At 49.8% G+C, this 70,110-nt stretch overlaps 2 protein-coding genes across 4 annotated transcripts; both read left to right on the top strand.

Moving 5' to 3' along the window:
- Positions 1–17,522: 17,522 nt before the first annotated feature.
- APOBEC3G (apolipoprotein B mRNA editing enzyme catalytic subunit 3G) lies at positions 17,523–28,378 on the top strand. Of its 2 annotated transcripts, XM_031005603.3 has the most exons (8): positions 17,523–17,894; positions 19,479–19,632; positions 21,523–21,817; positions 22,061–22,175; positions 24,315–24,468; positions 26,912–27,200; positions 27,644–27,759; positions 28,040–28,378. In XM_031005603.3, the coding sequence occupies exons 1-8, from the start codon at positions 17,878–17,880 to the stop codon at positions 28,052–28,054; spliced, it is 1,155 nt and encodes a 384-aa protein (XP_030861463.1). In that variant the 5' UTR covers positions 17,523–17,877; the 3' UTR covers positions 28,055–28,378. The 2 variants fall into 2 exon arrangements, with proteins under 2 accessions (XP_030861463.1, XP_063560882.1); XM_063704812.1 differs by lacking the exons at positions 17,523–17,894; positions 19,479–19,632 and adding an exon at positions 19,639–19,731.
- Positions 28,379–38,284: 9,906 nt separating this feature from the next.
- On the top strand, positions 38,285–45,010 carry APOBEC3H (apolipoprotein B mRNA editing enzyme catalytic subunit 3H). 2 transcript variants are annotated; one of them, XM_031005485.3, is made up of 5 exons: positions 38,285–38,394; positions 41,322–41,478; positions 42,287–42,554; positions 42,878–43,002; positions 44,628–45,010. In XM_031005485.3, exons 2-5 carry the CDS (start codon positions 41,329–41,331, stop codon positions 44,718–44,720), a joined length of 636 nt encoding a protein of 211 aa, XP_030861345.1. In that variant the 5' UTR covers positions 38,285–38,394; positions 41,322–41,328; the 3' UTR covers positions 44,721–45,010. The 2 variants fall into 2 exon arrangements, with proteins under 2 accessions (XP_030861345.1, XP_030861346.1); XM_031005486.2 differs by having other exon boundaries at positions 38,295–38,394; positions 44,631–45,010.
- The last annotated feature ends 25,100 nt before the right edge of the window (positions 45,011–70,110 follow it).

Below are 70,110 nucleotides of genomic sequence, written 5' to 3' on the forward strand. Positions count from 1 at the left end.
GGTATCCAAAGATGAAAGTATCCAACCATGCCCAGGAAGGAAAGAAGTTGTTTTTTTGTAGAAGGGGTTGGGGTTTGAGAGATTAGCCAGACATGATTGGCAGGGAGAACATGCATGTTTTCATGAAGAATTATGCTGAGGTAGGTAACGGATGGGGAAGAAATTTGAGCTTTGGAGGGGGGATACCTGATATCCTCTGGAGAATAAATGTTGAAGGAGCAGGAGGGTATCTTACTGAGAAGACTCAAAGGAGGGACTACAAAGTAAAAGGTCATTAATGTATTGAATAAGGTGGGAAGCAGAGGGGTGGAAAGAAAGTAAATCACGAGAAAGGGCTGGCTGAAGTAATGAGGGCTGTCCCTGAAGCCTTGTGGCACTATAGCCCAGGTAAGCTGCTGGGACTGACGTGTGTCAGGGTCAGTCCAGGTAAAAGCAAAGAGAGGCTGGGATGAAGGGTGCAAAGGAATAGTAAAGAAACCATGTTTGAGATCCAGGACAGAATAATGGGTTGTGGAGGGAGGTATTGAGGATAGGAGAGTATATGGGTTTGGCACCATAGGGTGGATAGGCAAGACAATTTGGTTGATAAGGCACAGATCCTGAACTAACCTATAAGGCTTGTCCAGTTTTTGGACAGGTAAAAGGGGGGAGTTGTAAGGAGAGTTTATAGGCTTTAAAAGGCCATGCTGTAACGGGGGAGTGATAACAGGCTTTAATCCTTTTAAAGTGTGCTGTGGGATGGGATATTGGCATTGAGCAGGATAAGGGTGATTAGGTTTTAATGGGATGGTAAGGGGTGCATGATCAGTCACTAAGGAGGGAGTAGAGGTGTCCCATACTTGTGGATTAAGGTAGGAAGACACAAGGGGAGGACGTGAAGGAGGCTCTGAACTGGGAAAAAGGGCGGCAATGAGGTGTGGCTGTAGCCCAGGAGTAGTCAGGGAACAAGAAAATTTGGTTAAAGTGTCCTGACCTAATAAGGGAGCTGGGCAGGTGGGGATAAATAAAAAAGAGTGAATAAAGAATGTTGTCCAAGTTGGTGCCACAGTTGGGGAGTTAAGAATGTTGTCCAAGTTGGTGCCAGAGTTGGGGAGTTTTAAGAGGTTTAGAAGCCTGGCCGTCAATACCCACAACAGTTATGGAGGCAAGGGAAACACGCTTTTGAAAAGAAGGTAATGTGGAGTGGGTAGCCTCCGTATTGATCAAGAAGGGGACAGACTTACCCTCCACTGTAAGAGTTACTCAAAGGGTCCGTGATGGTCCGGGAGGTTTCTGAGGCAATCGGACAGCGTCAGTCTTCAGCCACTAAGCCGAGAAGATCTGGGAAGGAGTCAGTCAGAGAACCTTGAGCCAGAGTTTGAGGGGCTCTGGGACTGTCTGCTGGGCTAGTTGGACAGTCCGATTTCCAGTGGGGTCCTGCACAGGTGGGGCATGGCTTAGGAGGAATCCTGGGCTGTGGGCATTCCTTGCCCCAGTGGCCAGATTTCTGGCACTTGAAGCAAGATCCTGGGGAAGGCAGTCCTGGAGGAATGCCTGACCCTTGCAGTTTAGGCGTTCTGAAGTTCTTGTGTGCTGGAGATGTGGCTGGGGTTTCTCTCACAGCAGAGGCAAATAATAGCAACTCTTCTCTATTATTGTACACCTTGAAGGTGAGGTTAATTAAGTCCTGTTGTGGGGTTGAGGGCCAGAATCCAATTTTTGGAGCTTTTTCTAATGTCAGGAGTGGATTGGGTAATAAAATGCATATTGAGAACACGACAGCCTTCTGGCCCCTCTGGGTCTAGGGCGGTAAAGCATCTAAGGGTTGTTGCCAAACGGGCCATGGACTGAGCGGGGTTTTCATATTTGATGAAAAAGAGCCTAAACGCTAACTGATTTGGGAGAGGTTGGGTAAAGAAAAAGGAGCATTAACCTTGGCTATGCCTTCAGCTCCAGCCACCTCTCTAAGAGGAAACAGTTGGGCAGGTGGGGGAGGGCTAAACGCAGAACAAAACTGTAAGCCAGACCCGGTGTGAGGAGGGGAAGTGATAGAAGGATTATAGGGTGGGGGAGCAGAGGCTGGCGAAGAGTTGGGACCTGGCTCAGCCTGGCGAGGAGCAGCCTGAGGAGAAGGGGAGAGGTCAGATGAGTCTGTGGAAAAGGAGGATTCAAAGGACTCAGAGCTTGGGGTGGAGACTGAAGGAACAGACAGGAGAGAAAGAAGAAAGTTTTGGGATGAGTCTCATCAGGAGCAGAGATTAGGAAGGGACTGAAGTGTAAAAGAATGCCTGGACATCAGATACCTCAGACCATTTGTCCATTTTATGACAAGAATTATCTAGATCTTGTGGGATGGAGAAATTGAAAGTGCCACTTTCTGGCTGTTTGGAATCATTGTCGAGTTTGTACTGGGGCCAAGCGGTGTTGCAGAAGAAAATAAGACGCTTAGGTTTTAGTTCAGGTCTGAGCTGAAGAGGTTTTAAGTCTTTGAGAACACAGGCTAAGGGAGAAGAAGGAGGAATGGAGGGTGGAAGGTTGCCCATAGTGAAGGAGGCAATCCCAGAGAACAGAGAGGGTAGAGACACGGAGAAGAGGGGGTAGTGAGCAGCCCTGGGCTGCAATGTGGGTGAGCAGTCAAAGCAGACATCCCCACAATTGACTGACCACCAAGGGAATGTGGGTGAATAATCAGGCAGGCATCCCCGCAGAGATCACACACCAATGGAGTGTGGGTGAATAATCAGGCAGGTGTCTCCGCGGTGATTAAACACCAAGGGAAGGCTGTCTTCCCGAGTCCATGACCGGCGCCGGAGTTTTGGGTCCATGGATAAAATGTGTCTCCTTGTCTCTACTAGAGAGGAAAAAGAACTGGAATTGGAAGGACAGGAAGATTGAAGGGTAGTGAGAGAGGAAGGCTGGAGGGTAGTGAGAGAGGCTGGAGAAGAGCGAAAAGACCGCTTACCTGATTTGAAATTGGTGAGATGTTCCTTCGGCTGGTTGGTCTGAGGACCTGAGTTGTAGGTGGATCTCCTCACAGAGTGAGGGTGAGGACAGGGGACTGGTCTCCCGAAGGAGTCCTCCCGTCCCGAGTTTTGGCACCAAATGTCACGCGCATCTGTGTGAAGAGACCACCAACAGGCTTTGTGTGAGCAACAAGGCTGTTTATTTCATCTGGGTGTGGGCGGGCTGAGTCCGAAAAAGGATTCAGCAAATGGTGGTGGGATCATCATTAGTTCTTATAGGTTTGGGATAGGCGTACAAAGTACAGTCTCAAGAGTGGGGACAATATTACAAAGTACATTCTCAAGACTGGGGAGAATATTACAAAGTACCTTCTTAAGGGCGGGGGAGAATATATCATATCAGTTAGGGTGGGGCAGGAAAAAACCACAATGGTGGAATGTCATCAGTTAAGGTTATTTTCACTTATTTTGTGGATCTTCAGTTGCTTCAGGCCAGGTGGATGTATATGTGCAGGTCACAGGGGATATGATGGCTTAGCTTCGGCTCAGAGGCCTGACAGTCAGGAGTTCAAAACAAGCCTGGTCAACATGGTGAAACCCCGTCTCTACTAAAAATACAAAAAAATTAGCCAGGCGTGGTAGTGGATGCCTGTAATCTCAGCTACTTGGGAGGCTGAGGCAGGAGAATCGCTGGACCTTGGGAAGCAGAGGTTACAGTGAGCCGAGATCATGCCATTGCACTCCAACCTGGAAGACAGAGTGAGACTGCATCTCAAAATAAAAATAAAAATAAATTAATCATCTGTTGGCTGGGTGTGGTGGCTCACACCTGTAATCTCAGCACTTTGGGAGGCCAAGGTAGGCGGATAACCTGAGGTCAGGAATTCAAGACCAGCCTGGCCAACATGGCAAAACCCCGTCTCTACTAAAAATACAAAAAGTAGCTGGGCATGGTGGTGGGCACATGTAATCCCAGCTACTCGGGAGGCTGAGGCTTGAATCGCTTGAACCAGGGAGGCAGAGGTTGCAGTGAGCCGAGATGGTGCCACTGCACTCCAGCTTGGGCAACGGAGTGAGACTCCTTCTCTAAAAAAATTAATTAATGAATTAATTAATCATCTGTTGAAAAGGACCTGTCTCCAAATACAACCACACATTGAGGTAGAGGGGTTAGGGCTTCAATATATTGATTTTTGGGAGAAACAGGGCAACATGGCAACAAGCCACAGTCATTGTGGGCGGGCCTGAGTGGGGAGTGCAGGGGTTCCTGTCCTGTGTGTCTGTCTCCCAGGGGAGTCCTGACCTGACCTTCACAGCCCCTCCACCCAGACCTTCCTGCGTGTTCCACCCAGCCCACCCTCCTGCACCCAAGAGCACCAGCCCTCCCTTCTGCTCATGCCCCTCCCTTCTCAAATCCCTCCCAGCAGTGCAGCTCTGGGCTAGGACACAGCTTAGGGAACGTGACTGAGAAAGAGCCAAGAAAACTTGATCAGTGATCAAGTTGGTGTTTAAGTAAGATTTTCAATAAAAAGTAGAATTGGGTACTACATGGAGGCTTGAGATGCTCAGAGCTTTTTGAGAAAGCAGAACAGGAAGTAGAAGGGCAACCAGGAACCAGAGGGGCCAGAGAACCGGAAGCGCGGGCCCTCCGAGGAGGCAGGGAGTGGGCACCTGGGTCTTGGGCCTGTCGACAAAAAGAGTCAAACTCTGTGAAATATTTGAAGAGATGTATTCTCAGCCAAATACGAGTGACCATGGCCCGTAACACAGGGCTCAGGAGGTCCTGATAACATGTGCCCAAGGTGGTGGGGGTGCAACTTGGTTTTATATATTTTAGAGAGGCAAGAGCTATCAATCAAATACATTTGAGAAATACAGGAGCTGGGTACAGTGGCTCATGCCTGTAATCCCAGTGCTTTGGGAGGCTGAGGTGGGTGGATCATGAGGTCAGGAGTTCGAGACCAGCCTGGCCAACACAGTGAAACCCTGTCTCTACTAAAAATACCAAAAATTAGCCGGTGTGATGATGTGCACCTGTAATCCCAGCTACTCAGGAGGCTGAGGCAGGAGAATCACGTGATCCTGGGAGACGGAGGTTGCAGTGAGCCGAGATCGCGCAAGTGCACTCCAGCCAGGGCGATGGTGTAAGATTCCATCTCAAAAAAAAAAAGAAAGAAATACACTGGTGGCTGGACACAGCAGCTCACGCCTGTAATCATAGCACTTTGGGAGGCCAAGCCAGGTGGATCACGTGGGGTCAAGAGTTTGAGACCAGCCTGGCCAACATGGCAAAACCCTGTCTCCACTGAAAATACAAAAATTAGCTGAGTGTGGTGGTGGGCGCCTATAACCCCAGCTACTTGGGAGACTGAGGCAGGACAATTGCGTGAACCCAGGAGGCAGAGGTTGCAGTGAGCCAAGAGCATGCCACTGCACTCCAGCCTTGGAGACAGAGCAAGACTCTGTATCAAAAGAAAAGAAAAGAAATACATTGGTTTGGTTCAGAAAGGTCGGATGACTCAAAGTGAGGGGAGGGGGTTTGGGGGGCTTCCAGGGTACAGGTAAATTTAAATATTTTGTGGGCCGTGCACAGTGGCTCACACCTGTAGTTGCAGCACTTTCGGAGGCTGAGGCAGGCGGATCACGAGGTCAGGAGATAGAGACCATCCTGACTAACACGGTGAAACCCCATCTCTACTAAAAATACAAAAAATTAGCTGGGCGTGGTGGCGGTCGCCTGTAAGCCCAGCTGCTCGGGAGGCTGAGGCAGGAGAATGGCGCGAACCCGGAAGGCAGAGCTTGCAGTGAGCTGAGATCGCACCACTGCAGTCCAGACTGGGTGACAGAGCAAGACTCCATCTCAAAAACAAACAAACAAAAAACATTTTCTGGTTGACGATTGGTTGAGTTTGTCTAGAGACCTGGCATCCATAGAAAGGAAACGTTCAGGTTAAGATAAAAGATTGTGGAGACCAAGGTTCTTTTGAAGTCTCATAGTGGCTGCCCTTAGAGACAATAGATGACAAATGTTTCCCATTCAGGTCTTTAAAAGGTGCAATTAGTTAATATGTTTAGGACTGGGAAGGTCTGGAAGAAAAAGATCCAGCTATATTAATAGAGATTCTTTGCAGATGCAAATTTTGCCCCACAAAGGACAACTTTGCAGGGCCATTTCAAGATATGTCAAAGAAACATGCTTTGGGGTAAAATATTTTGTCTTTCTTCTTTGTCATGTAATTTTGTGCCTGAGCCAGACTGGAAAATATCTCACAATATATAGGGTTAAATAAAACCCATCTGGGCCGGGTTCAGTGGCTCATGTCTGTAATCCCAGCACTTTGGGAGGCCTAGGTGCGTGGATCACCTGAGGTCAGGAGTTCGAGACTGGCCTGGCCAACATGGTGAAACCCCATCTCTACTAAAAATACAAAAATTAGCTGGGCGTGGTGGCGGGTGCCTGTAATCTCAGCTACTTGGGAGGCTGAGGAAGGAGAATCGCTTGAACCAGTGAGGCAGAGGTTTCAGTGAGCCAAGACTACACCATTGTACTCTAGCCTGGGCAAGAAGAGTGAAACTCAGTCTTAATTAAAATAAAATGAAATAAAATAAAATAAAAATAGAAGGCATCTGATGAGGATATATGCTTGGTAGGGCATGACTCCCCAGACCTCTTAGATAGTGTCACAAACGTCCATGTGTAGAGAGTCCACAGTAGGCTTCGTATGAGCAACAAGGTTATTTATTTCACTTGGGTGCAAGTGGGCTGAGTCCGGAAAGAGAGTCAGCAAAGGGAGATAGGGGTGGGGCAGTTTTATAGGATGTTGGTAGGCAGTGGAAAATTACAGTCAAAGGGGGTTTTTCTCTTGCGGGCAGGGGCAGGGGTTACAAGGTGCTTGGTGGGGGAGCTTCTGAGACTCATTGTCCAGGAGAAATAACTTCACAAGGTAATGTCATCAGTTAAGGCAGGAACCGGCAATTTTCACTTCTTTTGTGGTTTTTCAGTTGCCTCAGGCCATCTGGAGGTATTTGTGCAGGCTTGGGCTCAGAGGCCTGACATTCCTGTCTTCTTATATTCATAAGAAAAATAAAACAAAATAGGGGTGAAGTGTTGGGGCAGTGAAAGTTTTTGGGGGTGGTATGGAGAGATAATGGGTGATGTTTCTCAGGGCTGGTTTCAGTGGGATTAGGGGCATCGTGGGAGAGATTAAACTGAAGAAAGATTTTGGGGTAAAGGGTGATAAACCAAGTGTGATCAGGGTGAGGAACAAGAAAGAAGGAAATGGAGTGAATGCCAGGTGGATCAGAGAGATACAGTCATGGGGGTCAGATGTGGTATCAGGAATAATGTGGGAGACTGGATTTAAGTCTGGGCCAGGAACAATGATAATTGTGGGAGACTCAACAAAGAGTGAGAACAACTGAAGGAGCCGGTGGGGGCAGAAAGTGTATGTGTCAAGTGTGAAGAGAAAAATAGATTTTGAAATTTATGGGAACTGTAGAGAGTAAGTGGAGCATGAGCATAGCTTTTGATTTTGAAGGCCTCTAAAAGTATAAAGCAGCAGCAGCCACCGCACAGAGACATGTGGGCTAGCCCAGAACAGTAAGGTCAAGTTGTTTGGACAGAAAGGCTACAGGGTGCTGTCCCAGCTCTTGTGTAAATTCCGACCGCACAGTCCTGTACTTCGGCTGTGTGTAATGGAAAGGGTTGGGTTGAGTTAAGAAGAGCTAGTGTGGGAGCAGCTTCTAGGGCTGTTTTTAAGGCATGGAAAGAGGAGTGGGGAAGAATTTAGGATCTATGGGGTCACCTAGGTTTCCTTTTGTGAGTTTATGTAATGGTTTAGCCAGGATGGCAAAACCAGGTATCCAAAGGCAAAAGTACTTAACCATGCGTAGGAAGGAAAGGAGTTGTTGCTTTGTAGAAGGGGTTAGGGTTTGGGACATTTGCCAGACACAATCAGCAGGGAGATCACGCGTGTTTGCATGAAGAATTACGGTGAGGTAGGTAACGGATGGAGACAAAATTTGAGCTTTGGAGGGGGATACCCGATATCCTTTGGAGAATAAATGTTAAAGGAGCAGGAGGGTGTCTTGTTGAGAAGATTCAAAGGAGGGGCTATAAAGTAGAAGATCATCAAAATATTGAATAAGGTGAGAAGTAGATGGACGGAAAGAAAGTAAATCATGAGAAAGAACTTGGCTGAAGTAATGAGGGCTGTCCCTGAAGTCTTGTGGCAGGACAGCCCAGGTAAGCTGCTGGGACTGATGGTGTCAAGGTCAGTCCAGGTAAAAGCAAAGAGAGGCTGGTATGAGGGGTGCAGGGGAATAGTGAAAAAAGCATCTTTAAGATCAAGAACGGAATAGTGAGTTGTGGAGGAAGGTATTGAGGACAAAAGAGTGTACGGGTTGGGCACCACCAGGTGGATAGGCAAAACAATTTGGTTGATAAGGCACAGATCCTGAACAAACCTGTAATACTTGTCCAGTTTTTGGACAGGTAGGACAGGAGAGTTGTAAGGAGAGTTTGTAGGCTTTAAAAAGCCATATTGTAACAGGCTGGTGATAAGAGGCTTTAACCTTTTTAAAGCCTGCTGTGGGGTGGGATATTGGCATTGAGCAGGATAAGGGTGATAGGGGTGGGACAGTTTTATAGGATTTGGGTGAGTAGCGGAAAATTACAGTCAAAGGGGATTTTTCTCTTGCGGGCAGGGGTGGGGGTTACAAGGTGCTTGGTGGGGGAGCTTCTGAGACTCATTGTCCAGGAGAACGGATTTCACAAAGTAATGTCATCATTTTCACTTCTTTTGTGGTTCTTCAGTGCCTCAGGCCATCTGGATGTATACGCGCAGGCTGGGCTCAGAGGACTGACAGGTAGGAATTTGGGAAAGATAAAAAAAAAAAAAATCAGAGCTTAGTCCTCACGCCTATGAACTAAAAATAAAATCCTTAGCCCCCACTTACCAACTTTGGCCCCTAGTGGCCAAGGGTATCTCAGAAAAACCTTAAAACTGAGTTCCTGGCCGTGATGGGAGCGGAGGTCAGGCACGCCTCATTATCACCCCGCCCTTTTGCAGTTTAGACACAACTGACCAGCAGTAATGTTAAAACAGAATCATAAGACGGGCAGAACCAGAACAGACTCTTCATGGCAATCAGATACCAAATCACAACCAGGACCTCAGGCCGTGCCAGGCAAGGGTGAGGTCACACACCCCACACTTCAACAGTCAACTCTGTTCTGCCTGCCCCAAGATTTTTCTTTTGCTAGTTTAGCAGCTAAACAAGAACTGCCTCGAGATAAAGATGAAAACAATCACAGCTCACCCAGCGCCCTGACACGGAGCAACAGAGCCCCTGCTCCACGGCCCTAACTCCAGCTTTCCCTGGGCAAGAGACTGATTTCAGTAACTTTCTCCAGATCAGAAGACCACGGACAACAGACTGGTTCTGCATGGTTTACAGACCTGGCAAATTTCAGTGTCTTCATGTCCTGAAAAGACCCTTTGACATACAGGCTTAATTGTAGTACATTTAAATGTTGTCCTTTGGGAGGCTGAGGTGGGCGGATCACGAGGTCAGGAGATCGAGACCATCCTGTCCAACATGGTGAAACCCCGTCTCTACTAAAAAGGCAAACATTAGCAGGGCGTGGTGGCGCACACCTGTAATCGCAGCTACTCAGGAGGCTGAGGCAGGAGAATCACTTGAATCCGGAATACAGAGGTTGCAGTGAGTCGAGATCTCTCCACTGCACTCCAGCCTGGTGACAGAGTGAGACCCCATCTCAAAAAAAAAAAAAAAAAAAAAAATTCCTCATGAGAGAGTTAAAGTTCGTCGTATTCTCACACTGAGATTTTGGAATGAGCTGTGTATTTTACACGTGCCAAAGTCTCTAATCAGAGCCCTATTTCATGTGCTCAGTAGCTTCTGTGGTCAACCTTCAACTCCACGGGACAATGCTGGTCCAATGGCCTCCCCAGCAGAAGACAGGCAGGGAACAAGGCTGACCCCAGAGGGCCAGGCCACAGCAGGGGCTGAGGATGCCTGGTGAATGGATGCCTGGGAGAAAGGATGCCAGAATTCGTGCTCGAGGGCATGATGAAACAGGGAAAGATTCAATAAAATAAAGAAGGAAGGGGACGGCTGCGGTGGCTCACGCCTGTAATTCCAGCACTTTGGGAGGCTGAGGGGGGCGGATCACAAGGTCAGGAGTTCGAGACCAGCCTGGCCAATATGGTGAAACCCTGTCGCTACTAAAAATACAACATTTAGATGGGCATGGTGTCACGAGCCTGTAGTCCCACCTACTCGGGAAGCTGAGGCAGGAAAATCCCTTGAACCTGGGAGACAGAGGTTGCAGTGAGACGAGATTGTGCCATTGCACTCGAGCCTGGCTACAGAGTGAGACTCTGTCTCAGAAAAAAATAAAAATTAAAAATAAAGAAGGAAGGAGAAGGACGGAAGGGAATCTCAATGAACAAAATGCACTGGGGCCTACTATGTACCCAGAAAAATGAAAAGTAAATAAATAAAATAAGGACTTGCATGGTGGTTTATGCTCATAGTCCTAGAACTCTGGAACTCTGGAAGGCTGAGGCAGGAGGATCGCTTGAGCCCAAGAGTTTGAGATCAGCCTAGGCAACATGCGAAACCCATCTATACAAAAAGATACAAAAACATACAAAAAAAATTAGCCAGGTGTGGTGGCACGTGCCTGCAGTCCCAGCTAATCAGGAGGCTGAGGTAGGAAGATTCCTTGAGCCTGGGAGGTCAAGGCTGCAGTGAGCCCAGATCGCACCACTGCACCCCAGCCTGGGCAACAGGGAGAGACCCTGTCTCAAAAATAAATAAATAAGGAAACGCCCTGGGGCTCCAGGCCCACTCTCTGCTCCCATCACCCCACCCCCGCACTCCTCCTGCTCCTGGTCTGAGCTCCCCCTGCCCTCCTCCTCCTCCTTCCCCAGGTCAATCCTGAGACCCATAGTCATGCAGAAAGGTGCTTCCTCTCTTGGTTCTGCGACAACACACTGTCTCCTAACAAAAACTACCAGGTCACCTGGTACACATCTTGGAGCCCTTGCCCAGAGTGTGCAGGGGAGGTGGCGAGTTCCTGGCCAGGCACAGCAACGTGAAGCTCACCATCTTTGCCGCCCGCCTCTACTACTTCCAGTATCCATATTACCAGCAGGGGCTCCGCAGGCTGAGTCAGGAAGGGGCCTCCGTGGAGATCGTGGGCTACAAAGGTGAGACGTAGGGGGCTGAGGTGAGCGGGTGCGGGAGGGACAGCATGAGGGGCAGATGGGTCTCCTGATATGGTGAACACCACCCGGACTGCGTGTATGTCCCAAATTACAATTCTTTCTTTGCTAATGACACGTGAAATTTAGAGGCTCTTCTCCACACTTTAAATTTGACTCGATATTTTCAAGGCAGATGTAAGTTATTAGAGAATGAGACTCTCTATAAAAATGACCCCTTCATGCTGTGGCCTCCACAGAAGATGCCCCGGGTCACGTGCCCACATGGCAGGCATTTATTTTCTCACAGCTCTGGAGGCTGCAAGTCCACGTTCGAGGGGTGGGTTGGGTTGTTTGCTCTGAGGCCGCTCCTCCTGGCTGGCAGAGAGTCTCTTCTGGCTGTGTCCTCTGTGGCCTTTCCTCTTTGCACCTGCACCTCTGGGATCTCTCTGCCTCCAAATATCAACTGCTTTTTTTTTTTTTTTTTTTTTTTGAGACAGAGTTTTGCTCTTGCTGTCCAGGCTGGAGTGCAATGGCAGAATCTCAGCTCACTGCTACCTCTGCCTTCTGAGTTCAAGCGATTCTGCCTCAGCCTCCCGAGTAGTTGGGACTACAGGCATGCGCCACCACGTCCGGCTAATTTTGTAGTTTTAGTAGAGACGGGGTTTCTCCATGTTGCTCAGGCTGGTCTTGAACTTGTGAGCTCAAGTGATCCACCCTCCTCGGCCTCCCAAAGTGCTGGGATTACAGGTATGAGCCATTGTACCCAGGCTTTTTTTTTTTTTTTTTTTTGAGAGGAGGTTTCACTCTGTTGCCCAGGCTAAAGTGCAGCGGTAGAATCACTGCTCACTGCAACCTCTGCCTCCTGGGTTCAAGCAATTCTCCTGCCTCATCTTCCTGAGCAGCTGGGATTACAGGTGCCCAGAACCACTCTACTAATTTTCGTGTTTTTTAGTAGAGATGGGGTTTCACCGTGTTGGCCAGGCTGGTCTCGAATTCCTGACTGCCCACCTCAGCCTCCCAAAGTGCTGGGATTAAGGCATGAGCCAGGGCACTTGGCCACCCTTCTCCTTTATGGACCCCAGCCAAGTGAATTTGTGCCCATACTAGAGGTCTCGTTTAAAGTAATCATCTCGGCCGGGCGTGGTGGTTCATGCCTGTAATCCTAGCACTTTGAGAGGCTGAGGCCAGCAGATTACTTGAGGTCAGGAGTTGGAAACATGCCTGGTCAACATGGTGAAACCCCGTCTCTACTAAAAATATAAAAAAATTATCCAGGCGTGGTAGTGGACGCCTGTAATCTCAGCTACTCCGGAGGCTGAGGCAGGCGAATCGCTGGAACCTGGGAGGCAGAGGTTGCAGTGAGCTGAGATCGTGCCATTGCACTCCAGCCTGGAAGACAGAGTGATGCTGCATCTCAAAAAATAAATAAAAAAAAAATAAACAGAAATTAATTATCCATTGGCTAGGTGTGGGCTCACGCCTGCAATCCCAGCACTTTGGGAGGCCAAGGCGGGTGGATCACCTGATGTCAGGAATTCAAGACCAGCCTGGCCAACATGGCAAAACCCCGTCTCTACTAAAAATACAAAAATTAGCTGGGCGTGGTGGCAGGTGCCTCTAATCCCAGCTACTTGGGAGGCTGAGGCTTGAATCGCTTGAACCAGGGAGGCAGAGGTTGCAGTGAGCCGAGATGGTGCCACTGCACTCTAGCTTGGGCGACAGAGTGAGACTCTGTCTCTAAAAAAATTAATTAATGAATTAATTAATCATCTGTTGAAAAGGACCTGTCTCCAAATACAACCACACATTGAGGTAGAGGGGTTAGGGCTTCAATATATTGATTTTTGGGAGAAACAGGGCAACACAGCAAGAAGCCAGTCACTGCAGGCGGGCCTGAGTGGGGAGTGCAGGGGTTCCTGTCTTATGTATCTGTCTCCCAGGGGAGTCCCGACCTGACCCTCACAGCCCCTCCACTCAGACCTTCCTGCGTGCTCCACCCACTTCATTCCTCCTGCACCCAACAGCACCCAGCCCTCCTGCCTCCTCATGCCCCTCCCTTCTGAAATCCCTCCCAGCAGTGCAGCTCTGGGCTAGGACACAGCCTAGGGAACGTGACTGAGAAAGAGCCAAGAAAACACTCAGTGATGAAGTTGGTGTTTAAGTAAGATTTTCAGTGAAAAGTAGAATTGGGTACTACATGGAGGCTTGAGATGTTCAGACCTTTTGGAAAAAGCAGAACAGAAAGTAGAAGGGCAACCAGGAACCAGAGGGGCCAGAGAACCGGAAGAGCGGGCCCTCCGAGGAGACAGGGAGTAGGCACCTGGATCTTGGGCCTGTCAACGAAGAGTCAAGCTCAGTAAAATATTTGAAGAGATGTATTCTCAGCCAAATATGAGTGACCACGGCCTGTGACACAGCCCTCAGGAGGTCCTGAGAACATGTGCCCAAGGTGGTGGGGGTGCAGCTTAGTTTTATACATTTTAGAGGGGCATGGGCCATCAATCAAATACATTTAAGAAATACAGGAGCTGGGCGCGGTGGCTCACACCTGTAATCCCAGTGCTTTGGGAGGCTGAGGCAGGTGGATCACGCGTTCAGGAATTCAAGACCACCCTTGCCAACATAGTGAAACCCTGTCTCTACTAAAAATACAAAAAATTAGCTGGGTGTGGTGGTGTGCACCTGTAATCCCAGCTACTCGGGAGATTGAGGCAGAAGAATTGCATGAACCCAGGAGGCAGAGGTTGGAGTGAGCCAAGACCACGCCACTGCACTCCAGCCTGTGGGACAGAGCAAGACTCTGTTCCAAAAAAAAAAAAAAAAGAAAAAAGAAAAGAAAAGAAGAGAAAAGGCCAGGTGTGGTGTCTCATGCCTGTAATCCCAGCACTTTGGGAGGCCGAGGCGGGTGGATCACGAGGTCAGGAGATCGAGCCCAGTCTGGCCAGCATAGTGAAACCGCGTCTCTACTAAAAATACACAAAAAGTTAGCCAGGTGTGGTGGTGCGCACCTGTAAACTCAGCTAGTCAGGGGGCTGAGGCAGGAGAATCGCGTGAACCCGGGAGGCAGAGGTTGCAGTGAGCCAAGATTGCGCCACTGCCCTCCAGCCTGGGCGACAGAGCAAGACGCCATCTCAAAAAAAAAAAAAAAGAAAAGAAAAAAGAAAAAAAAGAAACAAAAAAAGTAAAGAAAAGAAATACATTGGTTTAGTCCGGAAAGGTCAGACGACTCAAAGTGAGGGAAAGGGGGTTGGGGGGCTTCCAGGCTACAGGTAAATTTAAACATTTTCTGGTTGAGGATGGGTTGAGTTTGTCTAGAGACCTGGCATCCATAGAAAGGAAATGTTCAAGTTAAGATAAAAGATTGTGGAGACCAAGATTATTTTGAAGTCTCATAATGGCTGCCCTTAGAGATAATAGATGACAAATGTTTGCCATTCAGGTCTTTAAAAGGTCCAATTAGTTAATCTGTTTAGGACTGGGAAGGCCTAGAAGAAAAAGATCCAGCTATGTTAATAGAGGTTCTTTACAGATGCAAATTTTCCCCCACCAAGGACAACTTTGCAGGGCCATTTCAAGATAGGGCAAAGAAACACGTTTTGGGGTAAAATATTTTATCTTTCTTCTTTGTCACATAATGTTGTGCCTGAGTCAGATTGGAAAGTAACTCAAAATATATAGGGTTAAATAAAACCCATTTGTGCCAGGCGCGGTGGCTCATGTCTGTAATCCCAGCACTTTGGGAGGTCGAGGCGGGTGGATCATCTGAAGTCGGGAGTTCGAGACCAGCCTGGCCAACATGATGAAACCCCATCTCTACTAAAAATACAAAAATTAGCCAGGCATGGTGGCAGGGACCTATAATCCCAGCTATTTGGGAGGCTGAGACAGGATAATCGCTTGAACCCGGGAGGCGGAGGTTGCAGTGAGCCGAGACCGCACCATTGCACTCCAGCCCGGGCAAGAAGAGGGAAACTCGGCCTCCATTAAAATACAGTAAGGTAAAAAAAAAAAAAAAAAAATAGAACCCCTCTGATGAGGATGTATGGGTTGTAAGGCATGACTCCCCAGACCCCTTAGATAGGATTTTGGGCAAGATTCAATAAAAACAAATCAGAGCTTAGTCCAAAGGCCTATGAACTGAAAATAAAATCTTTAGCCCCCGCCATCCCCCCACCAACTTTGGCCCCTAGTGGCCAAGGGTATCTCAGAAAAACCTTAAAACTGAGTTCCCAGCCATGATGGGAGGGGAGGTCAGGCACGCCTCATTATCACCCCGCCCTTTTGCAGTTTAGACACAACTGACCAGCAGTAATGTTAAAACAGAATCATAAGACGGGCAGAACCAGAACACACTCTTCATGGCAATCAGATACCAAATCACAACCAGGACCTCAGGCCGTGCCAGGCAAGGGTGAGGTCACACACCCCACACTTCAACAGTCAACTCTGTTCTGCCTGCCCCAAGATTTTTCTTTTGCTCTAGCAGCTAAACAAGCACTGCCTCCAGATAAAGATGAAAACAATCACAGCTCACCCAGCGCCCGGACGCAGAGTAACAGAGCCCCTGCTCCAGAGCCCTAATTCCTACTTTCCCTGGGCAAGAGACTGATTTCTGTAACTTTCTCCAGATCAGAAGACCACGGACCACGGACTAGTTCTGAATGGTTTACAGACCTGGCAAATTTGGGGCCTTCATGTCCTGAAAGGACCTTTTGACGTACAGGCTTAATTGTGGTACATTTAAATGTTGTCTCCACCACAATGTGAGGACGGATTATACGGCTGTTTTTTTTTTGTTTTTTTTTTTTAATAGATTTTTGTTTGTTTGTTTTTTGTTTTGAGATGGAGTCTCACTATGTCTCCCAGGCTGGAGGGCAGTGGCGCGATCTCGGCCCAGTGCAACCGCTGCCTCCCGGGTTCAACTGATTCTCCTGCCTCAGCCTCCCGAGTAGCTGGGATTTCAGGCACATGGCACCACGTCTGGCTAATTTTTGTAGTTTTAGTAGAGACCAGGTCTCACCATGTTGGCCAGGTTGGTCTCGAACTCCTGACTGTCATGCACGTCCATATAGAAGATCACCTAAACAGGCTTTGTGTAAGCAATAACGCCATTTATTCACTTGGGTGCAAGTGGGCTGAGTCTGAAAAGAGAGTCAGCGAAGGGAGATAGGAGAGGGGCAGCTTTATAGGACTTGGGTAGGCAGTGGAAAGTTACAGTCAAAGGCGGTCATCTGTTGTCAGCAGGGGAGGGGGTCACAAGGTGCATGGTGGGAGACCATGAGACACATTGTCCAGGAGAAGAATGTCATAAGGTCGATTGATCAGTTAGGGTAGGGCAGGAACAAGTCCTAATGGTGGAATGTCTTAAGGTTGGTTAATCAGTTAAGGGAGAAACTGGCTGTTTCACTTCTTTTGTGTTTTTTTGGCTGTTCCAGACTTCTTGGCTGCTGCAGGCCATCTGGATGTATATGTGCAGTTCACAGGGGTCACAATGGCTTAGCTCCGGCTCAGAGGCCTGACACTGACTTCAGATGATCCACCTGCCTCGGCCTCCCAAAATGCTGGGATTACAGGCGTGAGCCACTGTGCCCGCCTGGGATCATATGTTACACGCATGTTTGTTCAATAAGCATGGAGTGCAGCCACCCACATGAATATTCATAGCTCCTCCTGTAGCCTGTTGAATATGTATGTTTAGCCAACCCCTTCAGCATAAAGCTCCTGCCCCAACTCCTCCTGCTTCTAAATGTCTGTCTCTGGTGTTAACCAGAGGCTGCTCTTCCCAGGCTGCTGGATGGCTACCTTGCAGGCTGTCGCCCTTAACAAGAAATAAAGTGTCCTTTGCAAATGCATCCCTTGTGTAATTTTTAGGTCACCACGCCATGGGAACACGCTACCAGGATAAGGGAGCTGTGAGACGCACAGGGAGGCTCCAGACAGGCTGACCTGGGACACCAGCCACTGCCCTTCCATAACATGGGGACAAGAGAGGGCAAAAGTTCAGCCCACCAGGGAGGATCTCCGGGCAGGAGATGGGGAAGAAGGAGAAGCAGGAAGGAAAGAGCTCAGGGTGGGGGCGCGCATGGCATCCCGGTGGGACATCTGAGGCCCACACCCACCTGCTGTCCCTCCCTCCCACGGTGGCCTCCGAGGGTGAAGGCCTGGGGAGAAGCAGACACCTGGCCCTTTACTCCCCTCCCTGTCCCCATGGCCGCTGGGTGGGGGTCGTCTCTGGGATGATCCTCGAGGGCAGGATCCAGGAGTCCCTGCAGAGGCATCAGCCTGTCTGTCTTGATGGTGGAGAGGCGGCTCCAGCTGGGCGGGACCACCAGGGGAGGGGCTCGTGCTCTGCTGGCTCAGCCTGGTGTGGACCCACCTCCCGGGCGCTGGCTGCAATGACTTTCTCTTTCCCTTTGCAATTGCCTTGGGTCCTGCCGCACAGAGCGGCCTGTCTTTATCAGAGGTCCCTCTGCCAGGGGGAGGGCCCCAGAGAAAACCAGAAAGAGGGTGAGAGACTGAGGAAGATAAAGCATCCCAGGGCCTCCTACATCAGCGCCTGAGCAGGAAGGGGGAGGGGCCATGACTCACCGGGCCCTGGGAGGTCACTTTAGGACGGCTCCTAAAACCAGAAGCCTGGAGCAGAAAGTGAAACCCTGGTGCTCCAGACAAAGATCTTAGTCGGGACTAGCCGGCCAAGGATGACGCCTCAGTTCAGGTACCGCTGCCCACTCTACCCGCTGGGCCCCTCTGCTGCCCCTTCCTGCCTGGTGGCTCTGCTGGGCGTCAGCCCTGGCCTTCCCCTGCCCCAGCCCCGGCCTTCCCCTGCCCCAGCCCCAGCCCTGGGCTCCCTCCCCTCTGGCTCCCCTGCCCCCCCTACTCCCAGCCAGGCTCCTTGCCCTGCTGTGTGGTCGCCCCACTGCTGCTTCTGAATGGGCCGCCTCCCCCACCTGTCCCAGCCCAGGTCCCCTGCTGAGACTCTCCCCTGAAAGTCATGGCTGGGGTGGTGCTCCCAGCCCTGGGAGGGTGCTCCCTCTGTGTGCTTCCCGCCATTCCTGAACTCTGGAACTGGGAGAATTGAACCAAAGGATGAGTAGAGCAAGGTGGAATTTTGTTCACAGTGCTTTGATGGATTTTCTGTAACATTTACTTTGCTTAAATACCAAGTCTTAGGAGAGGGTGTGGGGAGGGAATGGTCTCTGAAGCACAAGATAAATCATGTCTTCCAAGGATGTCTCCACTGTGGGCAGAGGAGGATGCACACGACCCCGAACACACGCTCCTCCTCCACTATCAGCATTCACTGTTTATAAATGACACCAGTAACATGGAATATAGTGGCCGGGTGCGGTGGCTCACGCCTGTCATCCCAGCACTTTGGGAGGCTGAGGTGGGCGGATCGCCTGCGGTCGGGAGTTCGAGACCAGCCTGACCAGCATGGATAAACCCTGTCTCTATTAAAAATGCAAAATTAGCCGGGTGTGGTGGCGGGCGCCTGTAATCGCAGCTACTTGGGAGTCTGAGACAGGAGAATCCATTGAACCCAGGAGGCGGAGTTTGCAGTGAGCTGAGTTCACCCCATTGCACGCCAGCCTGGGCAACAAGAGCAAAACTTCGTCTCGAAAGAAAAAAAACAAAAACAAAAGAAAAAACATGGAATATATGGGAAAAAACTCAACGATCAGGAGAAATGTTGTTATTTTAGAATTTAGTAAGAAGAGAGCCCGGTCCCCAATGGCTGCCTCCTGCAGGGCCAGTGATACAGAGACTGGACAGGGCTGGCCTGGAAAGGGGCCCCCACTCCATTTGTCCCCAGCTCTGTGGCCTGGGCAGGTTACCCCACCTCTCTGCGCGTCTGGCCCCTCCTCTGTAAGATGGGAATGGCCCCTGCCAGCCTAGGGCAGCCTCACATGAGCTCACCCCCGCGCAGCACTTAGAAGAGTGGCCTGGGCCTCAGAATTCGGTTCTACCATGATTTAACAATAATAATATACAGAGGTGAAATGTCAGGAAGGAACTGAGCTGAAAGGTTAAAAGCTGTTATTTTGGGGTGAAGAGTTTTATTGTCTCTCTCTCTCTTTTTTTTTTTTTTTTTTTTTTGAGACGGAATTTCGCTCTTGTCGCCCAGGCTGGAGTGCAGTGGCGCGATCTTGGCTCACTACAGTCTCCGCCGAAATTCTCAGGGGTGGGGAGGGATGGGGGAGGCCTAGAGCCATCCAGGGGGCTGTGTTTAGTGGACATCAGCCCTGAGGGCCCCCAGGAGTGCTCTCTACATTGGCTGGTTTCTCTCTTGTGTCTTCAGAAACACAGTGGAGCGAATGTATCGAGACACATTCTCCTACAACTTTAATAATAGACCCATCCTTTCTCGTCGGAATACCGTCTGGCTGTGCTATGAAGTGAAAACAAAGGATCCCTCAAGGCCCCCTTTGGACGCAAAGATCTTTCGAGGCCAGGTACCACCCGGACTCCAATCACTTTGCAGGCAGGAGCTAAGCCAGCTGGGAAAGCAAACCACGCTCTGATAAGTGAAGTGCCCGGCGGCGGGCTATCCAGTGTGTCCTTCTCTCCCACACTTTCCAAGTCTGTGGCCCTGACCTTCCTGCTGGACCGTCCTGGGGTCGGATCGTGGAGGGGGTTTGCCTCTGCACAAAAGGCCTTGTTTTTCCGTTTTTCTTTTCTTTTCTTTTCTTTTTTCTTTCTTTTTTTTTTTTTTTTTTGAGATGGAGTTTCACTCTTGTTGCTCAGGCTGGAGTGCAATGACGCGATCTCGGCTCACTGCAACCTCTGCCTCCTGGGTTCAAGCGATTCTGTCGCCTCAGACTCGCAAGTAGCTGCGATTACAGGTGCCCACCACCACTCCCAGCTAATTTTTTTTTGTATTTTTAGTACAGATGGGGTTTCACCATATTCACCAGGCTGGTCTCGAACTTCTGACCTCAGGTGATCCACCTGCCTCGGCCTCCCAAAGTGTTGGGATTACATGTGTGAGCCACAGTGCGGGCCTAATTTTAATATTTTATTTAATCCAATGTAGCTAACATATTACTTCAACATTAATTAACATAAAATTCTTGACAAGATAATGAAGTTTCTTTTTCTTGTCACACCAAGTCTTTGAAATGAGCTGCGTGGGTCACGTACGGTGGGTGGCTCGCACCTCTAATCCCAGCACTTTGGGAGGCCAAGGCGGGCAGATCACCTGAAGTTAGATATTCGAAACCGGCCTGGGCAACATGGTGAAATCCCATCTCTACTAAAAATACAAAAAAAAAAAAAAAAAATTAGCCAGGCGTGGTGGCAGTCACCTGTAATCCCAGCTACTCAGGAGGCTGAGGCAGGAGAACCGCTTGATCCCACGAGGCAGAGGTTGTAGTGAGCCGAGATTGCGTCGTTGCACTCCAGCCTGGGCAACAAGAGCGAAACTCCATCTCAAAAAAAAAAAAAAGAAAAAGAAATGAGTGGTGTATTTTTCAGGTGCCCAGGTCTCTAATCAGAGCCCCATTTCAAGTACTCAGTAGTCCCTTGGCCAGTAGTCCCTTGGCCATGTCGCCCCCCCGACATGGACAGTGCAGGTCCAGTGGGCTCCCCACTGACCGCAGGCAGGGAACAAGGCAGACCCTAGAGGGCCAGGCCACAGTAGGGGCTGAGGATGTCTGGTGAATGGATGCCTGGGAGAATGGATGCTAGAATTCACACACGAGGCCATGAACAGGGCTGGGAAAACTTCCAGACTCAGGGAAGCACGTGTCTTGGTGCACCTTGTGATGCTTCAACAGCAGGACTGAGATGGGGACATTTACAGTGAACAGAAATGTGTTGGCTCGAGTTCTGGACTCTGGGAAGTCCCCTGTCAATGCACCAGCAACTTTCCAGGGCCTGCGAGCTGCACAGTCACGTGGGGGTGAAGGTTGTTGCCAGAAGCTCAGGGGATGCTCCAGACAGAGTGGCCTGGGATGTGGAGTCACTGCTGCTCCGTGACATGGGGGCAAGAGGAAGCAGGAGTTTAGTATGACATACTGCCCCCCCAGCTAGAGGGCAAGAGACAGAAAGAGGGGCTGAAGTCGCCCTTGAATAACCACAGCAGTGGCACCCACAAAGGTGCAGTCCCCACAGCCTCATAGGTGCTTGTAGGTGCCACCTCTTAAGGCCATTACCATAGCAATTAATACTGAACATGAGCTTTGGAGCAGACAAACATTCAAACCGAACAGAGGGATGGAGGAAAGGAGCTTCAATGGCAAGATCTCCTGGACTCCTGTCCTGGCCCCTCCTCCCCCTGCCCCACCCCTGCTCTCCTCCTGCTCCCCGTCTCAGAGCTTGCCCTGACCCTGCTCCTCTCCCAGGTGTATTCCGAACTTAAGTACCACCCAGAGATGAGATTCTTCCACTGGTTCAGCAAGTGGAGGAAGCTGCATCGTGACCAGGAGTATGAGGTCACCTGGTACATATCCTGGAGCCCCTGCACAAAGTGTACAAGGAATGTGGCCACATTCCTGGCCGAGGACCCGAAGGTTACCCTGACCATCTTTGTTGCCCGCCTCTACTACTTCTGGGACCAAGATTACCAGGAGGCGCTTCGCAGCCTGTGTCAGAAAAGAGACGGTCCGCGTGCCACCATGAAGATCATGAATTATGACGGTGAGAAGTGGGAGGTTCAGGGGTGTGGGAGAGACTGCTTGAGTGTCTGTGATGGGTCCTTCCCACACATACCTGTGGGTCTGCTCTGATGCCTGCAAAGGCCAAGTGTCCCAGGGAAGCCTGTAGGGTTGGGTCTGGAGCTGACTGTAACTAGTATCCAGAATATGTCTGGGAGGGGAGGGTCCCGAGGTCACAGAAGAGAGGCCAGCTGGGCTTGACTGCGTTCTCTCTTCTTTTTCTCAGAATTTCAGCACTGTTGGAGCAAGTTCGTGTACAGCCAAAGAGAGCTATTTGAGCCTTGGAATAATCTGCCTAAATATTATATGTTACTGCACATCATGCTGGGGGAGATTCTCAGGTGAGGGTCTTCCTCCAGGCTCATCGCCTCGCTCCTCTCACCTCCTGCTCATCCTCTTGAGGCCTCCCCTCTGTCCCAGACCAGGTGTTCTCCTGGCCAGGCCCTCCTGCCCTCCCTCCTGCCCCCCGCCTGCCCTCGTGGTTACACCCCCTCACCCACACTCTTCGTGCTCCCTCCACCTCCCTGCCTCCCACCTGCTTTCCTGGGCCCTTCCTGTGAGTGAGAGGCCCCTTCTGCCTCCAGAGCGACCTCCATCTACCCCCACTGCCTGGGAGCCCCAACCTGGGCCCTTCCATCTCCCTGGCATAACCGAATTTGTCGTAAAACTGGACGTAGTAAGTGGGCATGAATAGTCACAAGCCCAACAGTCAGAAGCTTTGAGCAACATCCTTAAAGGCCAACCTGAGCCCCTGAGAAGGAGCTGCCTCCGTGGAAACAGAGCTTCAGGCTTCGGCTGCCATAGAAGATGGCCGGGCCGGGTGCCCACAGGGCAGGCATTTATTTTCTCACAGATCTGGAGGCTGCAAGTCCAAGGTGGAGGGGTGGGCGGGGTTGTGTCTTCTGCAGTCGCTCCTCCTGGCTGGCAGGGGGTCCCTTCCGGCCCTGTCCTCTCTGGCCTTTCCTCTGTGCACCTGCACTCGTGGGGTCTCTCTGCCTCCAAATGTCCTCCTCGTTTATGGACCCCAGCCATGTGAATTTGGGCCCACACTGAAGGTCTCATTTAAGTTAATCATCTGATGAAAGGACCTGTCTCCAGGCCAGGTGCAGAGGCTCATGCCTGTAATCCCAGCACTTTGGGAGTCCAAGGCGGGTGGATCACCTGAGGTCAGGAGTTCGACACCAGCCTGGCCAACATGTTAAAACCCCATCTCTACCAAAAATACAAAAATTAGCCGGGAGTGGTGGTGGGCGCCTATAATTCTAGCTACTCGGAAGGCTGAGGCAGGGGAATCGCTTGAACCCGGGAGGCGGAGGTTGCGGTGAGCCCAGACTGTGCCACTGCACTCCAGCCTGGGCAAAAAAGCGAAACTTCTTCTCAAACAAACAAGAAAGAAAGGACCTGTTTCCAAATACAGCCACCCTTTGAGGGAGCGGGGGTTAAGGCTTCAATACATTGATTTTGGGGAGAAACAGTGAAGCCCACGGCAACAAGCTGCAGTCATTGTGGGCGGGCCTGGGTGGGGAGTGCAGGGGTTCCTGTCCTGTGTGTCTGTTTCCCAGGGGAGTCCTGACCTGACTCTCACAACCCCTCCACCCAGATGTTCCTGCGTGCTTCACCCACCCCATTCCTTCTGCATCCAACACTCCTGAGCCCCTCCTTAGCCGCCCCGACAGGCTCCCCTGCTCCCCCACTCCCGGGCTGCTCCTCTTCTCAGCCTCTCTCTGGGCCTCTCTGGGGTCCGGACATGACCCCTCAGCTGATGCCTGTGGCTTCCCCAGCCAGAATCTTCCCAGTTCCAGGCTGGGCTCTGCAGAGTCCTATCAAAGGTGGCATCCTCCCCTCTGTCCAGTCCGGGGTGAACATCTGGTGTTTCTGGTTTGGAAATGCCTCTGCACTGGGTGCTAATAATTCCCTTTTACCTTTATAATTGTGGTTTTGTAAGGACAGGTATTTTTGGCAACAGAAGAAATCCTGTGAGTTATTAAAAAAAAAAAAAAAACTCCCCGGCAGGCTCTTCTCCCCGCTGGTCCCGCTCAGGAGTGTCTCTGCCCTGATGCTGGGTGTGGCAAGAGTTAACCCTGCAGGCAGGAGGGAAGCCCCAGCGGGTCCACCTCCAGCAAGGACTGAGAGCGAGCAGAGCCAGGACTGGGGTCTATGGTGAGGCCAGGGAAGAAGACCCAGCTGTACCCCAGGGAGAGGGCCTGAGCACACTGAGCTGACCCTGGGGGGACCCTGACAAGGCTTAGACAGGCCCCAGGGCTGCCGTGATCTCCCAGTGAGCCCCAGAAGGGGTCAGAGGGGGAGGTTTGGAGGCTCTAGCAAGTGAGTGGGAGCCCCTTCTGACGGGTGCTAAGGGATGTGGGGAGCCGGGGGAAGGAAGGAGGGTGGGGTGCAAGGGAGGAAGCGTGGAGAGGGAGGGGGAGGCGGGACAGACCAGGAGGGCTCTTACTCCTCTGGGCTTTTCCCCCACTTTCCAGACACTCGATGGATCCACCCACATTCACGTCCAACTTTAACAATGAACATTGGGTCAGAGGACGGCATGAGACTTACCTGTGTTATGAGGTGGAGCGCCTGCACAATGACACCTGGGTCCTGCTGAACCAGCGCAGGGGCTTTCTATGCAACCAGGTGACCAACCCAGCCACCCGCATCCAGGCAGGGCCCTCCCAACCCAGGGACACCCATGGGCAGAAGGTTCTGGGTGGTACCTGTGGTGTCCTGCAGAGTATCTGTCACCTGTGCTTCCTGTAGCTGCTGCTGCTTGGCCCTGGGGTTGGGGGAGACTTCGGCTTCAGTGACTCTCCAGGATTGGTGGCTTCCAGCCCCACACGCCTAACCAGCCACATGTCTCAGGGGCTAACACCACTAGTCCAGAGTCACCCCCAGGTCCAGGTCTCAGCCGTCCCCACTCCTGCTGTGCTCTGAGAGGGTCGGGGCAGAGGAAAAGGGTCTGCACCAGGGCCAAGTGGGGTCAAAGAAAAAGTGCTTCCGGCCGGATGCGGTGGCTCATGCCTGTAATCCCAGCACTTTGGGAGGCCGAGGCTGGCGATTACAAGGTCAGGAGATTCAGACCATCCTGGCTAACACGGTGAAACCCCATCTCTATTAAAAATACAAAAAATTAGCCCGGTGTGGTGGCAGGCGCCTGTAGTCCCAGCTGTTCAGGAGGCTGAGGCAGGAGAATGGCATGAACCTGGGAGGCAGAGCTTGCAGTGAGCCAAGATCGTGCCACTGCACTCCACCTGGGCAACAGAGCGAGACTCCGTCTCAAGAAAAAAAAAAAAAAGTGCTTCCTGAGGACCCGCCCAGGATCCCCTCACAGACACAGCTCCCACCAGGAATGATTCAGAACTGTGGGATTTGAGGATCAGGGCCTACCTGACCTCACAAGGCCAGGATTCCCCAGTGCCTGCTCCTGGGCTTCATCCTGCGGGAAGAGAGACTGAGGCAGGAGAGGCCGACCAGGGATTCTGTCCTGACCAGGATGGAGCCCACAGCAAGGCCAGAACAGGCCCCAAGTCAGGATGCAGGGATGGCCAGCATTTGAAGAGGAGCTGGGCCAGGCCAGGCCAAGGGGCCCTGAGCCCGAGGGACGTTCTTCCCTCGCCCTTGGCCAGCACAGCCCCTGGCTGGAGAGGCCGAATTCTGCTTGGCTCTGGTGCTGGAAACGGGGTTCCTCTGGGCTCTATGAGCTTAATATGGGCCCTGCTGGGCCCACACACACTGCTTGGAAGCTACTTTCAAGGGCACTGGTCCCCATCACTGCCTAACCAGTGGGATGGGACTCCCCCAGGAATGACCCACAGCCCCTTCTCAGCATAAATCGTGTCATCCATTCTACCCCGAGTCCTCTCTGCACTGGACTCCTGGGCTTGACTAGTTCCCAGTTGAAATTTGGACAAAACACCATCATTCCTTGGGCTCAACAAGGACAATCACCCCATGACTGGGGCCCTTCCCAGTGTGGGGTTAGTCCTGCTGGGGGCCCCTCATCCCCACTTCTCCCTGCAAAGGGAGCCCTCTGGCCTCAGTCTATGTCACTCGTGGGCTTAATACAGGGTAAAACACAATGTGGAAGCTTCTAGAATTATGGGTCACAGAAGGGGTGGGGCAAGGGGAATTGATGGGTAGAGAGGTCAGTCTCCCCATGAGGGAAGCACACGCAGCTCAGTGGCATCTGTCCTCCCTCCCCCAGCTCTACAGCCCCTCCCTGCAGGCCTGGGGCGGAGTAAGGGTCCTGAAGGCACTGAAGGGTCAGTGAAGGCACTGACCTCATGTGCAGAATGAGAGGATGCTCCAAATACTCAGTATCAGAGAAATCCCATCGTAATGGAAAATTAAATTATTTAATAGATTATTGTAAAAATCCGGTCAGGCGTGGTGGCTTATGCCTGTAGTCTCAGCACTTTGGGAGGCTGAGGCGGGCAGATCACTTGAGGTCAGGAGTTCAAGACAAGCCTGGCCAATATGGTGAAACCCCATCTCTACTGAAAATACAAAAATTAGCCAGGCGTGGTGGTGCATGCCTGCAGTCCCAGCTACTTGGGAGGCTGAGACAGGAGAATCGCTTGAACCCGGGAGGTGGAGGTTGCAGTGAGCCGAGATGGCGCCACTGCACTCCAGCCTGAGTGACAAAACCAGACTCTGTCTCAAAGAAAAGAAAAGAAAAAAAGAAAGGAAAAGAAAAGAAAAGTCATCTTGATAACTGGGGTTTGGTGCCCCCTTCTAATTTTGTGCTGGAGGCAGCCCCGCACCCACCCTGATCCAGGCTGTCCCTCCCGACTCACTAAAAATTACCTCGGCCGGGCGCTGTGGCTCCTGCCTATAATCCCAGCATTTTGGGAGGCTGAGGAGGGCAGATCACCTGAGGTTGGGAGTTTGAGACCAGCCTGAACAACATGGAGAAACCCCTTTTCTACTAGAAATACAAAATTAGCCTGGTGTGGTGGTGCATGCCTGTAATCCTAGCTACTTGTACACTCCAGCCTGGGCAACAAGAGTGAAACTCTGTCTCCAAAAAAAAAAAAAAAAAAAAAAAAAAGATTACCTCATGGCTTGCTTTCTTTTCTAGGCTCCACATAAACACGGTTTCCTTGAAGGCCGCCATGCAGAGCTGTGCTTCCTGGACGTGATTCCCTTTTGGAAGCTGGACCTGCACCAGGACTACAGGGTTACCTGCTTCACCTCCTGGAGCCCCTGCTTCAGCTGTGCCCAGGAAATGGCTAAATTCATTTCAAATAAGAAACACGTGAGCCTGTGCATCTTCGCTGCCCGCATCTATGATGATCAAGGAAGATGTCAGGAGGGGCTGCGCACCCTGGCCGAGGCTGGGGCCAAAATTTCAATAATGACATACAGTGGTGAGAATGGAAGCCTGGAGTAGGATGGGGTCAGCCAGGGCAGGAGAGGGCCCCGGGAAGTTACTAGAAAGTGGGGAGGGTCGGCATCCCTGTGGGAAAGGCCTTGATCCTCTGCCTGCAGAGGCGATGGCTGCACTCTGGACCTGACTTTGGGGTCGATGGGAAGAGAGAGGCCAGGCCAGGAGATGTGGACCTGGGGAGGGTGGGGAGGGTGGCTGGAAGTGGAAGCAGAACTTGGGGCTTCCAGAAAAAATGAGAACTGGGCTGGCCCAGATTCCAATAGGAAAGGAGTACCCGATGAAGGAGCTAAGTCCCTAGGGGAGGGAGAGGGAAAGGAGGGACTGAAACCAGGATGTGGGAAGTCTGTCCTGAGAGTCATGGGCCCTTGGTGCCACCCCGATCCCACAGCGGGAGTGTGACTTATCTCCCCTGTCCCTTTTCAGAATTTAAGCACTGCTGGGACACCTTCGTGGACCACCAGGGATGTCCCTTCCAGCCCTGGGATGGACTAGAGGAGCACAGCCAAGCCCTGAGTGGGAGGCTGCAGGCCATTCTCCAGGTGAGGGCTTCCTCCCTCTGCCCAGTGCCCCATCGGCCTCCCCCTCCTCCCCTCTCCCCTGCACCGTGCCTTCCCCTCTGTTCAGAGCCTCCTCTGGGTTCCCTGCTCCCCCAGGGCACCTGTCTCTGTCCCTCCCTTTCCTTCTCACAGCCTCCCTTTCTCTCCCACCTCCCACATCCCTCCCTCCTCTCCGATCATTGTCACTGTCCCCAGGCCTCCACCATATGCCTACTTTCCACTCGCTCACCCTTTGCTCCATTCAACCCCTCTGCTCTTCCAGAATCAGGGAAACTGAAGGATGGGCCTCAGTCTCTAAGGAAGGCAGAGACCTGGGTTGAGCAGCAGAATAAAAGATCTTCTTCCAAGAAATGCAAACAGGCTGTTCACCACCATCTCCAGCTGATCACAGACACCAGCAAAGCAATGCACTCCTGACCAAGTAGATTCTTTTAAAAATTAGAGTGCATTACTTTTAATCAAAAATTTATTTATGTTTCAAGAATAAAGTACTAAGATTGTGCTCAATATACTCAGAAAAGTTTCAAACCTACTAATCCAGTGACAATTTGAATCGGTTTTATAAGTAGAGGAATAAAATGAAATACTAAATCTTTCTGTATATGTTTCCCTGTGTGATTGTATCATGACTTGCAAGTGTTTCCATAAACACTAGCAAATGTGTAGATGTCTTTCCTTGTGTAGTGGACCTGTAGCCAGGAAAGGTCACATGACATCCCTCTGGAGCCACAAAACTCAGCTAAACCTCACGGGAGAGGAACCTAAATGCAGACCCCACCCTCACTCACAGAGCCCCGGGCGCTGATTGGAAGGCACGGGCCCAGCAGTAAGAGGACAGCCAGCAGCCAGTCTCCCTGTTGGAAAGGAACCACACACGTGCAGGCAGGGGCCCTCGGGAGCAGCCCTGTGTCCACCCCTTCCTGAGTCCACCTCCTAGAGAGGGAGCCCAGGGAAGGCCATGGCTGAGACCCAGGACAGGCCCAGTCGGGGGAAGGAGCCCAGGGAGGGGGCAGGTGTCCAGGCTGGGCCCAGAGAGAGGGCTGGGAAGAGGAGCAGCCCAGGAGGCAGAGCCCAGCCACAGAGGGGAGGGGAGCTGAGTCCCGGGGACAGGAGGCTCCAGAGGCAAAGACGGAGCCCAGGGCTAGGGCGGCAGGTGTCAGGGCTGTGGCTTCAGCTTGGTGTCTGTCCCGGGCGTTCTGCATTGGTTCCCGACTCTGGGATGTGTTATTTATGTGCCTGATTACAGCAGGTGGCTCCCACCTCACGATTTCTGGAAAGTCCTCAGAAGCCGCGTATAAGACCAAGAACGGGCCTCACACGCAGCTGCTCCTGGGCAGAAACGACTCACTGTTTCCCTGGCCTAGACACACACAACACACACACACAATACTCGCACTACACACAACACACACACAACACACACAATAATACACTACACACAACACACACACAATAATACACTACACACAACACACACACATACACACAAGACACACACAAAAACACACATGCACGTACACAACACACACAACACACGTGCACACACACACACACACAGTGACAGAGACTTGACAATAAGAAACCTCCTCCAGGTGCCCCAGAGCTCTCCGGGGCCCACCCCGGCCCCGCCCTGAGCTGAGGAATTTGGGGTTTGCCACGCAGGGGTGGGTGTGGGAAGGACCGGGTTGTCAAAGCTGCCCTTTGCTTGTGTCTCTGGGTTTGACAACAGCCCTAACTCCACTCTTTGAAGCACATGATGAAAAATGTGCCGTCATTCTGGGAAAGGGGCCAGTGTAGGGGAGGCCAGAACCCCACCTTCCAAGGACCCAGGCCCCTGTTCCCCGGGCCTCAACTCACAGCTTTGCCCATGACCTGGGAACCCTGTGGGTCCTGGGATGGGAACTGGACACAGCCCCATGACACTGCTGAGACCTGGGCTGGGAACTGAGAGCCTGTGGTCCGTCTGGGCTGTAGAGAGGCGGGCCCCCACAGTGGTGGCAGAGCCGGGACCCCGGACACAGCAGCATGGACTCCAAACCCAAGTGGAACCTCCATTCTGGTCCCAGGGTGACCCAGGCTGCACGGCCCAGCACCTGCCCAGGGTCCCTCTGCCCTGCCTTCTCCCTCAATAGTCTGGACCCCAGCTGCGTGCCTGCCTTGTCCCCCGCTTACAGGGGACCAGGGTGAATCTCAGGTGAAGCCTGCACCTGTGAAGAAGGCCATTCTCCCTGCTCCCATCCCTGCCGCCCACATGGGGAACCAGCTCCTTCCTGTCCCCGGGGACTTTTCCTGGGCTCTGGTGGAAACTCCAGCGGGATATGGGGTCTTACATTTTCCCTCAATGTTGCAGAAGCCGAAATGGGGGCGGGGCTGTCACTCCCCAGGAGCTGACCCCTGTCACCTGTGCTTAGAAGTGTCTCCGGGAGGCACAGTGTTTTATCAGTGTTATCTACAAGCATTTTACAGTGTAGTTTGTTTTTTTTTGTTGTTGTTTGTTTTTGTTTTTTTTGAGACAGAGTCTCGCTGTGTCACCCAGGCTGGAGTGCAGTGGCGCGATCTCAGCTCACTGAAACCTCCGCCTCCCAAGTTCCAGGATTCTCCTGCCTCCACCTCTCGAGTAGCTAGGATTATAGGTGTGCACCACCACACCCAGCTAATTTTTGTAGTTTTAGTGAAGATGGGGTTTCACCACTTTGGTCCAGGATGGTCTCAAACTCCTGACCTCAAGCGATCTGCCCGCCTGACGTCCCAAAGTGGTTGGATTACAGGCGTTAGCCACCATGCCCAGCCATGAGTGCTAGTTTTAGATCGGATCCCAGGCCCCAGGCTGTGTCTGTCATGGGCAATCATGATGAACTTTTGTTGCACTGTGCTCTGGGAAAAGCTGGACATTTTGCCAGCCACTCCACTCCACTCCACGTAGCAAACAAAACAAACCCATCAGGATCCCAGCATGGAGGGCCATGCAGTCTAATGATGGTTGGACAGACTGGCAGAGGCAGCCCTGAGCTGTTCCTGGGTAAGACCAAGGGAATAAGACCATGATTCCGGTCAGTTCTTGGTGAGTGTCATCCCCCTACCCCACCCTCAGAACAAATACGGATTTTCAAAATCTACCACTTTTTTCTTTCAAATTTTCTACCCATGGAAGAATGAATGACCATCCGGAGACAGCAGGGAAGGTTGTTGCTTAATCAAGACGCTGGTGTGTTTCAGGGAGCTGGCCAGGGTGGAGTGAGCTTGTGGCCACCTTCCCTGGGTGGGAAGACTGAGACGGAGGTGGGGGTGGTCCAGGGACTGTCAGGAGCAGGGCTGGGGGAGACGGCCTGGCACAGGGCCGTGCCTGCACACAGAGCAACAACGCCCACCATCAGGTCTGCCCTGTGCCAATCAGAAAATTCTGGACAGAGACTGTGACCCTCCATGTCAGTCTGGGGCAGGGGGTAATGGTTCCACACACTTCTATGGGGACCTGAAGAGTGGAGACCAGAGCACTGGTGGGCAGGCAGGAGAGCCTGGGTCTAAGAGCCCACTGTGCCTGCCACTGTCCCGTACCTCGGCATGTCACCTCCCCTGAAACCTCTCTTTACTCATCTGTAAAGTGGGGGCAATTATACCTCCCTCTCAACTGTGCACTTGGAGGGCAATGGGGGCTGGATTTGGGACAGACCTGGTACGCACCAGGCGTTGGGCCAGTCCGAGTCTCCTCCTCTCCCCGAGTCAAGCTGCCTGACGTGATGGCAGTCTCCCTGCCCACAAGGTCTGGTCCAGCCCCTCCACCCAGGAAGCCCTCGGGGAGGTGATGCCACCGGCAGTGCTGTGGTTTTGGCACCCACAGGCATAGGATGGGCTGCCGTGGAAGGTGCCTGCTGTCCCTCAGGGTCTGTACCTCAGCCACCCTCCAGGGTGGGGCCCTATCCTCCTCCCACTGCCTTCTCCGGCCCTCACCACCCCGGGCAGGCACTGCTTCCCAGAGAGCCACCCGGATCAGGAGTAAAGTGGCCTCTGTGGTCAAAGTCTGAAAAAGTTGCCCCCACACCTGCCTAACGGTGCACAGGGCTTTCTGCGGGGGTAGGGAGGAGGCAGGCAAGACTCTGGCACCTTTTCTGAGTCACATCCCTTCTACCGGGGCCCTGAGTCTGCAGGACGGAAGGATGTGGCCTTGCCTGTCAGAGGGTTCTGAGAACACAGAAGGCTCCTGAGTCCTCGAACGGCATCCTCAGTGGGAGAGCGGCCCTGAGCAGAGAGGAGCGTAAGGGGCAAGGCACACCCCTTGAGAGGTCGGTGTCAGCAGCAAGCCTGTTTGCCTGTAGACATCCGTCTCCACTCTTTATTTATACATATTTTTTGAGTAAGGGTCTCACCCTGTCACCCAGGCTGGAGTGCAGTGGCAAGATCACAGCTTGCTGCAGCCTCAATCTCCCGGGCTTAACCAATCCTCCCACTTCAGCCTCCCAAGTAGCTGAGACTTCAGGCGTGCATCACCACACCCAGCTAATTTCCGTGTGTGTGTGTGTGTGTGTGTGTGTGTGTGTGTTTGTGTTTAGTAGGGATGGGGTTTTTCCATGTTGCCCCAGCTGGTCTTGAACTTCTAGGCTCAGGCAATCCTCCTGCCTCAGCCTCCCGAGGTGCTGGGATCACAGGCGTGAGCCGCCACTGGCAGGCATCTCCTCTCCTTGAAATTACAGTGAAAAAGGGCAAAAGTAGCCGGTCTCACGGAGCAGACGTGTGCTTCCCGTCCTGACCTGCAACACGCTGCCTCCTTACAAGTGCTACCAGATCACCTGGTTCATATCCCGGAGCCCCAGCCCGGACCATGTGGTGAAAGTGGCCGAGTACAACAAAGTGAAGCTGAGCATCTTCACTGCCCGCCTCTACCACGGCTGTGACCCGGCATTCCAGCACGGGCTTCGCAGACTGCAGGACACAGAGGCACGTGTGTACATCATGTCTTCTAAGGGTGAGAGGTTGGAGCCTGAGGGGTGTGTATGGGGGAGGGACAGCATGAGGGGCAGGGGAGTCTGGGATGCCATTGGGACGATGTCCCAGGAGAGCCTGCAGGGACTGAGCCAGCACTGACAGCCAGGAGATCACACCTAGGAGGGGCAGGCCCAGGGTCAGGGGAGAGAGGTCTGCCAGGCCTGACTTCTTTCTCCCCTCTTTTATCTCAGAATTTGAACACTGTTGAGAAGACTGTGTACAAGAGAGATGCGCCATGTCAGCCTTGCAAGGGACAGCGTGAAAACTACCCATTTCCGGTCACCAAGTTGCAGGGTAGCCTCACAGCTGATCCCCTCGCTCCTCTCGGCTCTTGCTCAGCCTCCTGATGCCTTCCCTCTGTCCTGGATCAGATTCACCCCTGCCTGGGCCTTCTGAGCTGCTCCTGCCCTGAGTACCTGAGTACCACCCCTCAGTGCCCCCCCACCTCACTGCCTCCTCCCCACTTTCCTGCCCCTGCCTGTGAGAGGCTGCTTTCTGCCTCCATAGCAACCTCCATCCACCCCCCAGTCTCCTTCCTCCCATCCTGGGGGCCCCTAGCCTGGCTCCTTCCATCTCCTCAACATACCTAAATCTTGTCATTGAACTGATATAAATAGGTAGTAGAAATATACATAAGTGTGAAAGTTAAGTTTTGAGAAACACCTTTTGTAAAAAACCAATGGTAAGTATTGGGTCATTCTTGTCATGCCCAACTCAAACAGAGGCCAGGAGCCAGGAGGGGAAACCGCTCAGGCTGCAAAACATCGCTTCCACAAGCCTGATGGCTGAAACTGCTCACTGTACCCTGAAACCAGCTTTACCTACAGCTTCTGAGATAAACTGCTGCAACTCTGGGACCCAGGATGCCTATCACAGTGGCTCATCAATGGAACCTGCCGGCTCCCAACCCTTCCTAGGGCCCATGAACTCTCTGAAAAGAGGAACAGAAATATTTCTCCTTTTTGTAAAATCTTTAACCTTCCCTTTGTTCTTCATGTACACGCTGAATTGCAATTCTTCTTCCCAAATAAAACATTAAATTTAGAAATTTCTCTCCATAGTTTTATTTTGACTTCAACATACATGGGGTCAGAAGTGGGATCCAATTCTCACTTCCCTCCAGGGGAATCAGCAGCCCACAGAACGATGGTGGGAGGTACCCACGCTGGTAACCTCTTCTGCCCCCTGGCAGATCTTTCTTGGACAAAACTCCAGAATTGGGTTTGCATTCTGTTTCATTTGGGATAAGGCTGGGGAGGGGTCTTTCCCCTTCCTGTTTGGGAGATTTTCTTTTAGGAGGGTTGTTTTCCTCCCGTTGATCTGGGCTGTGAGGTTTGGACCTCGACAAGTTTGGAAGAGGTGATTCCCCCTCATTTGGAGAAAGCTATCACCCTTCCTGGTGAACACCTACTTTATTTCCCATCAGTGCTTGCATTTATTGTGCTTTTGTGTTATTTGACATCAAACTAAATTACCTAGATAAACTGAGCAACAGGAGAGGCGCGGTGGCTCACGCCTATAATCCCAGCACTGTGGGAGGCTAAAGCAGGTGGATCACCTGAGGTCAGGAGTTTGAGACCAGCCTGGCCAACATGGTGAAACTCTGTCTCTACTAAAAATACAAAAATTAGCTGGGCATGGTGGCGGGCGCTTGTAGTCCCAGCTACTCGGTAGGCTGAGGCAAGAAAATTGCTGGAGCCCGGGAGGCGGAGGCAGCAGTGAGCTAAGATCATGCCACTGCACTCCAGCCTGGGTGACAGAGTGAGACTCTGTCTCAAAAAAAAAAAAAAAAAAAAAAAAACTGGATTACAAATGAAATCAAAGTTCAAAGGCATGCCAAGATATTTTCTGGGACTCCAGCCTATAACATCCTCAAACATTATAGGGATTATTCAATCTATTGTTTTTTTGTTTTGTTTGTTTTTTGTTTTTTGTTTTTTTTTTGCTTTTTTGTTTGTTTGTTTTTTGGAGATGGAGTTTTGCTCTGTCTCCCAGGCTGGAGTGCAATGGCTTGATCTCAGCTCACTGCAACCTCTGCCTCCCGGGTTCAAGCGATTCTCCTGCCTCAGCCTCCCGAGTAGCTGGGATTATAGGCATGCGCCACCATGCCTGGATAATTTTTGTATTTTTAGTAGAGACGGGGTTTCTCCATGTTGGTCCAGGCTGGTCTCAAACTCCCGACCTCAGGTGATCCACTTGCCTCGGCCTCCCAAAGTGCTGGGATTACAGGCATGAGCCACCATGCCCGGCCCAATCTATTGTTCTCAAAACTAAACCAAAAGGCCATGGTTTAAAAATCATACCCTTTAAATAAGACATGCATATCTCATTGATATCTTTTTTTTTTTGAGATGGAGTCTCGCTCTGTCGCCCAGGCTGGAGTGCAGTGGCAGGATCTAGGCTCGCTGAAACGTCTGCCTCCCAGGTTCAAGAGATTCTCCTGCCTCAGCCTCCTGAGTAGCTGGGATTACAGGTATGCTACCACCACACCCAGCTAATTTTTGCAATTTTAGTAGAGATGGGATTTCACCATGTTGGCCAGGCTGACCTTGAACTCCCAAAGTGCTGCGATTACACATTTGCCACCACCACGCCCAGCTAATTTTCGCAATTTTAGTAGAGACAGGGTTTCAGCATGTTGGCCAGGCTGACCTCGAACTCCAAAGTGCTGGGATTACAGGTGTGAGCCACCATGCCAGGCCCTGGATAACTTTCTTTAAATCAACAAAGTAATAAATTTTGTCACACTGTCAGCTCGCTTGCATGTAGACATGGCTTAGGTTTTACATTGGTAAGACTCCAATATAAGGAGAGTTTAGGCCAGGCACAGTGGATGAGGTCATCGAGGTAGTTCCTAATCCAATAAATCTGGTGTCCTTATAAAGGGGAGATTTAGGCGGGGCGTGGTGGCTCACACCTGTAATCCCAGCACTTTGGGAGGCTGAGGTGGGCAGATCAGGAGTCAGAAGTTTGAAACCAGCCTGGCCAATATGATGAAATCCCCTCTCTACTAAAAATACAGAAATTAGCCGGGTGTGGCGCTGCACACCTGTGATCCCAGCTACTCGGGAGTCTGAGGCAGGAGAATTTCTTAAACCTGGGAGGCAGAGGTTGAAGTGAGCCGAGATCGCACCATTGCACCACATCCTGGGTGACAGAGCGAGACTCCATCTCAAAAAAAAAAAAAAAAAAAAAGAAGCTTAAAACAAAGACGGGACGTTCTTCCTTCTGCCTTCTGAGGCCTCCCTAGTCTGTAGTGCCGGAGCTTCTAATAAATGATCACAACTTCACCGCACCCTGTGGCTCAGCTTGAGTTCTTTCCTGTGAGAGATCCAAGAACCCATTCTTGGGGTCCGGATCGGGTCCCCCTTTGCAGCAACGAACACAGGCCAGAGTGGCCAGGCCAAACCTCCCGTCCTCCTGGAGACAACACCTAAGCACAGGCCCGTCCTAGACACCACAGGGTCTCTGCTGCAGGAATTCACTGGAGTAGTAGTGGGAATGCTGCCTGTGGGAAGGACCAGGAAAGAGTTCTGCCTTCCTTTCCATCCTCCCTGCTTCTCAGCCTGGGAGACCCAGCTCTGTGATTAACCAGCACTACAGTGTGCAGATCTGATGTCTCTCCTGGCAGGACCCCGCTCATTCTGGAATCTTCCATGGACTGTAGCCCCAACATTAGGACAGATAGGGTGGAGGGGATGCCATTCCCAGGAACCTTCTAAATTCTCGCCCAAGCTCCTGTGACCCCAGGGGCCATGCAGGGTCTAGGGGGCTGTCGGGGTGTGCAGGGCGGGAGGATATGGAGGGACAAGCTGGGCAAGGTTCAATGGGACTCCTTGGTGTGGAACCTAGACTCCGCAGTGACTGCCCCTAGTCCTCGCCCTTGGGATTCAACTTTCCTAGGGGTTCTTTGGTTTTTCTTTTTCTTTTAGACAGAGTCTCGTTCTTGTCGACCAGGCTAGAGTGCAGTGGCACAATCTCGGCTCGCTGCAACCTCTGCCTCCCAGGTTCGAATGATTCCCCTGCTTCAGACTCCTGAGTAGCTGGGATTACAGATGCCCACCACCACGCCTGGCTAATTTTTGCATTTTTAGTAGAGACGAGGTTTCACCATGTTGCCCAGGCTGGTCTCGAACTCCTGACCTCAGGTCATCAGCCTGCCTGAGCCTCCCGAAGTGCTGGGATTACAGGCATGAGCCACGGCACCTGGCCTGGCTCTTTGGTGTTTATGATCTGAAGGGTGTTGGTTGATATGCATGAAGATGAGGACATGGGTTCCAGAATGCAAATGTGAAGTCCAGGTCCTTCATCTCTGACCTGGGAGGCCCTTTAGGAGCAGTAAGTCCCCTCCCTCATGTCTCCTCTCCTGCTCCTTTCCATGGAGCAATGAAGAACCTCAAAGTAGCTAGCTGTGGGGGAGAAGGGACACAGGAAGTCCTTGCCAGCACTCCACCTCTGCTATTGATTTGCTGTGTGACGTGGGGACAGTATCTTAGCCTCTCTGTGCTTGGGACCTCCTCTGACTGTCAGGATCACTGCCCTCCCCTCCCAGTGCTATCTGGGGACTGGGCTAGGTAATGGGCACTGGATCCACCGGAGATGCAGTCCTGAGCCTGACCCCAGTGCTCATTTCACATCAGGCTCAGGGTCCTGCCAGGAGGCTGAATGCCAAAGGTCAGTGGGGTGGTGGGGAGGGGGCTGCCGCCTGCCCTGTCCACCAGGGGAGTGGCATCTGGTCTATGGTGTCAGACCTGGTCTGGATCCCTGTTCCTTTCTGTGGCTTCTATTCCTTTTATTTATTTTAGTTTAGTTTAGTTTTTGAGACGGAGTTTTGTTCTTATTGCCCAGGCTGGAGTGCAGTTGGCCAGGTTGATTTTGAACTCCTGACTTCAGGCAATCCACCTGCCTCAGCCTCCCAAAGTGCTGGGATAACAGGCACCGTGACCAGCCATCAATTCCTTTCTTTTTTCTTTCTTTTTTATTTTTATTTATTTATTTATTTTTTGAGACAGGGTCTTGTTCTGTTGCCAGAGTGGAGTGCAGTGGTGCGATCTCGGCTCACTGCAACCTCTGCCTCCAAGGTTCAAGCAATTTCCCTGCCTCAGCCTCCCAAGCAGCTGGAACTACAGGCACAGGCCACCACACCTGGCTAATTTTTTGTATTTTAGCAGAGACGGGGTTTCACCATGTTGGCCAGGATGGTCTTCATCTCCTTACCTTGTGATTTGCCCACCTCGGCCTCCCAAAGTGTTGGGATTACAGGTGTGAGCCACCGCATCTGGCCTTTGTTCTTTTGTAAACTATACCTGGGGAGGGAGTTGGGTCTGGCTGTACCTGGAGAGGGAATTGGGGATGGGAGGATGGGAGGTGAGCCACCTCCATCAGACTTCCCCTGCCAAGCCCGAGGAAATAGAGAAAGAAAGGAGCCTGAGGGATCTGAAGCACCCCAGGGCCCTCCCACTCCAGTCCCACAAAAGGAAGAGGGTGGAGCCACCCTCATCAAGCAGTGACTTTTTGTGACTTTTGGGAGAGCTGACTTTTTGTGACTTTTGGGAGAGCTGCCAAAAGTGAAACTTAGTGCCCCAGACAAGCAGGGGCAAGTCTGCTAAGGAAGCTGTGGCCAGAAGCACAGATCAGGTACTGCTGCCCACTCTGTCCACTGGGCCCTCTGCTGCCACTTCCTGCCTGGCAGCCCTTCTGGGCCTCAGCCCTGGCCTCCCGCTGCCCCAGCCCCAGCCCTGGGCTCCTTCTCCTCTGGCTCCCCTGCCATCCCCACTCCCACCCAGGCTCTTTGCCCTGCTGTGTGGTCACCCCACTGCTGCTTCTGAATGGGCCGCCTCCCCAGCCTGCACCAGCCCAAGCCCCCTGCTGAGACTCTCCCCTAAAAGTCACGGCTGGGCTAGTGCTCCCCACCTTGGGAGGGTGCTCTCTCTGTGTGCTTCCTGCCATTCCTGGGCGCTGGAACTGGGAGAACTGAACTAAAGGATGATGGGAGCAATCTGGAATTTTGTTCACAGTGCTTTGATGAACTTTGTGTAAGATTTACTTTGTTTCAATACAAAGTCTTAGGAGAGGGTGTGGGGAGGGAATGGTCTCTGAAGCACAAGGCAAATCATCTCTTCCAAGGATGTCTCCACTGTGGGCAAAGGAGGATGCAGATGACCCTGAACACATGCTCCTCCTCCATGATCAATATTCACATTCACCGTTTATAATGACACCAGTAACACGGAATATACAGAAAAACTCAATGATCAGGAGAAATGCTTTTATTTTAAAATTTAGTAAGAAGAGAGCCTGGTTCCCAAAGCCTCCCTCCTGCAGGGCCCATGATGCAGAGGCTGGCAGGGCTGGCCAGGAAAGGGGCCCAGCTCCGTGGCCTGGGCAGGTTACCCCACCTCTCTGCACCTCTGGCTCCTCCTCTGTAAGATGAGAATGGCCCCTGCAGGCCTAGGGCAGCCTCACGGGAGCTCAGATCCTCTCAGCACTTAGAAGAGTGGCCTGGGCCTGGGGATGGAAGTGCTACCCTGATTTTTTGTTTCGTTTTGTTTTTTTGAGAAGGGGAGTCTCAGTCTGTTGCCCAGGCTGGAGCGCAATCTCGGTTCACTACAAGCTCCACCTCCTGGGTTCACGCCATTTTCCTGCCTGGCCATGCAAAATGGCTCATGCCTGTAATTCCAACATTTTGGGAAGCTGAGAGGGGAGGATCACCACTAAAGGCCAGGAGTTCCAAACCAGCCTGGGCAACATAGGGAGACCCCTTATCTACTAAAACTAAAAAAATAAAATAAAATAACATGAATAGGTAAAATGCCAGGAATTAATTGAACTGAAATATTAAGAGCTCTTATTTTGAAGGGGAGAATTTTATTCACTTTTCTTATTTTTAATGGGTTAGAGGATGGGTGGCAGAAATACTGGGAGGATGGGAGATCCATCCCTGGAAAGACCAGAGCTGGGGCCCTGAGCTGGGAGAGGTCACCCCGGCCCTGCTGCCCCTGCCAGCATCTCCTTCTCTTCTCCTCTCCCTGGTCTTCCTGCTTGGGAAAGTTGCAGAAATTCTCAGGACTTGGAGGCTTGAAATGCTCAGGGGTTTTCCAGAAAGCAGAATAGAAAGTAGATGGGCAACCACCAATCAGACAGGCCAAAGAAAGGGAGCTCAGGCCCTCGGGGAGACAGGAGGTGAGCGCATGGGTCACAATCCTGGCGGGGCGCGGTGGCTCATGCCTATAATCCCAGCACTTTGGGAGGCCGAGGTGGGTGGATCACCTGAGGTCAAAGGAGTTCAAGACCAGTCTGGCCAACATGGTAAAACTCCATCTCTACAAAAATACAAAAATTAGCCGGGCATGAAGGAGGGTGCTTGTAATTCCAGCTACTTGGGAGGTTGAGGCAGGAGAATTGCTTGAACCCGGGAGAATCACTTGAACCTGGTAGGTGGAGCTTGCAGTGAGCTGAGATTGGACCATTGCACTCCAGCCTGGGCAACAGAGCAAGACTCTCTCTCAAAAACAAAAAAAAAGCAAAATCCAAAATTGAATCCTCTGTAGAATGTAATCACAATTCAGGAGAGCAAAATCTATGTAATTTCTTCAGCCAAAAATGTGTCACAACACTCCCTTGGTGACAACAGCTTCTCTGTTCACTCAACGGTGTTCTGTGCAGACAAACTTGTCAAACACACACCTGAGCAAAGAGCACAGTGCTGGAGGAAGCCCAGTTTCCACCCCGTCACTCCCCAAGGGGAAGGGTTCTGGTATTGGACATGTAGGGGTCGAGAGGCCTGTGGACCTCAAGGAGGGGGTGTCCAACTGCAGCTGGAAAGAGGGATCTGGGACTCAGGCCAGAGGCGTGTGAGCAGCTCAGAGCAGGTCTGAGCCCAGGGGAGCCAGAAAGGCACACCCACAGTTCTCAGACAGGGGATCCCCACCCAACCCAGGAAGAATAGTGACGAGGTCAGGGCATCCCCATGCAAAGAGCCTCAGCTGTGGGCAGCAGCGGGTGCCCTCCCAGGTGGGAGGATGGGAGATAGCAGACAAGGTGGGAGGGAGCACTCCCCTCCTCCTGCCCTCCTGCCAGCACTTCCTCCCCCTGCTCCACTGCAGTCCTCCTGGCCAACAACTAAAGGGGAGACCCTCCCTCACCAAGGGGAAGGGCCCAAATGAACAGAAAGGGTTGGGTTTGGCTGGGCGCAGGGGCTCACACCTGTAATCCCAACACTTTGGGAGACCAAGGTGGGTGGATCACCTGAGATCAGGAGTTCGAGACCAGCCTGGCCAACATGGTGAAACCCCGTCTGTACTAAAAATACAAAAATTAGCCAGGCATGGTGGCAGGCATCTGTAATCCCAGCTACTTGGGAGGCTGAGGCAGGAGAATCGCTTGAACTTGGAAGGCGGAGGTTGCAGTGAGCCAAGATCGCGCCACTGCACTCCAGCCTGGGCGACAGAGCGAGACTCTGTCTCAAAAAACAAAAAAGAGTTGGCTTTGAAAAGTGGCTTGAGCCTGGGGTGACTCCAGAGGACGCTCCCTTCATCTTTGGTTTTCCCCTTTCTGTTGCACAGAAACACGATGGCCCTGTTAACAGCCGAAACATTCCGCTTACAGTTTAACAACAAGCTCCGCCTCAGAAGGCCTTACTACCGGAGGAAGACCCTCTTGTGTTACCAGCTGACGCCGCAGAATGGCTCCATGCCCACCAGAGGCTACTTTAAAAACAAGGTGCCACACGGGCTCTCTGGGCACAGGGCCGGCAGGGGCTAACCCCATCTGATGTGTGCAGAAAATACATGAAATGCCTGCCTATAAATTTCTCAATTTTTGATTTAACACCCTCTGTGTTTTCCTAACCCTTGGTGCCTGACTGGGTTTTGGCTTAGCTGGGTCTGAGTGGCCCAGCTTTCCTAGGACACTCCCATTCCTTCCCGTCCCCGGACCTCTGAAGAGGCCAACCCTTCTGTAGAATGCTCCTTCTGCCCCTCTCATTTACTCATTCTCCCGATCTCAGCTCAGTCACTACTTCGGGAAAGCCGAGGTGCCGTGCCACGGTCTGAGTGCAACTCCATCACACCCCTGTCCTCTCCGCTCTGTTGCCAGCCCCTACCTGCCCTGCCTCCCCGCCTCCCCGCCCCCCGCCCCGGCTCTCACCTGCTCTTTAGGATCATCCCGGGTTCGACACAGCCTCCTAGGCGGGTGTCCAAAGGCAGGGTCCACAGAGCTTCGGGACTGGGGCGTGGAGGTGTTGTCTCCTCCTCTGGACACAGGGATCTTTGTCCAATTTACAGAAAGATGTGGAAGTCCTGGGACAGATGAATTAACACACGGGTGCGTGAGTGCAGGGCTGTATAAACCAGGGAAGGCAGGAAGCGGGTGCTTGCCCTGCACTAGGCCAGGCCACGCACTAGAAAGTTCACCGGACTGACGCCTCCGCACCCCCATCCCCGCCCCCGTCCCGGCCCCCGCCCCCAGTCACATGACTCCTGGCCTCTCTCTTCTCCCCTCCCTTCTCTCTGTTTGGGACCCTCCTCAGAAAAAGTGCCATGCAGAAATTTGCTTTATTAACGAGATCAAGTCCATGGGACTGGACGAAACGCAGTGCTACCAAGTCACCTGTTACCTCACGTGGAGCCCCTGCTCCTCCTGTGCCTGGAAGCTGGTTGACTTCATCAAGGCTCACGACCATCTGAACCTGCGCATCTTCGCCTCCCGCCTGTACTACCACTGGTGCAAGCGCCAGCAGGAGGGGCTGCGGCTTCTGTGTGGATCCCAGGTCCCGGTGGAGGTCATGGGCTTCCCAGGTAGGAAAGAGGCTTTGCAGTTATAAGAGTGCAAACCCCCGGGGGCACAGGCTTGGCGGGGGCTGGGGGTTGGGGGTTGGAGGTTGGAGGAGGTTGGCGGGGGGTGGGGGGGGGGGGGCGGGGAGCGGGGGGTCTGTGGGAGGCCAGGAAGGAAGGATTGTGGCTCAGTCAAGGCCCAAGATCTGACACCACCCGGGAGGGAGAATTCCCCGGACAGAGCAATGTCCAGGGAGAGGAAGAGAAGAGAGGGGAAAGGAAGCAAGAGCTCCTGGCACTGCAGCTGCTGCCCCTGGGGCCTGGCTGGTTTCCCTCTTCCCTCTCAGAGTTTGCTGACTGCTGGGAAAACTTTGTGGACCACGAGAAACCGCTTTCCTTCGACCCCTCTAAGATGTTAGAGGAGCTAGATAAAAACAGTCGAGCCATAAAGCGACGGCTTGAGAGGATAAAGGTGAGGCACTGTCCTGCCTGCTGCCCCCGACCTCCTCACCGCCTGCCGCAGCCCCATACCCAGTCACACCTCTGCCCACTGCCCTTACCCCTACCTTTTTTTCTTTTCTTTTCTTTTTTGAGACAGGGTCTCACTCTGTCACCCAGGCAGGAGGGCAGTGGTGCGATCTCGGCTCAGTGCAACCTCCGCCTCCCGGGTTCAAGTGATTCTCCTGCCTCAGCCTCCCGAGTAGCTGGGAGTACAGGCACTCGCCACCATGCCCAGCTAATTTTTGCATTTTTAGTAGAGACAGGGTTTTACCATGTTGCCCAGGCTGGTCTTGAACTCTTGGCCTCAAGTGACCTGCCCGCCTTGGCCTCCCAAAGTGCTGGGATTACAGGTGTGAGCCACCGTGCCCCGCCCCACTACCTGTTTCTTTTTTGTGTTCTCCTCTGGCACCAGGGGCTCCTTCTTGTTCTTTTAGATTCCAGGGGTACATGCACAGGGTCGTTACATGGATATATTGTGTGATGCTGAGGTTGAATCACCCAATCTACTGGAACATAGCACCCAATAGGTAGTTTTTCAACCCTGCACCCCCTCCCACCCTCTCTTCTTTTGAAGTCTCCAGCATCTATTATTTCCATCTTTATGTCCATGTGTACCTCTCACCATATACAAAAATTAACTCGGCCAGGCGCAGTGGCTCACACCTGTAGTCCCAGCACTGGGAGGCCGAGGCAGGCGTATCAAGAGGTCAGGAGTTCGAGACTAGCCTGGCCAACATGGTGAAACCCTGTCTCTGCACCTATAATCCCAGCTACTCAGGAGGCTGAGGCGGGAGAATTGCTTGAACCCAGGAGGTGGGAGGTTGCAGTGAGCCGAGATCATGCCACTGCACTCCAGCCTGGGCAACAAAGCAAGACTCTGTCCCAAAAAAAAAAAAAAATTAACTCAAGATGTGCTGGGCATGAGGACTCATGCTTGTAATCCCAGCACTTCAGGAGGCCAAGGCGGGTGGATCGCTTGAGCCCAGGAGTTCAAAGACCAGCCTGGGCAACATGACAAATCCCCATCTCTACAAAAAATACAAAAATCAGCCAGGCATGGTGGCATGTGCCCGTGGTCCCAGCCATTCGGGAGGGTGAATGGGAGATTGCGTGAGTTCAGGGAGGTGAAGGCTGTAGTGAGCTGAGATCGTGCCACTGCACTCCAGCCTGGGCAACAGAGTGAGGCTTTGCTTAAAAAAATAATAATAACCCAAGATGAATTAAAGACTTAAATGTAAGACCTCAAACTATAAAAATCTTAGAAGAAAACCTGGGAAATATGAAATACTCTACTGGACACTGGTCTATGCAAAGAATTTATGATTAAATTCTGAAAAGCAGATGCAACCAAAACAGAAATTGACAATTGGGATCTAATTAAATGGAGCACAGCAAAAGAAACTATCAACAGAGTAAACAGACAATCTCCCTTTTCTAAGATGCTCTTGTCACCTCCGTGTTTTTCTCCAGGCCTTCTTGGCCCTTCTGGTGCCAGTTCTTTTCTCTTCCTAATGATCTCATCCTCACCTCTCCCTCCCTTCCTCCCTGTGGTGTCTCACCAGTTGGTACCTCCTAACTTCTCTCTTTCCCTCTCAGCAGTCCTGGAGTGTGGATGTTTTAGAGAATGACTTAAGAAGTTTGCAGCTTGGACCCGTATCCCACTCATTGTCAAGAAGCAACTCAAGATGACTTTCCCTGGGGCATGTCAGTTGCCTCAGAGCCTGCTGGTCCTGTAAGCAAGCACTAAGCTCCACAGTGCCAGTTCCTTGCCCCAAACCTGGCCCCATCCAAGTACAGAAGACCTTTCTTTCCTCCTTTTTCCATATTGCTTTCTGTTCTAAGTGGGTGAATAATTTTATAATTGAAAAAATAAAGATAAACTCTGTAAATCCAGCCGGGTACGGTGGCTCACGCCTGTAATCCTAGCACTTTGGGAGGCTGAGATGCTCGGCCAATAAATTTCTATTGTTTATGAATCACCCAGTCTGTGGTATTTTGCTATAGGACATATGGACTAAGATACTGAGTTAAGGCCAGGCACGGTGGCTCATGCCTATAATCCCAGCACTTTGAGAGGCCGAGGTGGGTGGATCACCTGAGGTCAGGAGTTTGAGACCAGCCTGACCAACATCGCGAAAACCTGTCTCTACTAAAAATACAAAAAATAGCCAGGCATGGTGGCACGCGCGTGAAATCCCAGCTACCTGGGAGGCTGAGGCAGGAGAATCACTTGAACCTAGGAGGTGGGGGTTGCAGTGAGCCGAGATCACGCCACTGCACTCCAGCCTGGGCAAGAGAATGAGACTCCATCTCAAAAAAAAAATAAGAAAAAAGGCAAGGCACGGTGGCTCACCAAAATGCTGTAATACCAGCATTTTGGGAGGCTGAGGCGGGTGGATCACCTGAGGTTGGGAGTTTGAGACCAGCCTGACCAATGTGGAGAAATCCCGTCTCTACTAAAAATACAAAATTAGCCTGGCGTGGTGGTGCATGCCTGTCATCCCAGCTACTCGGGAGGCTGAGGCAGGAGAATCGCTTGAACCTGGGAGATGGAGGTTGCAGTGAGCTGAGATAGCGCCATTGCACTTCAGCCTGGGTAACAAGAGCAAAACTCCATCTCAAAAAAAAAAAAAAAGAAAGAAAAAAGAAAAGTACAAAGGATTTTATTCTACAGCACCAAAAAAATAAAAATAAAAAAACAAACAACAACAACAACTCTCTATTGAAGGAGTCTCTGTTGAGTCTAGAATCGCTGCATTATTTTGCAGTCCAGGTAACCTCTGTCCTTTCTCAGTATCTGTGTTCAAATAAATAAGGTCAAACTCTATGGAGCAGAGGTGCCCACAAAATTGATTGAAAAAAGCAAAAAACAGCCAGGTGCAGTGGCTCACGCCTGTAATCCCAGCACTTTGGGAGGCCGAGGTGGGCAGATCACAAGGTCAGGAGTTCGAGACCAGCATGGCCAACATGGTGAAACCCCGCTCTACTAAAAATACAAAAAAATTAGCCGGGTGTGGTGGTGGGCACCTGTAATCCCAGCTTCTCAGGAGGCTGAGTCAGGAGAATTGCTTGAACCTGGGAGGCAGAGGTTGCAGTGAGCCGAGATCATGCCACTGCACTCCAGCCTGGGTGACAGAGCGAGACTCCATCTCAAAATAAAATAAAATAAATACAAATTATAATTGTTTAAAGTCATTTCCACAGTTAATTGCTTAAGGCTGATGCAGTTTCTGAAAACTTCAGAAGCATGCAAAATCCTAGAATATGGTATCTTTTAAAAGGTTCATAAAAGGATGGAACTCTTAAAAGTTCATAAAAGGGGCCGGGCGCGGTGGCTCACGCCTGTAATCCCAGCACTTTGGGAGGCCGAGGCGGGCGGATCACGAGGTCAGGAGATCGAGACCATCCTGGCTAACACGGTGAAACCCCGTCTCTACTAAAAATACAAAAAAAAAATTAGCCGGGTGTAGTGGGGGCGCCTGTAGTCCCAGCTACTTGGGAGGCTGAGGCAGGAGAATGGCGTGAACCCGGGAGGCGGAGCTTGCAGTGAGCCGAGATTGCGCCACTGCACTCCAGCCTGGGCGACAGAGCCAGACTCCATCTCAAAAAAAAAAAAAAAAAAAAAAAAGTTAATAAAAGGACTCTGAAAAGCACCTTTGAATACAGGTTTCTAGTAACTTTAAAATCATATCATGTAAAAATAAATAAATTTTGAAAGATCACATCATAGGTAAGAATTTCCCATGAATTCCACAATTCCCCAAGAATTGGACTGGGTAAGAATTCCTGTTGCTTCAATAAGAAAAGAAAACAACTGACTGGTTTATAAAACTGCTAACACAAGTAAAACAAAAATTCATGAAATACCAAAAAACTTTGCCAGATTATCATGCTAAATCGGCCAATATTAAAATTGTTTAGATATACAATTTGAATGAACTTTATGGTCTAAATCAAATTACCTATGATAACCCATTAGTTATCACTGCTATGTACCTAGATTGGAGAAGCAGCTGGTATTCAAGAGGACATAAGTCCAGTGTTAAGCATGGACTCATGGAGAACCAGGACGGCCGCCTTGTCCTTCCTGAGTCCTAAAAACTTTCGTTATTAAAGGTTCTGTATTCCATGACTCATCATGGAAAAGAGAAAATAATCCAAATTGAATATGTGGACTTACAAATTGAGGAAATAGTTTATTTTTATTTATTTATTTATTTTTGAGATGGAGTTTCACTCTTGTGGCCCAGGCTGGAGTGCAATGGCGCAATCTCAGCTCACTGCAACCTCCACCCCCTGGGTTCAAGCGATTCTCCTGCCTCAGCCTCCCGAGTACCTGGGATTACAGGTGCCTGACACCACGCTCAGCTAATTTTTGTATTTTTAGTAGAGACGGGGTTTCACCAGGTTGGCCAGGCTGATCTTGAACTCCTGACCTCAGGTGATCCATCTGCCTAGGCCTCCCAAAGTGCTGGGATTACAAGCGTGAGCCACTGCGACCGGCCAAGGAAATAGTTTAAAATCAATGTTTGGTTGCATATTCTTGGGAAGACAATCAAAGCTTCAGGTACATTTGGCTGCCTGATGGGCCATTTAAACATTTATAAAGGGAATTCATTCAATTGTCATTTTCAATACTCTTTTTTTTGGTTGTATAAAAGCTTTCCCATGCAAGAGGGCTAATGTTGTAGCAGTAGATTATTGTGCTACAGTGTATTTTCACCAGATAAAGAAAGCTTTGTGTGGTTCACTGACGACAACCCTTTCACAATCCAGAACCCGAAGAACGGATCTTCTGAACATCAGAGAAAGACTGTCCTTGCCATCCACATTGCAGCAAAACTTTGGAACCTTGAACTTTGGGTTCATAATCTCACAACTGAGAAGCGACCCTCCACATTCTTGGAACTGTTCACCCACCAGAACCCTTAAAGTAAAACTAACCAGAGACGTCTCTCCCCAGAAGAAGATGGCATCCTTAATGTGAACAGCTTTTCCCAAGATCACAGATCAAGACTTCTCTAGGCTGGGCGTGGGGGCTCACGCCTGTAATCCCAACAATTTGGGAGGCTGAGGTGGGAGGATCACTTGAGGTCAGGAGTTCGAGACCAGCCTGGCCAACATGGTGAAACCTCTTCTCTACCGACAATATAAAAAATTAGCCAGGCATGGTGGTGGTGCAAGCCTGTAATCCCAGCTACTCAGAAGGCTGAGGCAGGAGAATTGCTTGAGTCTGGGAGGCGGAAGTTGCAGTGAACCGAGATCGCGCCACTGCACTCCAGCCTGGGCAACAGAGTGAGACTCCATCTCAAAAAAATAAAAAAAGGTTTTTCTATTATCATGAGACTCTTATCCTTGAATATTTTTTCTTATTTATGCCTCTATGAACAATAGAAGTGGAAAAGGCGTCTATTATGTGCACTTATGGGGTATACTTTTATTTGTAAAGGAGTTTGCAGCCAGCCTTATATATGAATAACCTTATACTTTAATAGATAAAAAGATAAAGGCCCAGTGTAGGTGAAAAACTTTAATGGTACATATGTTGCCTCATAATAAGTCAGAAACAGAACATTCATTCACGTCTCTTAACCCACATCACGAGTTAAAGAAAACACTGCCTTTACTCTTCTAGAAGGACATCATTTGTTAGGTCCTTTTTCCATAGTTTAGAATAAAAGTGGCAATACTTAGTATGTATCCCTCACAATAGACTCTATAGCAGATTCTACTTTTTTGGGGGTGGGTAACAGAGTCTCCCTCTGTCACCCAGGCTGGAGTGCAGTGACACGATCTCGGCTCACTGCAACCTCTGCCTCCTGGATTCAAGCAATTCTCCTGCCTCAGCCTCCTATGTAGCTGGAATCACAGGCGCCCACCACCATGCCCAACTAATTTCTGTATTTTTAGTAGAGATGGGGTTTCACCTTGTTGGCCAAGCTGGTCTCGAACTCCTGACCTCAAGTGATCCGCCCGCCTCGGCCTCCCAAAGTGCTGGGATTACAGCGTGAGCCACCACAGCTGACCCTTTTTTTGTTTGTTTTTAAGACGGAGTCTCGCTCTGTCACCCAGGCTGGAGTGCAGTGGCGTGACCTTGGCTCGCTAGAACCTCCGCCTCCCGGGTTCAAGCGATTCTCCTGCCTCAGCCTCCCCAGTAGCTGGGATTACAGGCACGTGCCATCATGCCCAGCTAGTATTTGTATTTTTAGTAGAGACAGGGTTTCACCATGTTGGCCAGGCTGCTCTCAAACTCCCGACCTCAAGTGATCCTCCCGCCTCGGCCTCCCAAAGTGCTGGGATTACAGGAATGAGCCACCACGCCCGGCCAGCAGAGTCTACTTTAAAGGGTAGCATTATACAACAGACTTTAAATTCTCTTGTGAAAGTTATGCTGAACAATAGAATTCACGAAACAGAAAAGTACCCGGGCAGCTGTTGACACTTGTGGCCTGTGGAGAAATACATCAAATGTAGGTTACACAAATTCAGTTGTAGTAGATTAATGAAAAGACTACTTAGTCAAGATGAAGAGTAGACTCTTCATCCAGCTCATTTTCTATTTAATTTTAAGGTTTGGTGTATGGGGACCCTCGGTACTCCAAATTCTTGGTGTTATCCTCCCGATAGTCATGATAGTCTGCCTGATGTGCTGTATTCTCTCAAAGGTTTTTAATGTTTGTACACAGCCAGCTCTAAAACATCAAATGGTCTCTTTTCAACTGGAATGACAAAAGCTAAAAGAAATGTGTGACCATGAGGTCACCATGACCTATGAATGACATGCTGAGACCCGCAACCCAAAATGATAACAGAGTGGTGATAAGGCCCTAAGTTTTGGTCACACTCTCACTTAAGTGAGAACCTGGCCAAAAAGGGGGAATTTTTAAAACAAAATTAAGGACGGCCATTATTTTGGACTGAGCTCATACACTAGGCCTCAACAGACCAAACCAAACAAAATGGAGTCACTCGTGCTAAATGTGACATAATCAAACTAAGACTTTAAGGAAACATAGATCCTAGAACACACCAGGTTTGTTTTTCTCCTGTAAACAGAACATCCCAGCATAAAGGGGTACCGTCTACTCAGTTCTTGTTCCCTCCTCACAAAACCTACTGTTCTACTGTTTCCCAGTGGGTTTCAAGACCAAATAAGTACATTTATGATGGTAATAGTGACATCAATGACTAATGTTTTCATCGATCTCTTAAATTGAGAAAATTATCAAAAGGGGGAAACTGGCCAGGAGTGGTGCCTTACACTTGTAATCTCAGCACTTTGCAAGGCTGAGCAGGCAGATCATGAGGTCAGGAGATCGAGACCATCCTGACTAACATGGTGAAACCCCTTCTCTACTAAAAATACAAAAAGTTAGCTGGGCCTGGTGGTACGCACCTGTAGTCCCAGCTACTCGGGAGGCTGAGGCAGAAGAACCACTTGAACCCAGGAGGCGGAGGTTGCAGTGAGCTGAGATCGCACCACTACATTCCAGCCTGGGCAACAGAGTGAGACTCCATCTCAAAAAAAAAAAAAAAAAAGAGGAGGGGGATTGTTATAGCAAACTAAATATGGCCTGAGAAGGACTCCATACTTCTATATTTGAGTCCTTGTGGATGAATTGTACCTAGCTTAATAGTCAGACAACATTTAAAACCTCATTTAGGAGTATGCACCTGTAACAATAACTGAGGCTGGGCCAATCCTAGCAGCCATACTTCAATCACTCATAGACTGCTGTGTTCAAACTGTGTTCAAATAAAGTAAACGCTAACCTGTAAGCAATCCATCTGTTTCTGTACCTCGCTGCCAATTTCTGTATGTCATTTCCCCTTTTTAGTCTATAAATCTTTTTCCACCACGTAGCTGCACTCAGTCTCTGTGAATCTGCTGTGATTCTGTGGGCTGACTGATTCGCAAATTGTTCATTGTCCAATTAAACTCCTTTAAATTTGGGCCAGGCACCTGTAATCCCAGCACTTCGGAAGGCCGAGGTGGGCAGATCACCTGAGGTCAGGAGTTCGAGACCAGCATGGCCAACGTGGCGAAACCCCATCTCCACTAAAAATACAAAAATTGGCAGGGCATGGTGGCAGGCACCTGTAATCCCAGCTACTAGGGGGGCTGAGGCAGGAGAATCGCTTGAACCCAGAAGGTAGAGGTTGCAGTGAGCCGAGATTGACCCATTGCGCTCCAGCATGGGGGATGGAGTGAGACTCAGTCTCTAAAAAAAATAAAAATTAAAATTAAAAAACTCTTTTAAATTTAATTCAGCTGAAGTTTTTCTTTTATCTGTACCAAGCTGTACCTGGGTGATGAATTAATCTGTACAAAACCCCCCATGTCACAAGTTCATTGTCGATAAAAAGAGTAAAACTCTGTAAAATATTTGAAGAGATTCATTCTGAGCATAATATGAGTGACCATGGCCCATGACACAGCCCTCAGGAGGTCCTGAGAACATGTGCCCAGAGTGGTCAGGGCGCAGATTGGTTTTATGCATTTCAGGAAGGAATGAGACATCAATCAAATACATTTGAGAAATATATTGGGCCGGGCGCGGTGGCTCACGCCTGTAATCCCAGCACTCTGGAGGGCCGAGGCGGGTGGATCACAAGGTCAGGAGATCGAGACGATCCTGGCTGACACAGTGAAACCCCGTCTCTACTAACAATATAAAAAATTAGCCGGGCGTGGTGGTGGGCGCCTGTAGTCTCAGCTACTTGGGAGGCTGAGGCAGGAGAATGGCGTGAACCCGGGAGGCAGAGCTTGCAGTGAGCCGAGATCGTGCCACTGCACTCCAGCCTGGGCGACAGAGCAAGACTCCGTCTCAAAAAAAAAAAAAAAAAAAGAAAGAAAGAAAGAAATACATTAGATTGGTCCAGAAAGGCGGGACAACTCAAAGGTAGGAGGGCTTCCAGGCTATGATAAATTTAAACATTTTCTGGTGAAGCAGGGGTTAAAAGAGAAAAACAAGTTTTCTCTTGCTAGGCTGACCCACTCCAAGACCTGGTGATAGGCAGCAGAGCTCTGGCAAAGATTTGATAACTATCTGCAAAACCAGAGCCCTCAAAGGATGTGCTCCAGAGCCACCCCCCTCCCAGTTATGGGCAAGGACGAGAAAACAGGTTCTTCTCCTATCCCAGCTCCCCACTTCCCTCTTAGTAACCCTTCCTTAGTGAAACTCAAGCTTACTTTACAAAGTTTTACGGATTCCTGTTTCTCCTCTGTGTAACATAACAAGGTCATCAGACATGCTCAGGTAAGACATGTACCAGCTGTAAATCCTGCCTTAGTTTGATAAGTTCCTGTTTTTTCCTCAAGTTGCAAAACCTGTCACTGTATGATTAACTGCCTTTGTTCTGCCTCTGTAAGTCCGCTTGCCTGCCTTGTAAGCTTTGTGCAACTAGATGGCCAATCCCCTCAGTTGTGTGTATAAAAGTCAAGCCCCGTCTTTGTTCAGGGCTCAGCCTTTTGGATGCGAATCTGCTGAGCCGGTGCACGCCTTAATAAAATCCTCCTGTTTCACCCATTTGGTCTCTTTGGTCCTTTGATTCCTACAACACTAGTTGACAATTTGCTTGTGATACCCTACCTTGTTTAACCTGAGTAACTCTCTCCTAGCGGAGAGAGAGCCGGACAGACTCCATTTTAGTTTCTTCACTTGCAGCCTCCCTTAAGGCATAACTAGTGTAAACCGACTCACAGCACATCCAGGAATGCACCTACTGAGAAGATATCGAGGCAAGCTGCACTAGCAGCTCCTGGGGACGCGCATGGTGGATGGCACCCAAAACCCCTGCATTTATCTCTTTGTGATAGTTTAGGCCCCTGCACCTGGAACTGTTTATTTTTTGTAACTGCATTTGTAACCAATTAATTTTTTAAACTTTTTGCCAGTTCTGCTTCTGTAAAAATTGCCTCAGCTAAACTTCCTCCTCCCCTATTTAGACCATGGTATAAAAACAAAACTAGCCCCTTCCTCAGGGCTGAGAGAATTTTGAGCGTTAGCTGCCTCTCGGTCGCTGGCTAATAAAGGACTCCTTAATTTGTCTCAAAGTGTGGCATTTCTCTATAACTCGCCTGGTTACAACAGCTGAGCTGTCTAAAGACCTGGGATCACTAGGATCATAGAAAAGAAATGTTCAGGTTAAAATACAGTGGAGACCAGCCAGGCACAGTGGCTCATGCCTGTAATCCCAGCACTTTGGGAGGCTGAGGCAGGTGGATCACCTGAGGTCAGGAGTTTGAGACCAGCCTGGCCAACATAGTGAAATCCCGTCTCTATTAAAAATACAAAAATTAGCCAGGTGTGATGGTAGGTGCCTGTAATCCCCCACTCCAAAGAAAAAAAAAAAAGATTGCAGAGACCAAGGTTCTTCTGAAGTCTTATAGTGGCTGCCTTTAGAGACAATAGATGACAAATGTTTCCTATTCAGATTTTTTTTTTGAGATGGAGTCTCGCACTGTCGCCAGGCTGGAGTGCAATGGTATGGTCTTGGCTCACTGCAACCTCCGCCTCCTGGGTACAAGCAACTCTCCTGCCTCTCAGCCTCCCGAGTAGCTGGGATTACAGGCACCCACCACCATGCCCGGCTAATTTTTTGTATTTTTAGTAGAGACGGGATTTCTTTATGTGGGCCAAGCTGGTCTCAAACTCCTGACTTCGCGATCCACCCACCTCGGCCTCCCAAAGTGCTGGGATTACAGGTGTGAGCCACCGCGCCTGGCCCTATTCAGATTTTTTAAAGGTGCTAGACTCCTAGTTAATCTGTTTAGGATTGGGAGGGCCTGGAAGAAAAAGATCTAGCTACATTAATAGACATTCTTTACAGTTGCAAATTTTCCCCCACAAAGGACAGCTTTGCAGGGCCATTTCAAGATATGGCAAAGAAACATGTTTTAAGATAAAATATTTTTATTTTCTTTCTTGTCTCGTAATGCTATGCCAGAGTCAGGCTGGAAAGTGAGTCACGATTTGTAGGGTTAAATAAAACCCATCTAGTGAGAATTTATGATTTGTAGGGCATGACTCCTCAGATCCCTTAGATAGGAATTTGAGCAAAATGAAAAAATCACAGTGTAGTCCTCATCACCCATGTAACAAACCATTCGTTGTCCCCCTGTACCTATAATCAAAGTTTAAAAAATAAAATAAAGTATTTTTGAAAAGAAAATGCAGTATATACGAACAGTAGAATATTAGGAGATTCTGTCATGTGCTACAAAGTAGGTGGTATGTACACATAGTAGAATATTATTCAGCCTTGAAAAAGGAGATTCTGTCATACCTATAATATGTTTATAATAAAAGTTTAAAAATATACCCCTGTACCTATAATAAAAGTTTAAAAAATAAAATAAAGTGTTTTTTGTTTTGTTTTTGTTTTTGTTGTTTTGAGATGGAGTCCCGCTCTGTCGACCAGGCTGGAGTACAGTGGCACGATCTCGGCTCACTGCAACCTACGCCTCCTGGGTTCAAGTGATTCTCCTGCCTCAGCCTCCCGAGTAGCTTGGACTACAGGCACTTGCCACCACGCCTGGCTAATTTTTTGTATTTTTAGTAGAGACGGGGTTTCACCATGTTAGCCAGGATAGTCTCAATCTCCTGACCTCGTGATCCGCCCACCTCGGCCTCCCAAAGTGCTGGGATTACAGGCATGAGCCACCACACCCAGCCAAATAAAGTATTTTAAAAAAGAAAATGTGGTGTATACAAACAGTAGAATATTAGGAGATTCTGTCATATGCTACAAAGTAGGTGGTATATACACATAGTAGAATATTATTCAGCCTTGAAAAAGGAGATTCTGTCATGCACTACAAAATAGGTAAACCTGGAGGACACTATACCAGGTGAAATAAGCCAGTCACAAAAAGACTAATACTGCATGATCCCACCTCCTTGAGATATCTACAACAGTCAGACTCAAGGAAACAGAATGTAGAACAACGGCTATCAGGGGCTAGGGGAAGGGGAAACTGAGAGTTGTCATTCAATGAGTATAGAGTTTCAGTTCTGCAAGATGAAAAAGCTCCAGAGATCTGTCACCAAGCAATGTAAGTATAGTTAACAACACTGGGCCAGATGAGGTGGCTCATGCCTGTAATCCCAGCCTCCCTGAGGAGGGCGAATCGCTTGAGCTCAGGAGTTCAAGACAAGCCTGGGCAACATGGTGAAACTTGTCTCTACCAAAAATACAAAAAAAAAAAAAAAAAAAAAGCCGGGCATGGTGGTGCATGCCTGTCATCCGAGTTACATGGGAAGCTGAAGTGGAAGGATTGGTGGACCTAGGAGGTGGAGGTTGCATTGAGCCGAGATCGCACCACGGCATGACACAGTGAGACCCTATCTTCAAAAAAAAAATTAAAAAAATAAAAAAAAAACCCACTGAACTGTACACTTAAAAACGGTTAAGAAGCCAGATGTAGTGGCTCACACCTATATTCCCAGCACTTCCCAGCACTTCCCGGAATTTATGGTTTGTAGTGTAATGCCTAACTTTGTTTTTTGCTAACCCTATTTTAACCTTGTTTTTACTAACCCTATTTTTAAATGTTCCCTTTTTGTCTCCTTAATTACCTAGCCTTGTTTCCCATATGAATAGACTCTCCCTTAGCTGGGAAAGCCGACGAACTCCATCTGGCCCCTTGATTTACAAGACGTTAAGGGCTCCTTACCCAACCCCCTTCCTCAAGGAGTTAACCTGTGTAAGCAGATCCTCAGCATTTCAAAGGAGCTCAATGAACTGATAAGGTACTAGAACAAACAATGTATGAAGTTCCCAGGATTTTGCTCAAAAAGATAACAACATAAAGCCTTGAGTCTGTCCGGCATAGCATCCATATCTAACTCTTAAGAAGGATTTAGAGCCCTGCACCTGGTTCCGTTGCTTTTTTTGTAACCATTTGTCTTTTAAATTGTTTATTTCTCTGTAACCATTTGTTTTTTGATTCTTGCGTGTTTTTACTTCTGTAGAATTATTGCATTTGAGCTCCCCTCCCCTTCCTAAACCAAGGTATAAAAGTAAATCAAGCCCCTTCCTCGGGGCCGAGAGAATTTTGAGCGTTAGCCGTCTCTTTGGCCGCCGGCTTAAATAAAGGACTCTTAATTCGTCTCAAAGTGTGGCGTTTTCTCTAACTCGCTCGGGTATAACAGTAGGGCACGACTCTTCAGACCCCTTAGATAGGAATTTGCACAAGCTGAAAAAATCAGAGCTTAGCCCACACAAAGCAGATGAATAGGAGAAAAGGCATACTAATTTATTAACATGTCCATGAGGGAGAATGACAGAGGGAGCACTCCAACCCCACAAAGAGCTGTAGCAGTTCATATACCATCTTGAGGTTACAGAAAGATTTGGGGCTTGGATCCTGGCAAAACAGGTTATGGGAAAGGGAGAAGAGGAGGCCTGGCTGGCAAAGGTGGTCTTGTTATGTAGATGAAACCTCACAGATAGCAGTCCTAGGAGGAAAAAGATGGTAAATGTTTCTTTCAGAGTTTTAGGGTGTCAGAATCTCAGTTCCTCTTTCCTAGATCTGGACAAGGGAGGGCCTGGGAGAAAACCAGGCTGCAGCAATGCAGATTTTCTACAGATGCAAATCTCCCCCACAAAAGACCGCTTTTGCCGGGCGCGGTGGCTCAAGCCTATCTGTAATCCCAGCACTTTGAGAGGCCGAGGTGGGCGGATCACCTGGGGTTAGGAGTTCAAGACCAGCCTGGTCAACATGGGGAAACTCCATCTCTACCAAAAATAGAAAAAAAAAAAAATTAGCTGGGTGTGGTGGTGTGTGCCTGTAATCCCAGCTACTCATGAGGCTGAGGCAGGAGAATCGCTCGAATCCAGAAGGCGGAGGTTGCAGTGAGCAGATATCATGCCACTGCATTCCAGCCTGGAGGACAGAATGAAACTCAGTCTCAAAATAATAATAATAACAGAAGACCACTTTGCAGGGCTGCTTCTGTTTGCAGGAGCAGCCATCTCAAAATATATCAAAGAAGGATATTTTGATTACCTTTACTAGCCTTTCAGGTCTCAGAAGCAGATAGATGATGATGGATAGATGGATGGATAGAAGAATGGATGGAGGGATAGATAGATAGGTAGATATGAGGACTAAGCTCTGCTTTTTTTTTTTTTATCTTGCCCAAATTCCTATCTAAGGGGTCTGGGGAGTCATGCCCTATAAACCATAAATTCTCATCAGATGAGTTTTATTTAACCCTCTGTTTCATGACTTACTTTCCAATATGATCGCTGAAGGGGTTCACCTTGCCCACTGCCTAGACAGAGCTGATTTATATCAAGACACAGCAATTGCAATAGAGAAAGAGTAATTCACGCAGAGCAGGCTGTGCAGGAGACTGGAATTTTATTATTACTCAAATCAGTCTCACTGAAAACTTGGGGATCAGAGGTGGTTTTTTGTTTTTTGGTTTTTGGTTTTTTTAGAAGGAGACTTGCTGTCATGCAGACTGGAGTGTTACCGGTGGTGACAGTCTAGCACCTTTTAAAGGTCTGATAGGAAACATCTGTCATCTCTTGTCTCTAAGGGCAGCCACTATGAGACTTCAAAAGAGACTTGGTCTCCACAATCTTTTATTTTATTTTATTTTATTTATTTTTGAGACACAGTCTAGTTTTTTCGCCCAGGCTAGAGTGCAGTGGACCTCTGCTCACTGCAACCTCCGCCTCCTGGGTTTGAGAGATTCTCCTGCCTCAGCCTCCCGAGTGGCTGGGATTACAGGCACGCCACCGTGCCTGGCTGATTTTTATATTTTTAGTAGAGATGGGGTTTCGCTGTGTTGGTCAGGCTGGTCTCAAACTCCTGACCTCAGGTGATCCACCCGCCTCGGCCTCCCAAAGTGCTGGGATTACAGGTGTGAGCCACTATGCCCAGCCACAATCTTTTATCTTAACCTCAACATTTTCTTTCTGTTGATCCCAGGTCTTTAGACAAACTAAACCGACTGTCAAGCAGAAAATGTTTAAATTTACCTATAGCCTGGAAGCCCCCTGACTTCGAATTGTCCTGCCTTTCTGGACCAAACCAATATATGTCTCAAATGTATTTGATTGATGTCTCATGCCTTCTTAAATATATATAAAACCAAGTTGCACCCCAGCCACCTTGGGCACATGTTCTCAGGACCTCCTGAAGGCTGTGTCATGGGCCATGCTTACTCATATTTGGCTCAGAATAAATCTATTCAAATATTTTACAGAGTTTGACTCTTTTCGTTGACAGATAGACAGACAGATACTGGCATAGGAATAGACAGGCAATTCTAAGACTTTTAATCTCTCTCTCTCTCTTTTTTTTTTTTTTTTTTTTTGAGATAGAATCTCACTCTGTCACCCAGGCTGGAGTGCAGTGGCGCGATCTCAGCTCACTGCAACCTCCGCCTCCCAGGTTCAAGTGATTTTCCTGCCTCAGCCTCCCGAGTAGCTGGGATTACACGCACTCACCACCATGCCCAGCTAATTTTTGTATTTTTAGTAGAAACGGGGTTTCACCATGTTGGCCAGGCTGGTCTAGAACTCCTGACTTGAGGTGATCTACCTGCCTCGGCCTCCCACAGTGCTGGGATTACAGACGTGAGCCATCATGCCCGGCCTTGATCTCTTAATTAAAACATCAATTTGCTGGAATAACAGGATGTATTTTTCTTTTATCATGCAGGACGGAGATGAGTAAAATCTCAGTAATCCTCTTCAGGGTTGACACAGCCCCCTTTTTTAAGTATTTAAGTGCTTAAGGAATATACAAAGATGTTGATTACAACATTATTACCAGGAAATATGACTATCAATTAGAACCGAAGGCTTCTTCTCAAAGGTTAAGACTATTTTCATATTGAGGTAGTTCAGCAGGGCTGGTTTCACAAGTTACAGATCACAAGGACCCCGTGATAAAACAGGATGCGGTAAAGAGGCCCAGACCAAACCTGCCAAAACCTCTGATCATCCTCACCGCTCATTATATGCTAATTAAAATTAATTCTTGTGCTAAAAGGCGCTACCGCTACCACCAGTGACTTGACAGTTTTACAAATGCCATGGCAACATCTATACATTACCCTGTATGGTCCGAAACGGGAAAGAGTCCTCAGTTCGGGGAATCCCCCACCCGCTGCCCAGAAAATTCATGAGTTATTGAATGAATAACTGTTGATAACCTTCAAGTCATGTTCAACAGTAAGCAGGCTTCCAAAGCAATCCACCTTGGGAGCTGTAACCCAGCTTATGCTATAACAACCATAAGATGTTGGTTACTTATTTTCTTCTCTGTTCTTTTCTTCCTCCACATGTGGTCATTGAAGTAGAGGGTGTTCACCAATTCACTAGTAATTGATTAACGTCACATTCTGTCCCCTGGAGGCTGCCTGCAAGATTCATGAGCTTGTTTTGCTTCTGACGAATGAAGATCCTGAGGTCATGCGACCTCCTTGGCGATGTCCAGAAGTTTGATTGACGAAGGGACGCAAACAGCTTTGATCATGGGGGAATCTCACCTCCCGCCCTACCCACCTTACAAAGGAAGGTCAGATTCGAGAGTCTGGGTCTCCCATCCTCAGGCCGTGGCCAAATTGAATAAACCTTTCTCTGCTCCTAAGCGCCCACGTGTCAGTGTTTGGCTCACAGAGTGTCAGGTACTCAAACCTACCCTTTGGGGTTCTGCAACAGTCTTTTGACTCGATGGTAACATTGCATCTCCAACTAAAGAATCTTATCATAAATTTCTCAAATGATTGATGTACTGATCAGTGTGTAACCTGCAGACACTAAATAGGACACCGATTTCTTTTAAGGTGAGCTGAAGTCTGAAGTTCGACTGATTGTCTTGTGTGTAGACGTTCTTAGCCTGTATGATGTCATCTGTACCCCATGATGGTAACCTCTGTATTGTACCCTCTAAGGAAAGGAGTCCCCCTCCATTGTTTTTTGTTGTTGTTGTTTTGTTTTTTTGAGATATATTTTTGCTCATGACACCCAGGCTGTGGTACTGTGGCACAATCTCGGCTCACTGCAACCTCCACCTCCTGGGTTCAAGCGATTCTCCTGCCTCAGCCTCCCAAGTAGCTGGGATTACAGGCATGCGCCACCACGCCTGGCTGATTTTTTTTTTTTTTTTGTATTTTTAGTAGCGACGGGGTTTCACCATGTCGGTCAAGTTGGTCTCAAACTCCTGACCTCAGGTGATCCACCCACCTCAGCCTCCCAAATTGTTGGGATTACAGGCATGAGCCACTGCGCCCAGCTCCCCCTTCCTTCTTTTAAACTTTCCTAAAAAAACCTTGTGACAGACTCTGAAAAACCCCCAACCTTGTTGGTGTGTCTTCGTGGGTCGATCATCACATTTGGCTTCCAATAAACCTCTATCGAATTATTTCTGCCTCAATAGCCTTAATTTCGGTGGACACTCTGGACTGCTTAATAAATGGTGCTGGCACAACTGGCTATCCATCTGGAAGAAAATTGAGTCCTTTTTCATACCATATGCAAAAATAAATTCCAGATGGCTCAAAGCTTCAATGTAAAAAATTAAAATCTTAGAAAAAAATCCAGAAGACATGTACAAAACAGAAATTAGGAAAATCCTTATAATTAAAAGAGAGAATCCAGAGACCTTCAACAAAAATATAGATCTATTTGATTACATAAAATCTAAAATGTTTGTATGGGAAAAGATACAAATAGACAACTAGGCCAGGCATGGTGGCTCACACCTGTAATCCTAACACTTCAGGAAGCCAAGGCAGGCGGATCGCTTGAGGTCAGGAGTTTCAGACCAGCCTGGTCAACATGGTGATACCCCATCTCTACTAAAAATACAAAAATTAGCCGGGTGTGGTGGCGTGTGCCTGTAATCCCAGCTACTCGGGAGGCTGAAGCAGGAGAATCACTTGAACCCGGGAGGCTGAGGTTGCAATGAGCCAAGACTATCCCACTACACTCCAGCTTGGGCAACTCCGTCTCAAAAAAAAAAAAAAAAAAATCTGCATGTGACTTTTTTTTTTTTTTAAATAGATAAGGTCTCACTATGTTGGCCAGGCTGGTCTTGAACTCCTGGGCTCAAGCAATCCTCCTGCCTCGCCCTCCCAAAGATGTGGGATTACAGGCATAAGCCACCATGCCTGGCCTTTTTTCTTTTCTTTCTTTTTTTTTTTTTTTTGAGAAGGAATTTCACTCTTGTTGCCCAGGTTGAAGTGCAATGGTGCGATCTCTGCTCACCACAACCTCCGCCTCCTGGGTTCAAGCGATTCTCCTGCCTCAGCCTCCTGAGTATCTGGGATTACAGGCATGCACCACCAAGCCTGGCTAATTTTGTATTTTTAGCAGAGATGGGGTTTCTCCATGTTGGTCAGGCTGGTCTGAAACTCCTGACCTCAGGTGATCCACTAGCCTCGCCCTCCCAAAGTGCTGGGATTACAGGCATGAGCCACCGCGCCCGGCCCTTTCTTTTTTTTTTTTAATGGGAGAAGGAGCCAATGCAATGGCTACTCTTTATTGGAAAGAAGAAACTTTGCAGCACATTTTGGGTAACTTGGTGCAGGTGCTCAGTACGTCAGCTGGTGGGGCACCAGCTTGTAATGGGTTCCATAGCTGGGGCATCGCTGGGTCTCGCCTTTGTGCAGCCCAAAGCAGGTGATGGTACTGTTGTCCTCTACGCAGATGCAGCCCACTCTTCTCTTGTTGGTGATGGAGAGGACTAAATTAGGGTCTTCTTTGGTGCCTGAAGCTGCCTCTAGGGGTAGTATATTGTATAGGTCCGGTCCCTTCCTTGCAGCCATGATGACCTCCCTCTCCAACGCAGTTGCCTGCTTGTCATCAGTAGTGCAATGCTGTTTGCAGGGTAAATAAATTGGAAATAAAGTGAATTCCCACTGGTGGATGAATGTGTAATTTATGGTACATTCACACCATTGACTAGTATGCAGCCAAAATTTCTACAAGAAATTACTGAGAAAAGGGACAGAATGATGTGTATAATCATGTGTGATGGTCAATACTAAGAGTCAACTTGATGGGACTGAAGGATGTAAAGTACTGATCCTGGATGTGTCTGTGAGGGTGCTGCCAAAGGAGATTAACATTTGAGTCAGTGGGCTGGGAAAGGCAGACCCACCTTTAATCTGGGTGGGCACCATTTAATCAGCTGCCAGTGAGGCCAGAATATAAAGCAGGCAGAATAACGTGAAAAGTCCAGACTGGCTTAGCCTCTTAGCCTACATCTTTCTCTCATGCTGGATGCTTCCTGCCCTCGAACATCGGACTCCAAGTTCTTCAGCTTTGGGACTTGGACTGGCTTTCTTACTCTTCAGCTTGCAGATGGCCTATTGTGGGACCTTGTGATTGTGTGAGTTAATACTCCTTAATAAACTCCCCTTTAGATAGATAGATAGATAGATAGATAGATAGATAGATAGATAGATAGATCTTATTAGATAGATAGATAGATAGATAGATCGACAGATACATACATAGATCCTATTAGTTCTGGCCCTCTAGAGAATCCTAATACATCACGTGATGTTGTTTTTATAAAACAATGAAAAAACCTACATATGCTCATGCACAAGTACCTATGTTCCTTTGAAATTATATGATCATGGAGAATATTTCTTGTATTCCAAGATCATTTACATGAGTTATCTGAAGAGCCGTGTGAAGTGGGAGAGAAGAAACAAGGGATGGGAGGAGCAGGGAGCAGTAAACCAAAAAGAAGGCCGGGCAAGGGGGCTCACATGTGTAATCCCAGCACTTTGGGAGGCTGAGGCGGGTGGAGGTCAGGAGTTTGAGACCAGTCTGGCCAAGATGGTGAAACCCTATCTCTACTAAAAATACAAAAATTAGCCGGGTGTGGTGGTGCACGCCTATAATCCCAGCTACTCAGGAGGCTGAGGCAGGAGAATCGCTTGAACCCGGGTGGTGGAGGTTGCAGTGAGCCAAGATGGCACCACTGCACTCCAGCCTGGGCGACAGAGCGAGACTCCGTCTCAAAAAAAAAGAAAAGAAAGAAAGAAAGAAGCCAAAATGAAATAAACTGCATTCAAAAAAAGAAATTATACACAATATATTTTCATTTGTTCATTTAAGTGAGAGAAAGAGATTGTGTGTGTGTGTGTGTGTGTGTAATATAGAGAAATTCTTAGTGGTCAGTAAAACAACAACATATTTAGGTAGGATGATGTAAAAAGTCAAGTCAGAGGTGTTTATATACTTAGAAATGCTTTTCTGCTCTGCCACCAAAAATAATAATAACTAAGAAGAAGAATCCATTTTAGGCTGGGCACAATGGCTCACGCCTGTAATCCCAGCACTTTGGGAGGTAGAGGTTGGAGGATCGCTTGAGGCCAGGAGTTTGAGACCAGCCTGAGCAACATGGAGAGACCGCAGCTCTATTTTGTAAAAGTTAAAAATAAATAAATAAATATAAAGAATAAATTTCAGGGGCCCTCTAGTGGCTGCACATCATTTTCCTCCACTCTGACAGGTACCCCAGTAGCACCTCTATGACAAAGAGAAACTTAGTCCCGGATGCCAGAAATAAACATTGTTATCATGATTTAAAGAGACACAGCCTGACGACGAAAGGTCTCCATTTAAATCTCCTTGGTTTGTGCATCTCTGTAAAGAATCAATCATTAGATTGCTCAGATCCCGCCATCTCGATCAGTCTGAAATACTGTATTTGCGTGTGTCTGGCCTGCTAGTTAAAATGTCTGGAGTGTTCAAAAGAATCAGTCTAGATTTATAATACTAGATTTATAATTAATCAAATTAATAATGTTTAAATGCTTAAGGAAAATTGATTTTCAGAGCTATATTACTTGAATAAATTGAGCAATAAAGTACCAATGTTAATGAGTATTCCTCTCCATACACAAAAATATCTTGAATAAAGCAACTATTAAAAAATCTGTTTTATTGCTTAAATTTTTTTTTTTTTTTTTTTTTTTTTTTGAGATGGAGTCTCACTCTGTCGCCCAGGCTGGAGTGCAGTGGCGCCATCTCGGCTCACTGCAAGCTCAGCCTCCCGGGTTCACGCCATTCTCCTGCCTCAGCCTCCTGAGTAGCTGGGACTATAGGCGCCCGCCACCAAGCCTGGCTAATTTTTTGTATTTTTAGTAGAGACAGGGTTTCACCGTGTTAGCCAGGATTGGTCTCGATCTCCTGGCCTCGTGATCCGCCCACCTCGGCCTCCCAAAGTGCTGGGATTACAGGCGTGAGCCACAGCGCCCGGCCATTATTACTTAAAATTAAGATCGCCTGCAAGTAACTGAAGCCTCAAAGCCAGAGGCCAAAACCAGACAGAAGCAGGCCCTCTGAAGATGGCCATGCATTTGTTCACCTTACAACCCCAGGTGAACCGGACATGCACAGTGTCAGCTGGATGATCAGACAGACAGGGGAAAAGTGAGCCCCCAAATGGACAGGTGAGAGGCATAGGCTCTTCCTCTCTGGCAAAGCGCTCTCCCTCCAGCAAGGCAGGGACGATGGCCTGCACTCCCGCTGGCCTGACTGCCCTGGCCTGGCCATCCACCGGAACCTGGCCCTCCTTCTCCAGAGGAGACCTCCCCGCATCCCCCCAGCCACATGGCTTCCTTGAAAGATTCCCACCCTCTGTCTGTGGTGGGCAGGGACCCAAATCCCACCACACCCTCCCAAAGTCAGAATGGACCCGGTGAGGCCAGGCGAGATGGCTCACACCTGTAATCCCAGCACTTTGGGAGGCTGAAGCGGGCAGATCGCTTGAGCTCAGGAGTTTGAGACCAGCCCGGGTAACATGGTGAATCCCCATCTCTACCAAAAATACAAAAAACTAGCCAGCGTGGTGGTGGGCACCTGTAGTCCCAGCTACTTGGGAGGCTGACGTGGGAGGATCACCTGAGCCCAGGAGCTCAAGGCCGCAGTGAGCGAAAATGGTACCACTGCACTCCAGCAGGGGCAACCAGAGTAATATTCTGCCTCAATAAATAAATTAATTAATTAATAAGAACGGATCCAGTGAGGTGAGAAAGCACCGAAGCCACTGGAGGAGGCCAGCGGAGGAGCACAAGGAGGAAGGAGGCAGGGGGTGCAGGGGCAGGCGGGGCTCAGAGCCATCGGATTCCATCTAAAAGGCAGGGCCCAAAGGTGCAGTCAAAAGGAGGACAGGGAGGTCCTGGGGGTCCGGGGGTCGGGCAGCTTCTTCCCCGCTTTCCCATGGGATTTATTTTCAGGACAGCTGGGCAATTTGGGGAGCCGGGAACGCTGCACCTGCCCCACCCCAGGCCAGCCGGGCGGCCTCCCTCCCCCGCTCCACCTTCTTGGGATGCTGCTTTTCCTCTCCCTCTCCCTCTCATGGCACCCGGCCCTTGGGGCCTGCTTCCTCTGTGCCTCCTCCCTCTCAGGACAGTGGAAGAGGCGTCCGCCTTCCCCTGCCCCCAGCGACCGCCGTCCCCTCCTCTCCCCGCGTGCCTGCATTCCTTCCTCTTTCCTTCTGCAGCTTTTCTCTCTTGCCCCCTCCCCTCCCCTCCAGCTTCACAGGAACTTTCCCGCGCCTGCTTTCCTTCGTGCTGTATGGCTTTTCTTTCCAGGAGGCATCCGGATGGAACAATGAAGCGGCCAGGGATGGGGGGGTGCGGAGGGGGTGGGTGGGGGAGGGCAGTGAAGAGGGGAGGGGGGCGGTGAAGCGTGGGGGACGGCGAAGCGGGGCGCTGACAGGGGATCTCCAGGCAATGAGCTCTCCCAGGGCACCGGCCAGAAGCCACGCCTTCCAGGAATGGACCACAGACCGGCCTCAGATGGCTAGCTGTGGCCACCTGCCCAGGCGAGCTACAGGGAAGAAGACGGTGGCTTCCAAGTGTGTCCCCAGCCTTTTCAGGGCCTGTAAGGTCCACGGTTCTCATCATCATGTTTAAGATGTTGTCTTCCCACTCTCATGTTCTCACAACGAACGGCGGAATTTTCCAGAGGCTGCATGCCATGCAATACTGCAACAGGTTTTTACGCAGGAGATATGAGAATCCACCTAACTATTAAGCCAAACAAAAAAGAGGCAACGGGGCGTGGGGGGGACACGGCGGGGAGTAAAGCAACGCCAACTCTCCTCACTGAATCTTTTTGTTTTGGAAAATATATTTTTCATAAAATGTGTTACTTACGTTAATAGGTAATGGCTTCAGGCCCAGTGCGGTGGCTCACGTCTGTAATCCCAGCACTTTGGGAGGCTCAGGTGGATCACCTGAGGTCGGGAGTTTGAGACCAGCCTGGCCAACATGGCGAAACCCCATCTCTACTACAAACACAAAAATTAGCTGGGTGTGGTGGTGGGCACCTGTATTCCCAGCTACTCGGGAGGCTGAGGCAGGAGAATGGCTTGAATCCAGGAGGCAGAGTTTGCAGCCGAGATCGCGCCACCGCACTCCAGCCTGGGCAACAGAGCGAGGCTGTCTCCAAAAATAAATAAATAAATAAATAAACATATATATATGTGTATATATATATACACATATATATGAGAAATTTAAAAATATCTAATTCATTAAAAAATAATGAAGCCATTACTTTTTTTTTTTTTTTTTTTTAGAGAGAGTCTCGATCTTGTCACCCAGGCTGGAGTGCAGTGGCTGGATCTCGGCTCACTGCAACCTCCACCTCCTGGGTTCCAGTGAATCTCCTGGCTCAGCCTCCCAAGTAGCTGGGATTACAGGTGCCTGCCACCATGCCTGGCTAATTTTTGTATTTTTAGTAGACATGGGGTTTCACCATGTTGGTCAGGCTGGTCTCAAACTCTTGACCTCAGGTGATCCACCTGCCTCGGCCTCCCAAAGTGATGGGATTACAGGCCTGAGCCACTGCACCTGGCCTCTAATATGATAAATATTGATAGCTATAACCCACATACACAAAAGCTCTCTGGGGTTCTTAACAGTTTTTAAGAATGTAAATGGATTCAGCAACCAAAAAGTTTGAGAACTGCTGTAGAAGGATTAGTCATGAGGTGTCTGGTGCCAGATACAGGTTCAAGTCTCTGCTCTGCTACATCCTAGCCATGTAGCCTTGAGTAACTAACCGCAGCCTCTCTAACCACTTGTCTCCACTCACAGAAACAGGTGCAACAATAGTACCTACCTCAGAGAGTCGTCGTCAGCATGCAGGTAACAACATACACGAGAGCTATACTGAGCACGTGTACCAGGGCAATTCTGAGACTTTTCTTGTTTTTCATTTTTTCCTTTGAGACAGGATCTCACTCTGTCACCTGGGCTGGAGTGCAATGGCGTGATCATAGCTCACTACAGTCATGACCTCCTGGACTCAAACAATCCTCCTGCTTCAGCCTCCCATGTAGCTGGGACTAGAGGTGCCACCACACCCAGCTAATTTTTTCTCATTTTTCATAGAGACGGGGTCTCGCTATGTTGCCCAGGCTGCTTTCCAACTCCAGGCCTTAAGTGATCCACCTGCTTTGGCCTCCCAAAGTGCTGGGATTACAGGCTTGAGCCACCACACCCAGCCATGACATGTTCTTGGGGATTCAGAATTTGGGTTAAGGCTTAAAGCTAAAGACAAAGCATGCTGAGTGCCCCACTTTTTATTTTATTTTATTTATTTATTTTTTGAGACGGAGTCTCATTCTGTTACCCAGGTTGGAGTACAGTGTCAAAATCTCGGCTCACTGCAAGCTCCGCCTCACAGGCTCAAGTGATTCTCCTGCCTCAGCCTCCCAAGTAGCTGGGATTACAGGTGCACGCCACCACGCCTGTCTAATTTTTATATTTTTAGTAAAGACGGGGTTTCCCCAAGTTGGCCAGGCTGGTCTCAAACTCCGGACCACAGGTGATCCTCCCGCCTCGGCCTCCCAAAGTGCTGGGATTACAGGCATGAGCCACTGCGCCCGGCCCTGAGTGCTCCACTTCCTAAAGGGAGCCACCAAGGAGTTGCCAGCAATCGACTAGAGCCAGACTCTACCCCCAGTGCAGGAAACTAGGACGAGGCAGAATCAGCCCTCATGTTACCACCTGTGAGCATACACATGTGCGTGCATGCGTGTGCACACACATACACGAGCGTGCTATAGGAAAACGGCAAGAGTGACGCCACCTTGAAGCGTAACCGCCAGGAGGACTGGTGTCTGACCCCTGCATTACAATGTGTCCCGCAGCAAGGTCTTTAAACAATGCCCATCGTGCAGATGACCCCTCGTAAAGATGCTTATCCAGCCTCCCCAGTGCTCATGAGTCTTGACAACAAAGTCTGAAGACGTGACCAGCTACACATTTCACCCTAAAAGCTTGCTATATAAAGAACACTTTCTGGAGGGTGGCTGCAGGGATCTGCCATCTCTCAGCTGCCAGAGACACGGCCTCTGTTCCTAAGTCCCCATTAAATGTTTCTTTCTCAGAAACTGGATTTGTCAGCCTCTGTCTTTGGTCTCTTGGCTCCCTTGGTCTTGGGGGCAGGCATGCATAGATCTACCCACCACCAAACACAGGCACATCGCCTTCTTCCTCCTCTGACCCTTCCCCCATCCGTGGCTTTATCTACCACTATGTGCCCAGGCCCCGGCATCTGCATCCCAGCAAGTGTGGGGTAGCACTGAGGATGGTGGAGTCTGGGTGAATGGCACATGAGGGTCTTTATATTGCTGCCTCTACTTCTGCATGTTTGAATTTTTTAATAATAAAAAGTTTAGGCCAGGCACAGTGGCTCACGCCTGTAATCCCAGAACTTTGGGAGGCCGAGGTGGGTGGATCATGAGGTCAGGAGTTCAAGACCAGTCTGGCCAAGATGGTGAAACCATCTCTCTACTAAAAATACAAAAATTAGCCGGGCGTGGTGGCATGCGCCTGTAATCCCAGCTACTAGGGAGGCTCAGGCAGAGAATTGCTTGAACCTGGGAGGCAGAGGTTGCAGTGAGCCAAGATCGTGCCACTGCACTCCAGCCTGGGCAACAGAGCAAGACTCTGTCTCAAAAAAAACAGGGTGGGCGCAGTGGTCACACCTGTATTCCCAGCACTTTGGGAGGCTGAGGCGGGTGGATCACGACGTCTGAAGTTAGAGACCAGCCTGACCAACATGGTAAACCCCGTCTCTACTAAAAATACAGGCATGGTGGCACGTGCCTGTAATTCCAGCTACTCAGGAGGCTGAGGCGGGAGAATCGCTTGAACCTGGAAGGCAGAGGTTGTAGTGAGCCGAGATCACGCCATTGCACTTCAGCCTGGACGACAGACGGAGATTCCGTCTCAAAAAAAAAAAAAAAAAAGGCTGGGCGCAGTGGCTCGTGCCTGTAATCCCAGCACTTTGGGAGTCTGAGGCGGGTGGATCATGAGGTCAGGAGATTGAGACCATCCTGGCTAACATGGTGAAATCCCATCCCTACTAAAAAAAATACAAAAAATTAGCTGGGTGTGGTGGCGGGCACCTGTAGTCCCAGCTACTCAGGAGGCTGAGGCAGGAGAATGGCATGAACCCGGGAGGTGGAGTTGCAGTGAGCTGAAATTGTGCCACTGCACGATTCTACCAAATGTGTTTTTCTCCCCTAAGCTTCAGAACTGTTTGTGAACTGCTTGTGGGACCACTCTACCTCAACACCTGTATCACGGACTGAATGTCTGTGTGTGTGTCCACCCTCTCATCACCCACTGCAGATTCTTATGTTGAAGCCTTAGGCCCCAGTGTGACGTTATTTGGAGGTGGGGCCTTTGAGAGGTCTTTAGATTTACTTGAGGCCATGAGGGTGGGGCCCCCATGATGGTATTAGCATTCTTAGAAGAAAAGAAAGAGACACCAAAGCATCCTCTCTCTGCCAGGTAAAGACACAGTGAGAAGGTGACCCTCGCCAGATACTGTATCTGCCGGCATCTTGGTCTTGGACTTCCCGGCCCCCAGAACTGTGAGAAATGAATATCTGTGTTCTGGTGTATGACACTGTGTTAGAGCCGCCTGTACTGCCAACCCACACACACTCTGAACTCAGTGAAACCAGCCCGGCCACGCCTTCCTCTGCCAGGTGTTTCCACTTGCTCAGCTCTCACTCTGCCATCCTCATCTCTGCCTTTAGCCATGGCCAAGGTCCAGTCTTCAC

This window comes from Gorilla gorilla, chromosome 23, assembly GCF_029281585.2.
Source record: "Gorilla gorilla gorilla isolate KB3781 chromosome 23, NHGRI_mGorGor1-v2.1_pri, whole genome shotgun sequence".
In the NCBI taxonomy this organism is placed as follows: domain Eukaryota; kingdom Metazoa; phylum Chordata; class Mammalia; order Primates; family Hominidae; genus Gorilla; species Gorilla gorilla.

Excerpts from the sequence above, each read along its gene's own strand:
- APOBEC3G (XM_031005603.3), top strand. Across the intron at positions 21,818-22,060 it reads GAAGATCATGAATTATGACG|AATTTCAGCACTGTTGGAGC; the intron begins GTGAGAAGTGGG and ends TCTTTTTCTCAG. Across the intron at positions 27,201-27,643 it reads TTCAATAATGACATACAGTG|AATTTAAGCACTGCTGGGAC; the intron begins GTGAGAATGGAA and ends GTCCCTTTTCAG.
- APOBEC3H (XM_031005485.3), top strand. The coding sequence starts at position 41,329 with ATGGCCCTGTTAACAGCCGAAACATTCCGCTTACAGTTTAACAACAAG. Across the intron at positions 42,555-42,877 it reads GGAGGTCATGGGCTTCCCAG|AGTTTGCTGACTGCTGGGAA; the intron begins GTAGGAAAGAGG and ends CTTCCCTCTCAG. Across the intron at positions 43,003-44,627 it reads GACGGCTTGAGAGGATAAAG|CAGTCCTGGAGTGTGGATGT; the intron begins GTGAGGCACTGT and ends TTTCCCTCTCAG.